Source organism: Procambarus clarkii, chromosome 89, assembly GCF_040958095.1.
Source record: "Procambarus clarkii isolate CNS0578487 chromosome 89, FALCON_Pclarkii_2.0, whole genome shotgun sequence".
Classification (NCBI taxonomy): domain Eukaryota; kingdom Metazoa; phylum Arthropoda; class Malacostraca; order Decapoda; family Cambaridae; genus Procambarus; species Procambarus clarkii.
Genome location: NC_091238.1, coordinates 18,715,646 through 18,787,734, shown reverse-complemented (window position 1 = coordinate 18,787,734; position 72,089 = coordinate 18,715,646). Strand labels below are relative to the sequence as shown.

The 72,089-nt window shown below is 42.4% G+C and overlaps 2 protein-coding genes and 3 long non-coding RNA genes across 8 annotated transcripts in view; 2 read left to right on the top strand and 3 right to left on the bottom strand.

Annotated features, from left to right (window-relative positions):
* Positions 1-2,446, top strand: part of LOC123773344 (ankyrin repeat and BTB/POZ domain-containing protein 2) — a 198,588-nt gene extending 196,142 nt beyond the window's left edge. For all 4 annotated transcript variants that reach the window (XM_069318138.1, XM_069318139.1, XM_045767007.2 and 1 more), the window contains one exon: positions 1-2,446. This exon is cut by the window's left edge and continues 1,710 nt beyond it. The gene's annotated coding sequence lies outside the window, so the exon portion shown is untranslated.
* The window catches only part of LOC123773345 (uncharacterized), a 5,314-nt gene extending 1,598 nt beyond the window's left edge, over positions 1-3,716 (bottom strand). The window contains exon 1 of the long non-coding RNA XR_006774777.2: positions 3,105-3,716. This is a non-coding gene — a long non-coding RNA (uncharacterized lncRNA). The remainder of the gene's footprint in view (positions 1-3,104) is intronic.
* Positions 3,717-3,856: 140 nt separating this feature from the next.
* LOC138359178 (uncharacterized) lies at positions 3,857-15,165 on the top strand. Its single transcript, XR_011225847.1, has 5 exons — positions 3,857-3,871; positions 7,558-7,746; positions 10,604-10,767; positions 12,015-12,113; positions 15,067-15,165. It is a non-coding gene; the product is annotated as an uncharacterized lncRNA (long non-coding RNA).
* On the bottom strand, positions 15,120-18,701 carry LOC138359181 (uncharacterized). Its single transcript, XR_011225850.1, has 5 exons — positions 18,570-18,701; positions 17,295-17,515; positions 16,853-16,906; positions 15,695-15,740; positions 15,120-15,134 (listed from the first exon to the last, which is right to left on the bottom strand). It is a non-coding gene; the product is annotated as an uncharacterized lncRNA (long non-coding RNA).
* An 8,927-nt stretch (positions 18,702-27,628) lies between these two features.
* Positions 27,629-67,490, bottom strand: LOC123773347 (innexin inx2). Its single transcript, XM_045767009.1, has 4 exons — positions 66,736-67,490; positions 41,357-41,542; positions 38,729-38,918; positions 27,629-30,868 (listed from the first exon to the last, which is right to left on the bottom strand). The coding sequence occupies exons 1-4, from the start codon at positions 67,266-67,268 to the stop codon at positions 30,671-30,673; spliced, it is 1,107 nt and encodes a 368-aa protein (XP_045622965.1). The 5' UTR covers positions 67,269-67,490; the 3' UTR covers positions 27,629-30,670.
* Positions 67,491-72,089: the final 4,599 nt, after the last annotated feature.

Genomic DNA, 72,089 nt, shown 5'->3' with positions numbered 1-72,089 from the left:
ATTTATGTGAACTGGTTACCTAGCCATCATTTTGGATTTGTGCCAAATATTGTGCCAACTTTAAAAGTATTTTAAAACAAAGAAACAAGTGTGTGTAATGAGAACTGTCGACCTCATCAGTGTCTTGACGGAAAGTTTGAATGCTCAATAGATCTACAGTGGCAGTGTAGTTTGGTGTGTAGACATTCCAGATTTGTCATATAACCAAAACTGACTTTCTGGTGCTCTTTTATACAAGTATGCCTCTCTGGGAATACTGTACGTTTATTTATCTGACAAAACTGAGAAAAGAATGAAGTAGCAAATCTTAGTAGTGAAGTATTGGTGCCAATGTTGAACTGTAGCATGCATTGCATTGATAATTTTTGCATATATTGCATTGTTTGTTGATATATTATAAATTTTATATACATCTAGGCATACATGTATAAATGATATTTAAATATCTTCAGGACTAAAATACAGTACTTTTAATATATTCCAAATTTCTCATAATTTATCAGAATGTTAAAAGAAAGTTGGATATCTATTTTTAGATGTATAAAACTGCAGTTTTAAAAGTGCCAACACTCGAGAGTAACTTTTAATTTTACATCTTTTCTTTTAAAGCCGAGTAGGTAGTGTTTGTTATAACTATTTTAATATTTTGTGCCAATTTCATTTAACAAAATAATTACTTTTGCAATCCCAAACAGAAAATGTTGTTAACTTTAACCTATGTAAATCCCTTCAGTGTTAATTACTATGCAGAGTTGAAATCACAAGAGCTGACTGGTTGAGTTGGCTTGGATATCGAGTTGTTACTAAAAGTTAAAATTACCCATTACCGTCACATTTGTTCCATAAAAATGTTATTCACTAACGAGTTGTTATACCTCACCAAACTCCAGTAACCCTTTAAATTGTAAATAGATTCTGCCATCACGTGACCCCACCCCCCACTCTTGTACAATACCACTACCTCAGGTCTACGTGTGTCGTCCTGTGTGTCTGTTATTTGTCCGTCTTCTGTACATAGTGTTCACTGCCAGCTAGAATTCTAAAAGTGCCAAGCAGTTCTTTGCTTCACCGATGCACTAAATATAACAAGTGCTCAAGCATTCACATTATTACCTGCTGTAAAAGGCAATCTGTACATACTGTATTTCACTGAGCAATATTACATTTGTTTACCAGAGTTTAGTACTAAATCTTTTCAACTTCATTTAGAAATCTTTACTTTAAATATTCATCTCTTCGTTCTTTTCGGCCATTAGCTCGGCAGCATTGTAGACTAGCAATCATAACGTGTGACCAGGCCACATTTACCCACTACCACCAACAATGAGCCTTACATTGTACATTTAAGTATTTGCATCAAAAATATATATTATAATATGCTGGCATAGGTTTGGTGCTTCAGTATAATTATATATCCTTACAGGATAGCAAGCAAAGTTAGTTATTAACATTTATTATCAACCACTACAGTATTTCATTTTAGCTCATGCACTGACAAATGTGTATTTTGTTGGCTTGCATTCCTGGTTTCCATTAAAGGTGTGTAATTTTGAGGTGTTTCTTGGAAGGGTTTAACTGTAAAAGGTTATATTAAGGTTAAACATTTCAGTAAATAGTTAACTACAGTATAGGTTGTTTTTGTTAAAATTGAAATTTTTAATATATACGCTTTTTAATCCTGCCAAACTTGTATAAGTTCCTACATTAGTTTTCCACAGTCTCAACTCAGGTGGTCTATTATCCTTTAATCTACTTTTTTACATTTGTTTTGAAATGCATTCCAACTATCATTTTTTATATTATATTTATTACAGCATCATCATTTTTTTCTTCAAGGCAAAATATTATGACCAATACATTGTAGATTTGTCCATAGAGGTCAAATGTATTGGTAATATTTGTTGCTTATACAAACTAAGGCCTTTGGTGATAAATGTTAAAGATGGACTCTAGTGGTGCATATTTTTCTGAAAGCAGAAGAAAGTGTACATGTATACAAGGCCCTTTACATAATGTGTCCTACATATGACTAGTTTTACAAGACCAGTTCAAAAAATGAAAATAACTTATTGTAAGACTAATTTTTCTCAAAAGATGCCCAAACCTTGAGATATTGCAGTAGAGTAAAAAATTGTGATCTGCAACAAGGCAAAGATCACTGATCTCCTGTAGATCAGTCTAATGGTTTATTCTCCCTTGTTATAAAGTAACAATTGTACAAAAATATTGTATAAGTGCCTGCCTTTGTACAGCTATTTCATCAGTTTAACAGAAGCAGCAAAACTCTCGGTGACCTCTATTACAAGTGCAATAACGGCACTGTCCTTAACGAAACTGATATTAGGTCTGGAGGTATACAGGCAAGGACACCCAGTATTGTAAAGGCTTACGTGCTCTAAGTTAAGTTCTGTTTATACATACTGTCCAATAAAATAACCAAGAGGCATAGTTTTATTTTCTTCTTACTCCAAATTAACAGATTAGATAGCAGATCACTTGGTCTCTAATGAAAAACAAAATAGGATTTCTACTCTTCTACAATTGGCTCTTTTTCTTCTAATTACCAATGCAGCAGCATCCCCTGATACTATATCAATTTTCACCACATACATTTACAGTCCCTGATATACCACTTGTATATATGTACTGCATGTGTTTGCACGCAGTTTGGAAAGGGTCATGCTGTATATTTTGATGTGTTATTTAATATGAATGAAAGGGGGGTTAGATCAGGGATTCAAGCATGAATTTTCACAATTTTTCTCATGATATTCTTCACTTGAAGTTGAAAAATTAACAAAAGTTAATTTTGCAGGCGATGAGTCACAATAACGTGGCTGAAGTATGTTGACCAGACCACACACTAGAAATTGAATTGAATTGAATGAATTGAATGAAAAATTGAAAGAAATTGAGAATGGTCCAGGACGGACCGAAACGTCGTCGTCCCTTCAATTTCTAGTGTGTGGTCTGGTCAACAAAAGTTAATTTTACTTTTAATCGGCTCAACTTGTTGCTAAAAGATGTATTTTGCTAAAGCCACCTTATCCTCTGTTTCTGCAGATACTAAGTGAATACAAATGGGCAGATAGCCATATACATACCATGCAGTTAGCAAGATGTGAAGTGGTTGCCAAGCTAAGTGGATTTGGCATACCTGAAGAGGGTTTTGGAAGTTGTTCTACTCCCCAAGCCCAGCCTGCAGCCAGGCTCAACTAGATAATCTTTGTGTATTCTAATTGGTTGGTTGAGGCAGTAGGTGTGGTGTAAATTGATGTCTCTTTTATTCTTGTAAATCAACATCCAAGTGCAAGATGACTATTGAAATTTAGACAAGTACACTTAATAGAAAGTGCTTGAGCTATGGCTAATCTCCTACTGTCACTGATTTTGGTGTTGCAGTCGGGCTATCTCTGGTGATGGTTTGAATTTGTGTAGAAATTGTGCGGTCTGCTCTACTTAATATTTCACGGCAGTCTGATTTGTTAAACACTAAAGCACTTGTAAATTTCTTAATTTATGTGGTTCTTTATATAGGCATAAGCCTTATACTACTATATTACGTATACACTGGATAAATGTTACTAGTGGAGTACCACAGGGTTCAGTTCCAGTACAGTATCAGCAATGTTATTTGTCTATATAAACGATTGGCTGCCTGCCAACCATTGCTGTTTGTAAGTTGACCAATCAATGGGCTCACTTTCGAGTTGGATTCAGGCATGACCAAAGGCAGCCACAAATGTTCTGCCATACCAAGGAGACTGAGGGCTGTTGTAGTGTCTGGCAGGATGTTACAGTACTCCCTCTTTCCTATGAAGGACATCTGATCAAGGGACATAGTAGGCAGGTGAATTGTGAAGCCCTCAAGGTAAAGTCATCCTCATCTCTGTTATCTGGCTGAAGGAAAGAGATGGAGTTCAAGCAGGATACCCAATATATGTGGTGGTGACAGAGTAAGCAGAGGCACCAGTGATGGCTGGGCTAGGAACAATGTAGGGAGTTCCAGTGGGATAAACTCACTGTGGATGCCACAGAAGGATTGACATTTGGCAACATATCTGGAATAGCATCATAGTATACCACATTTAAGCAGTGATGAACTTCATTGTGTGGAAGATTGTGTAAAGGACCCCCACATGTAGCTGGAACTGTAGAGGTCATGAGGCACCTATCTTGAAAGGTAGCATAAGGTAGGCTTGCTCCATTGCTATCCAGTCTCTCTCTGCACTAGGGTGGTGTAGTACAATTAATGTTGGCATAAGGAAGGGAAAATGTTCTCGTTACCTTTTCACATTTCAGCTTTCTAACACCAAGCCTTATACCAAAACAATGCAGCCATACTGCAACACCATACTAAAATGCCATTACACAGTAATCACTCACTCCCATAAGGCCTCTGAAGTTGACTGCCCCTATATGCGAGTGAATATCAGGTTATACTGTATTTAAGTAGTTCTCTTATACCTCATTATTCTGGGGCCATTGACATGTTGGTTATGGAAGTTATCATTGCAAGTTTCTATTAATTTAACTCAATAACACATGTACCCTCATGGGGTTACCTTGCGATGATTTCGGGGCTCTACGTCCCTGCGGCCCGGTCCTCACCTCAACCAGGCCTCCTAGTTGCTGGACCAGGTTGCTGACATATAAATCAGCCTGGTTGATCAAGTATCCTGTGGAGGTGTTTGAACCTTAATTAACAAAGATACGCTAATAAAGCCTAAAATATTACATGCCTCCAGAAAGACAGAGCTATAATCGTTATTGTGAGTGCATCAAAGGAAATATATCATGTTGGAGACCAATGACATAGCAATTTTAATTTAAGTTTCGAGTCCCGCCCGGGCGAGAGAGATGGGGCGACTCTCGCCCCATCTATTGGAGATTCTGTCCACTAAAGACCCAAAGCTACTCAAACCTTCCTAGCATTACGTAAGCAATGAAGTAATATGGTATATTTACTCACTGTAATGTGGATGCTGGATGCAGAAAATGAGAAAACATAATTTTACATTGAAAAAATATAATTTCATAACAAAATAAGATGTAAATATGTAATATCAAAGGAAGTCGATGGTCCAAGCAACAATATCGTGAAGCGACTTATCCAAGATATATTGCTCTCTGGAAAGTGTTTGCTGGCATATCAACCTTCTGTACACAGTGATCCAGTCTTCAAACTTCTCTGCTCAAATTATCGCAAATTTAATTTATGATGTTAACAAGTAGAATACGTATTTTTAATCAAATCTAACGATATTAACAAGTAGAATGCGTATTTTTAATCAAATCTAACATAACTAGCCAGAAAACGTTAAAGATTATTTAAAAATACATGGTTGGAAGTTAAATCAACTCCATAGAACAATATTTTTGTTATAGATACTAATCGTTATTTGTTGGTATGCGTTCGCTACTTAAACTATCATGTACTGTATTTATGTAAAATCTCCGTTTCTTCGGACATGGAACACGGAACCTTACAAGCTCTCTGATTTACTGTTTAATAGAGATTCACAAATAAGCTTATGATTGTATACGTTATCAAAAAGGCAGTGACAAAGTCAATTTTGCATTTTAATCACAGAGATTAGATCTTAGTGAGATAGGAAAGATATTCATATTTTAAAGAAGGATTTTTGAACCATCGCTCTCCCTATCGATAGAAACTAACTTTTTTTTTTGTTATTATTAACAAGCTTAGGTATACACAGTAATGTGCTGCTACCCTATTCTATATGAAAGATTACACAGTGTATATCAAAAACTAGCTATAAGTTCATTAAATATTCCCATCTCACAGGATGGTTAGTTATACATGGAATCGGGATAAAATACCAGCCTCAATAAAAAAAAATCAACTGTGACTAACAAGAACACCACTTACGGGCTATTCATGCCCGTGCTACCTTTTGGGTGGCTTAATCCTCATCAATCAATCACAAGAAACAAGGGATACATCTCCCGTCACGCAGGGTCCAGTCGCACCTCCACAGATCTCCAGTATCATCTATTGATACTGTTAATGGTTCAAGAGGATTACCACTTACGGGCCTTCCTCAAGGTAACAATCAGGTGAGAACATAAAATATAAGGCTGATCTATTAGCCTCCGTTAGCAAAATCCGGGTACAGCATAAGAATATCTTCCAATATTCCTAAGTGTGTGAAGTAATTACAGAGTTCAAAGTACCTTATACCATTTGGTCTGAAGTCACTTATAACAGGGCAATCACAGATATAGTGTTGGTGAGTATGTCCCAGCTCTTGTTCACATAGTTTACAATTGGAATATTCACCATTGGGGGCTATTCATTACCTGCAGCCACCTGCGATACATATCGATATCCTAGCCTAATTCTGGCAATTACAATGTCACACTGTCATTGTGACACTAGTGGAAGTTTTATGCTGTCCGTTCATATAATTCTCGATTCTAAACATGTTTACTTAGTTTAGTTCATTAATTATGCACCCCATATATCATCTTGTGGGCGGTAGTGGAAAAGGTTACAGAGGCACATAAACATGTCATAGCTCTTTATACTCTTACTTTCTGGCTTTTGTGTGTCAGTGACTGCTCTTCTGTCTTCCCTAATTTCCTAAAATATTGCGGCTTTGACAGAAGAGATTGGAATGCCCATATCCCACTCAACTTCAGGCTTATCACATTCAGTTTTAGCTGCCTTGTTTGTGTCATCATGCTGGACAACACCTATATGAGAAGGTATCCATACAAATGAGACTTTGAAACTCCTACTGTTTGCAATAATAATGTTGTTTATAATGGAAGTTACAACTACAACCTTTTGAAGATCAATGCTAATTTTATCTAGATAATGTAATAAACGAAAGTTTTCTATGTCAACAGAAAGGCAGAAATATAAGCTACACTTTAAATACTTGTCATAAATATAACTGAAGTGAAAGCGAAGATATATGCATTTGATACTGTACAGTTTCTTGATGGCTTGCTCTAAGAGTGTGAAGCCCTTCACACCAGCCTATAAATTGTGTAATTTATTTCCATATATGCTAATTAACCTTAAAATCTATATGTCAGAAGGAAGGAAGATGTAGACGTTAATGTGACAACATTTCAAGAAATATCTCTCTCTTTAAAGTTAAATAATACAATCCTATCGCCGGTGTCCGGACACATGAAAGCTACTTAGGTATCAGTGGCCAGCCAGGTGGAGATCACAGGCTGTACAATACTGATAAATTATGTAATTCACAGAGATACGTTGATAAATATTAATGTTTTATATTTTATTAAAAATACAGATATATACTTTGTTTCATACGTTAAATGTAACAATATTTCAGTATATATTATATAAGCATAGTATATATAATTCAGTATATACAATATATAATAAGAGTGTCAGACCACGGAGGAAGAATTGAAACAGGAATTTCCTTTAGTACTTTCTTATATTAATACATCTTCAGAGCGAACCATTCCTTCTGAAGATGTATTAATATACGAAAGTACTTAGAGCATTCTATTGTGGTTTTAATATTGAACAATTATACATATACGAAACAGACAAATCTGGTGTCCGAAAAAGTAAAAATATTAGTGTGCGATGTGATCAATGTAAGGGGGATATTGGGTGTGCCTCGTATCCCCTACAACAACAAGAAGTTCGAGAGCGATGAGGCCGCCACCTACTAGCTTCAGGATGTCGTCGAATCTAAATCAACAATATACTACCGCCGCTACTTTCTCGGAAACGTAAGTACCTGCCGCTTTACTTCTCTCACCCTGCCTAGCCTGGCCTGGCCTGACCTGGCCTAGCCAGACCTGACCTGGCCTAGTCTGACCTGACCTGGCCTAGCCTTACCCAACACTAATCACCACACGTGACAGCCCAAACGAATCGCAAATAAGTACACGTAACAAGTCATATGCCCGGACACTCTTTCACCTTGGGGACTGAGTGGTAACTATTGTATAGAAGAGCCGGCTCCCTGAGAGTGGTAAGAGGGCGTGATAAGAGGCTAACGTGTGGTCTTGAAGGAAGTCGATAAAGCAGACAATTTTCAAAAGGAAGGGCAGCATAACGAGCAGACAGGAATGGACAGACAGTCGGTTATCCCATAATGTGTAATACACCCCGCACAGCATGGGTGGAGTGGGGGGGGGGGTTGTAGCAGGGCACAGTATGGTGATGGTGCGGGTGAAGTACACACCCACTGAATTCCTGCCATCAATAATTGTTTTCATAACCATTAGAACAATGGCATCCCTCCAGCCACCATCCTTCCACTGACCCCCTCCTCTGGTCCTCCACCTCAGACAATAACCCCCCACACCCCCTCTCCCTTCCAGACATCAGCATGTCAAAATCAGTACCATAATGTGTTTAAACTATTTAAACTAAGTCATTGTGTATCTCAAGGTATCTTAATTCATTTGAAAGTGTACATGTGCATTCGTTCATATACTCGCCTAATTGTGCTTGCTGGGGTTGAGCTCTGGCTCTTTAGTTCCACCTCTCAACCGTCAATCAACAGGTGTACAGGTTTCTGAGCCTATTGGGCTCTATCACATCTACACTTGAACCTGTGTATGGAGTCAGCCTCCACCACATCACTTACTAATGCATTCCATTAGATATAATCATATATGATTACACATAATCATAATCATTCCATACACATAATCATATATGTGTACGTCAATGTATACATACATGCGTATATATACCTCATATTAAAATACTGATAAACGAATGACCACGAACAAATTAATTTATAATTGTAGCATTATATATAATTTTAATAGACTAATTACGTGTTTATACATTTGAATGGTCCAGACAGGTGGCCAGCCTTGGACATATACACTTCTGGTAGGCACAATGACCTCATGTTAGACCCTTGATAGATTATGTGAGAGAGAGAGAGAGCTGGGGCAGGGAGGTGCGTGCCCCAGGGAGATAATCCATGCCCATGCCCCGCCTCGAGGTCAGTTCTCGAGTCACACCAAGAATAACAATCGAGCAAGTTGTCCTGACCAGGATGTGGCATATTAGGGAGGGTTGAGGAATAGGAAGCCTGTCTGATAGGGCTCTTGGCAAGCAGCTCTCCCTCAGAGTACCTATCTATATGGAAGAAATGTATCTAGGCCCTCCTCCCCCCTGCCTATTCTCTCTCCCCCACCTTTCTTCCTTCATTTCCTCCCTCCTTCCCTCCCCCTGACTGGTGAGAGAGTAGGAGTGTGAGAGTGGTTAGAGAACTCGTAGTTCTCACGCTCGTGAAATTGTCTGCGACCCTGGAGGAGTAGAGCGGAGGGGGAGGTGAAAGTAGGTGACGATGGAGAAGTAGAGGGGAGCATTATATGCAGTGAATGTAGGTGTCTATGGAAGAGTACATCATAGAGGAGGGTGAAAGGAAGGTGACGATGGAGGAGGAGAAGGGAGGGGGTGTGAAGGTAGGTGATGATGGAGGAGTAGAGGGGAGGAGGGGGGCAAAGGTAGGTGTCTATGGAAGAGTACATCATAGAGGGGGGTGAAGGTAGGTGGCGACGGAGTAGAGCAAAAGGGGTGGGGGTTGAAAGTAATCCTGAGTTTAATTTTTTAGTTATACTGTATATAGTGACACCTCGGCTTACGAATGAATATTTATGAACTTTTCGGGTTACGAGCCTAATTTCTTCAAAAAATTTGAATCGGGTTACAAACTTTGCCTCGGGAAAGGAGTTTGTTGATATATGTATGGGCTGACCTAGCGCGTGGTGGCATGGTGATCGCGCCTCAGTTTACCAGTGTCTCCTGCCTAGTAAGTATCGCGCCTGAATTCTTTGTAAAGCATTACATTTGTTTTGGGATTTTTGGCTATTTGAACATAAAATTTGTTATGATATATCTTGCCATGAGTCCCAAGAAAGCCAGTGGTAAGGTTCAAGCCAAGAAAACACATGTGAGAATGACCATAGAGGAAAAACAAGAGAGCATTCATAAACATCAAAATGGTGCACAGGTTGTTGAACTAGCTAGGCAGTACAACAAATCTATGTCAACAATATGCACTGTACTTGCTAAGAAAAAGGACATTATGAACATTAAAGTGGCAAAAGGCATATCAACAATCCCAAAACAAAGAACACAAACACTTGAGGATGTTAAAAAGTTTTTATTAATTTGGATACACAACAAGGAGTTAGCAGGTGATAGCATTTCAGAGGCCATCATTTGTGAGAAACCAAGGCATTTGCATGAAGACCTTTTAAAGAAAACCCCTGGAACGAGGGGGGGGGGGAAAGATGAATCAAGTTTGAAAATGTGAAAAGTTTGTGTGACAATAGAGCCTCGTGGAAAACTTTTGCTGTGGTCATTACCTGGTGGAATGCACCCAGGATGGAGTATTAGGGCTATACATCTTTTAAATCATAAAAGTAATAAACATTTCCCATCAACCTTACAAACAATATTAACCTATTTTCATGTATTTCCCCCGTGTGCATTTTAACAAAGTTGCTAAATTCCCTTTATCATTCTGTAAAATTTCAATTACAGTATACTGTATATAATTTTGTTAGTATAAATGGACTGAATATTCTGAAATTGCTATTAATTTTACAATTTCAGATTCAAAGGTGGTCTGGACACCCAATTTGGTCAGACAGGTGAAGAGAGCATTTAGGATAGTTCGAAGAGATGAAGATGGTCGCAATTGTGTTCGAAGAGGCAAACGCCCCCCCTTTGCTCCTGACATTATGTTCAACCATTGACCTCTGCACACCTAACACAAGGTAGGTTGAAAACTCCTCCTTCATGTCATTGGTACATTAGCCAGAAACTCAGGGCTCATGTAGGAATATCCCTAAAAAAAAAAAAGTGGCACCAACAATGCATCCTCCAAGTCTGGAGGATGAGCAGGAGCATTGTCGAGAAGCAGGACCTTGAGTGTCAAACTTTTCTCTTGCAGATATTTTTTGATGGCAGGGCAAACCACTCCACATCACAGTTTTTCTGTACGTTATATATTTTTTAAAACTCTTGGATTTTCGGAATGATACACGAGCAAGGGTTTAATTTTCAAATCGCCACACAGCACAAGAGTTAGCCTATCCTGACACAAGTTAGCCCAAGTTAGCTTGTGTCCGGGCAATGACGTCTCCTCTTGGGTAATGTATGTCCTCTTCGGCAATTTTTTCCAGGATAGCTATGTCTCCTCACAATTAAACACTTGTTGTGGAATATATCCATCAATACAGTATCTACAAAATCTTTAAAATCACGAACAAATCTTTCAGCCCCTACTTTGTCTGAGCTGGCACCCTCACCATGCCTCACAACACTATGAATACCACGTCTTTTTTCAAAATTTCTCAAACCATCCCCTACTCACCTTAAACTCTTTCGTATCTGCAAAACTCGTTCTAGGGGTTTTCTTTATAAGATCTTGCATGAAGATTTCATTGTTGACCAAACCACACACTAGAAATTGAATAGACGACGACATTTCGATCCGTCCTGGACCATTATAAAGTCGATTGTGATGAGATGAGGGAAGCAAGAGCATTAAGTAGGCAAGAGAGAGAGGTGAGGAGATGGCAAGTATGTACGTATGTACATGAATAAAACATGTAGATGCTTATACATAACGTGTGTAAATAGTGTAATAAACACAATAACAGTATTTTGGGAGGAGGAATGTTGGCGAGTAATGTGTTGGAGGAGGGAGGGAGGACTGGCAGGGTGTGGCAGCTCACTCATGTTTTTTGGGCTCACCATACCAACATAGTGGATCGTTATGGTGAATACATACGTTGATGGGTATATACAATGTGTGTATATAGTGTAATAACAGCAAAAACACTGTTTGATTGTAGAATATGTCGCATATATGAGGCCCATAATTTTGAGCATAGCGATGTTCTATACTTTGAATTATATAAATTCCACAAATTACACACTTTTAAATAATATTACAGCAAAAAAAAAAGAAGAAATGAATGAGAAACTTCAAAATAATTGCGCAACATTTTATTCGCAGCAACTGCCGTCGCACGGGGTGGCGGGGCCGACAGACCCCCATCGCTCCAACGCTCAGCGCCCATAATTTGCTCAACTTCCCAGCTCCATCGCAGCTAAAGTAAGTCACATACAATATTTTTTGTTTAGTTTCCCCGTGATCAGACTCTGCATTTTAACAATATAAGAAAAGAAAAAAATTTTTTGGAAAGAATTTATTTCTTGTGCACCAGGGTGTTATTTGGAGACAGAGCAGTTCAGTGGTTAACTACTAAATTATTTTTTCTCCCACACACGCATCCCCCTAGGAAGCAGCCTGTAACAGCTAACTCCCAGATACCTATTTACTGTTAGGTAACAGGGGTCATCCCCTTTTGTACAAAGAATCTGCTAAAGCTTTTAGGGCTAATCTTTGACACTCGTTTGTCTTTGTCGCCCCATATTTTTTACGTCCGAGTTGAATGCTCTAAGGCCCTTAACTAACTGTAGGTCATGTCCCATACTTCTTGGGGAGCTAATCGACACTGCTCCTCTCTTTACATTCCTCTCTCGTTCTGTCTAAACTCGATTATGGCCCTGTTTACTCGTGTGCTTCTCCTTCTACCCTTCACCATCTGGACACACTGCATCATACTGGGTTACGGCTCAGCTCTGGTACCTTTCCTTCGACACCTACCCTAAGCCTGTATGTTGAAACTGGCGTCCTGTTTCTACAGGATCGCCATGATCGCTACTGTCTTCTCCACCTTGCACGGTCCTTACAGCACCCTCACTCTTGCTTATGTCATGCCTTGACCTTTACCCATCCTGTGGTTCCTGTTCCCCTTCACCACCTATCTCTTTCTGTACGGTTGTCTCTCTTACAAAATGCTCTTTCAGTTTGTGTTACCAATATTTCCCCTCGTGTCATTCCGTCTTTGCCCCTATGGAGGGGTCCCCGTTCCTAAATTCTGTAAGCCTTGACCCACATGACTAAAACTTTTACCCCTCCTACAGTTCTAAATCACCTTTTCCTTGAACACTTTTCTTCACACTTCCACTCTATTTCCGTCTTCACCAATGGGTCTTAAGTCTGCAGACGGTGTAGGCTACTCTGTTGTTTTTCCTGACTGCACCTTTGTGTCTCCTGCCTCCGGAGACTAGCATCTTCATGGCAGAACTTTATGCTATTCTCTATGCTCTTCATCAACTCTTTTCTCGCTGTCAATGCTCCTCTGTGTTTGTAGTTGACACTTGCAGTGCCCTCATGGCTCTAGAATCCTTTAATCCAGTCCATCCTTTGGTAGTTGAAATTCAACATTGGCTGTTTCTTATTTCTAGTAAATTTAAATCAGTAGAGTTTTGCTGGGTTCCCAGCCATATTGGTGTTTCAATGAGCGTGCGGATGCTGCCGCTAAGGAAGCTATCCGTTCTTGTCCCATCTCCCGTAAAGGTATTCCTTATTCCGACTTTTATCCTGTTATTCATTCTTCCCCGTTGGCAGGGTTGTTGGTCCTCTGTGGTTGGTAACAAGCTGCGTACTCTCAAACTTAGTGTGTCCCCGTGGCCTTCCTCCTACCACCGTAACCGGCGGTGGGACACTGCTTTGGCACGGCTGTGGGTTGGTCATACCCGCTTAACCCACGGTCACTTAATGGAGCGCCGCCCTGCTCCTTATTGTCCGAATTGCATTGTCCCTCTTACAGTTGTACATATCCTTGTTGAATGTCCTGACTTCCAGGACGAGCGTGTGTCTTGCTTTCCGACCGTCCCTCGCAGTCACTTGTCCCTCGATAGAATTCTAGGTGAATCGGATACTTTTGATATCGTTCACCTTATGCATTTTTGTTCTCGTATTGGCATTCTTGGTGATATTTAGCGCCCTCTGATTATTTCGCACTTTGGTGCCTTCTTTTGGTAATTACCTTACCTTCATTGTTGTTTCATTTTAATGTGGTAGTTGTGATATGGATTGTTCTGGCTCACGTGCAAGGTCTTGGATTTTTTCTGTTTTATATTAAGAAATTGCCAGTCTTGTTACTATTTGTAGAGTTAGAGATCTGCATTAAGGCCTCAATATTATATTCTTTATTTTTTTTATAAGATGTTATCAGCAATTTTTGTGGTTGGTAATATTTAGATTAATGTCAGTGATGTATATGACAAGGGTTAAGACCCCTTGTGATATGACAGCATTTTTCCCAGTCATTTCTTTAACAAATGAAAGGGTCCTCGTAACCATTCTTTTGGTCTTTCTACCATGTACCTGTTTGTTGCTTCTTTCTTTCATTTGGTACTTTGGCTATTAAAACAATGGCCTTTGGTAATGTTGCAATTACCATTTTAAAAAAAAAAAAAATGAGCAGGTTCATTAGGCAGGGTTTGTTTGCTAAAAAAAGTTTTACAAACAAAAATTCCATGCCTTCAGGATCTTGCAGATGTTAGGTCAAACTAATTGACAGTAATCTGTTTTGCCCCTTTCAAACAATGATGGTTTTAGTCTAGGTAAAATATTTCAGAATATCTGAAGTTTGGCAGACAAATTTAATCAAAGCTCTTATTTAAGTTACCAAAGACTTTGTGAAAACCATGTTGTATAGATGCTTCAGTGTCACTTTTCTAATGTTTTGTAAATTTAACAATGATTAATTTTAATTAGTTAATTTAGTTAACTAAAGAACTAAAGATTTAGTTAATTTAATTATAATTTGTACAAAACTTAGGTGTTGCATAGCTTTAGTCAATATTTTAGTTTTCATATTTGAAAGTAAATTTAAAGTTTCTTCCACTTTAATATTTCAGACTAATTTGTAATATTTTAGTGTATGTAAATTGAATGGGTAGTCCACTTTTACATCTTTTCAGTGCATTTTGCATGCACCTATGTAACAAGTTACAAATAGGTGTAAATTTTACCAAGTATTTATTTTCAAAGTAATAAAATTTCAGATGTTTAAACATTGCATCAATAGTAGTAAACAATTTCCAGCATAATTTCAGGATAAGGTATATAAAGTAGTTTCATTAAAATTGTTTTATTTAATAAGTTTTACATATAGTATTTATAATACATCTAATATTTATTACTGTTTCAGGTTGTGGGACAGATGCTCCTAGATGAACAGAAGATCCAAAAGGCCAAGACAACTCCAGAGACAATCACCTGTAAAAGAAAAATAAACATTAAATAGGGACACTACTTTTATTATCACCAATGCCTAATAATAAGCCCAAAAATCCTAACATCCTATCTTTCAAGATAGTCTCAGCAAGGCCTATACCTTCCTCTGGTTTTAGTGCAGAGCTTGTTCCCTGAATGGGTGCATTACATCCACCACTTTAGTGCCATCAACACATTGTACATATGCTTTACTGAAAGCACTGTACAATGCATGCCAGGCACTAAAGTTTTGGATGCATCCACCCATTCAGCAAACAAGCCCTGTGAGAATTAACAATGTAACCATTGTTAAGGGTCCCTAAACCTATGCAAATCTAGTCCATCTATTAGATGGGTAGTAGAGCAAAGCTCTCAAAAAGCCAAGCCAGGGAAATCTGCAGGACTGCCTGGTCCCCTTTTATGAAATGGGGTAGGATCAGTACAAACTGCATCATCCCCTGTGGGTTGTAACAGTAGGACATGGTTACACACCTATAAATGGACTAGATAAGAGAATTAAGATTAGGTCATTGATATAGCTAAAACATCAAATTCAAACTCACCCCCTTTTGCAGAGTAAAGGTGCCCCAGTCCATGCATCACTTTCACCTGAAAAATATTTCAACAAAATTTCAGATTTAAAGCCAATCTTACTTTACTTTTCAAATTAGCATTCAGTACTTTACAAATTCAGATAGAAAAAATTTCTTTAAGGAATTTACCTTTCCTACATATTCTAGTAGCAGTAGTAAAGATCTAATTTAGCAATATAAATATATATGGCATCAATTTGCCAAGTTTCAGTAAATGTCATTTGAGAAACTATCCACAACTGCACTTCTATGGCAATTTACATTTATCTTTAGCCATTGCTATATTGTTTAAGTTATTACTATTTTTTTACTTTTATGCAAATCTATTCAGATTAACCTTTACTACAACTCGCCTGATTCTGTTTAGGCAACTGACAGAGGGACTTCTGGACTTTCCAAACCACATTCTGGAAAACTATATAAATTTAAAACCAAGCTAAAGTAAATTGAATATTTTTTACTTTCAAGGGAAAAAATACAATCACTTAAAACAAAACTTTTCCTGCCATTAACTTTGACTCATGATTACCCTTAACAGTGTTATACATTTATAGATTAAAGCTTATTTAACAAACATTTAATGTTAACTAAACAAGATTTATTTCATTAAAATTATTAATAAAACACCCTCAACTATGCTGTTTAAGATCTAATACCCCACATTACAATTTTCACAATTTCAATACATTCCTGAAAGGACTAAACTTGCAGATATGGTACCCACTAGCCTAAGCCTAGACTTCCATACCCTAATATTTGTAACGGTTCTATTGTTACGTAAAGTATGGTGACAAACACAGACACTAAGATACTATATATATATTTGGTCGAATATACAGAAGTACACAGGTGATACGTTGGTGTGAGTTGAGCGCACTGAGCGTTGGTACAGTATCTCGCAAGTGTCTGCTCTAGACCACACTTGAAAGACTCTGGTTTAATGTTTGCTATCCTGCTGCTTATATGCCCGGGCAACGCCTCACCTCATTCATCTCCAACGGTTGACAGGAATATTAACACTATATTTGGAGCGAGTATATTATTGGGATAATCTACTCGCTACATATTTAATAGGTTTTTAGCAATTAACTTCTACCCTCTAATTCCAATGTACACAACACTACTTACTGTAGATCTGCAAGTATTTTCCTGCAGCTCTTTGTTGCCAGGACCTTCCACAACCTGTCATGTTAACAGTAAATATTACTAAAAAGTCATTTGCATAGCGACGTTATTTTGTTCATACCTGTACCACCAGTTTAACAGTTCCCGTTTTAAATGGCACACCAAGTATCTTGTTGCCCCATCTTAATTACAAACAAAGCTATAGTCATTTCAAGTCAACATCTTATACAAATAAGCATCTTATAGCTTCGTAATTACAATTGTTACTTAACCTATTATAGGTATAGGTTAGGTAAGGTCGGTGTTTTCTATGAAGCTTTTCAAGGGAAACTTATGTTAATGCATCACCTATGCACGCAACTAATAAGTCAATATAGACTTATTAAATTTGCGAGAACGGGTTGCAAAAGGGAGGGGGGGGGTGTCCGTTTACTGTACCACTTACATTTTAGTGTGGGCTTCATCCACTATTCTGATGTTAGCTGGAACATTTGTGCCAGCTGCCGGTTTGAAAGGGAGGCATACCATGTGCCAATTCAGGAAGCTTTCCACGTTCCTCACTGCATGTCAGCTCAGGACCTCACTACCATGTTGGGAGGCAGTTGAAGACTAACCAATCAACATCCCAGGCTGGAGAGCAGTGCCAGCTCGGGGAGAATTTACCACCTGCAAAAAATTTAATACTCTTAACAATCTACACCATCTATCTCATCTTTACCTAGCCCCCAAACCTCACATTTGTCAGCATTAAACTGCATCTGGTAGTCTTTACCATTTCAAAACTATATAGGGCATCGGTATTTTTTATTTGCCAATTCTGCAACTATTGCAGTCTAAACCATAATCTTGCGAATAACAGAGGTCCAAGGAGAGCTTTTAGGCACTACTTACAACACTTCTCCAAACTTAACCCCATTTATACTAATTTCCTTTGGTATAGCCATGACCTAATCAACTTCAGTCAGCATTCCCAATGATCCGAGCCACTATCAAAATCTCTGCTGAAGTCAAGGTACACAATCACAAACCTTATCACCATTTCCTCAACTATGCAACCTAATCCATGAACATTTAGTAATAAAACTATGCGATTCATGTATCTAGTCATGTTTCTCAAAAAGAGTAGAGAAATGGCACTTGCAATGTTAGATTCTAGTAACTTTCCTCACAATAGACCAAGCTAATTGGTCACCAACTTAAGCGTTAAAGTTAACTCAAACTTTTCCTTTAAAACTTGCTATATTAGGAACTTTCCACGACCGGCCTTTACCCGACATAATTAAATAGGGTAAAAACGGTATATTAAATGCAGTAAAACTGCGGTAAATTCAATATGATAAACTTGCATTCTTTAAGCATGGGCTGCATAGTAAGTGAACTAAACTAAATGTTAAGCACCCTGGCAAACCACTTCGTTCTATTCAATTTCTTTATTTAATCACTTTGTCCGGCTAGGATTTTTAGATTAGATTAAAGGAACACCCTCCCTGGTAACTGCTGAACTAGTTAACCAAATACTCAAATTTAGGTAAAATACTTTCATAAAACCCGTCTACTTCCCCCACCAGTAGACTTGTTCAGCTAAAGGCATAATGTAATGTTCCACTTTAGTAAATAAAGACTTAAAAAAACACTACCCCATCTGTGTAGTTACCGGTTACCTGACATTCTACGCTTAAAATAACCCATCTATTCCCCATAATTGTTCGATATAACTTACCTCTCACCCGCTGGTCGAGTACACTGCAGTATATATCCTCCTCCATCACTCAGCGCGTGGATACTATTTCACTCTGGCCGCAAATTGCCTCAAATCACCTACGTTGTCCATAAACATATATAGAAGAGCAACTGACCGTAACAGCCGTATAGCGATCATCACATAACGTGGGAACATTAGTAGTACTGCTGTCAAAACATAGATGGCGCCAGGACAAACGGTAATTCCTATGGACTCGCCTAGTTATGCGTAGGGAATTGAGCTTCAGCTGTTTGGTCCCGCCCCTCAGCTGTATTCACCTAGTTGTGCTCACCTAATTTGTGCTTGCAGGGGTTGAGCTTTGGTTCTTTGGTCCCGACTCTCAACCGTCAATCAACAGGTGTACAGGTTCCTGAGCCTATTGGGCTCTATCACATCTACATTTGAAATTGTGTATGGAGTCAGCCTCCACCACATCACTGCTTAATACATTCCATTTGTTAACTACTCTGACACTGAAAAAATTCTTTCTAATATCTCTGTGGCTCATTTGGGTACTAAGTTCCCCTTGTTCGTGTTCCACCCGTGTTAAAGAGCTGTCTTTGTAACTATCAAAATGCATATATCTTTGCTTTCACTTCAGTTATATTTATGACAAGGGATTTAAAATTTGCCTATATTTCTGCTTCTCTGATGACATTAAAAACTTTCGTTTATTACAGTATCTACATAAAATTAGCATTTTCTGACCAGGGGGAGAAAGATACTGGCAGTATGGGGCGTTAAAGTTTATTTAAGATTAAATTCTGCAGAACATTAAATATATAAAGTTCAAATATAAAGTAAGTAATTATATAAAGTTTATATTAAACACGGTTTATATTATAGACTTATAACAAAGTTGATATTATATTAAACTTAATACTGAACATGTAAATATATAAAGTTTCAAATATAAATTAAGTAAATATATAACGTTTATATTAAAATATATAAAGTAAATATATAAAGTAAGAATTAACAGTAACAATTCCAAGTCCGAGGACTAGATTTAACTTAAAAGGTACACCCGTAGTAAGTATGAGACCTTAGCCTATAGTGACATGGAAACTAATTCTGCAGAAACCTAAAGGTTAACTGGTACTAGAATTAAGGCCGAGTGCAAATGTGTAGTAATTATATAACACTAGGATATAACAGGCAGGACACAAAGAATAACTAATAAGTGAGAGACCACATAACACGTAATGTACCCGGCCAAGAGGCCGTAAAAGACCTAATGGATAAGGAGAAGGGGGTGTGACTACAAGTAGGGCTTACTAGCACCTAGACTGGGCAAAGTATTAGCTGCGGACAGCGGGACACTTGGGGACCGGCGCTGCATCCCCCTTCCCACATGCAGTGGGGAGACAATCGGGACAACTGTGCAAAGCATGACGGGGGTACAAAAGCAGCCGCTTGCAAAGGGGGGGAGGGTGGGGTTTTGCGAGGGCAGCGGCGAGGGCAGGCGGAGTGAGGCAGAGCCCCGATTGATTGATTGATGAAGATTAAGCCACCCAAAAGGTGGCACGGGCATGAATAGCCCGTAAGTGGTGGCCCTTTTAAGCCATTACCAGTATCAAGAGCTGATACTGGAGATCTGTGGAGGTGCGAATGCACCCTGCATGACGGGAGATGTCTCCCTTATGAATGTGTTAAGATGAAGATGAAGCAACCCAAAAGGTGGCACGGGCATAAATAGCCCGTAAGTGGTAGCCATTTTAAGCCATTACCAGTATCAAGAGCTGATACTGGAGATCTGTGGAGGTGCGAATGCACCCTGCATGACGGGAGATGTCTCCCTTGTGAATGTGTTAAGATGAAGTTGAAGCCACCCAAAAGGTGGCACAGGCATGAATAGCTCGTAAGTGGTGGCCCTTTTGAGCCATCACCAGTATCAATAGATGATACTGGAGATCTGTGGAGCGGCAGAGCCCCATTGTGCGCCCGTATTTATACGGCCCCAAACTGCCCGTGCAACGCCGCGGGACGCGCTGCGCAATTGTTTCTTTCTCCCCCGCCAGAAACATCCCCGCTTGCGAAGCAGTGACCATTTATCTTCATTAGGTTGTAGTTCTCATCAATAGGGAGAGCGTCGGTAAAAAAAAAAAATTGTTTAAATATAAATATCTTTCCTCTCTCAATAATATGCCCGAAACGCTATGCGTACTAGTGGCTTAAGGTATTGTATGTACTAGCTCTATCTATAAATCCAATATTATGTTTGTAAATCGACTATTTATGTACTTTCCTGAATAAAATGAACTTTACTTTACTAATATCTAATCTCTGTGACTAAAACGTAAGAACGACTTTATCTATGCCTTTTTGATAACATATACAATTATAAACTTTATTAGTGAATCTCTATTAATTAAACAATATATCAGAGAGTGTGTAAGGTTCGGTGTTCCATGTGCGAAGAGACATGGGAGATTTTACATCAGTACAGTAAATGTTTTAAGTAGCGAACGCATACTAACGAATAACGATTAGTATAGACCAACACTATTGTTCTATGAAGTTGATTTAACTTCCAGACATGTATTTTTCAATAAGTCTTAAATATTTTCTGGCTAGTTATGTTAGATATTATTAGAAATACGTATTCTACTTGTTAATATAATAAACTAATTTGCGATCATTTAAGGAGAGAAGTGCGACGACTGGATCACTGTGTACAGAAGGTTGATATGCCAACAAACACTTTCCAGACAACAATATATCTTGGATAAGTCGCTCCACAACATTGACACCTGGACCGTTGACTTCCTATGAGGCCACATATTTACTTATTTCATAATGGAAGTATATTATTTTATAGTAAATATATGTTTTCTCGTGTTCTGCATTAAGCACCAACATTATAGTGAATAAATATACCATATTTCTTCATTATTTAAGTAATGCTAGGAGGCTTTGAGTAGCTTTGGGTCATTAGGTGAACAGAATCTCCAATAGATGGGGCGAGAGTCGCGCTATCTCTCGCCCGAGCGAGAGTCGAAACTTATTTTAGAATTGATATATCTTTGTCCTCCAACAAGATATATTTCCTTTGGTGCACTCACAATAACGAGCATATCTCTGTCTTTCTGAAGGCATATAATATTTTAGGCTTTATAAGCGTATCTTTGTTAATTACACACTATATTGGCAAGTGCGTAGGCTTCTGCATTCCATGACCGACAAGCTACTGAACGCCACTATAAAAACGTATGTATCTTCACTTGAGCTTTATATATGTCTATGTTAAAGTATTTAAAATGAAGCTTATATTTCTATCTTTCTTGAGACATATAAAACATATGTGTTTAGTAATGAATTCTCGTGAAATAAGCATTGTTCTGAGAGAGAGTTGCTCTGTCGATCAGTCTGTGCGGGGTCGGAGCTCGACGATTATTAAAACACATGTATCTTCATTAGAACGTTATATATATCTATGGTAAAGTATTTAAAATGAAGCTTATATTTCTATCTTTCTCAACACATATAAAAACATTTGCGTTTATTAACGAATTTACGTGAAATAAGCATTGTTCTGAGAGAGAGTTACTCCGTTGCTCGATCTGTGCGGGATCGGAGCTCGCCGATTAGAAAAATACACGTATCTTCGCTTTAAATACAAATATGCCCATGGTAAGGCATTTAAAATGAAGATTATGTTTCTATCTTTCTTGAGACGTATAAAAATCTTACGTTTATTAACGATTCTGCGTGAAATAAGCATTGTTCTGAGATGAATATTGCGGATTTCCGGCTCTACGACCGATGAAAAATGCAACTTTTATACAACTACAAATATCTTTAGTTTTACTTTAAATTTTGTCCTGAAAGAGTTTTCATATATAGATCCAGTTTCTGCCGTTCTTCTGACATAAAAAGACCTTTGGTTTAATAAGTTATTAAGATGTTTTCAACAATATTACTAGGGCGTTCACCGATTCTAACATGGGCGACCCTTTTGGAAACGCAACACATGGGTTGACCTGATTGATATATGGGTCAGATTCCATTAAGGTTCGGAACATTGACAACATACACCTACAGCAACTAGAGTGGGTATAGACATTCACTCTCCGTGTTTGGGCGCCATCTTGGAACACCAACTTACCGTCTTCCGATTACACTTATTATTAACATCTTTATTGACAAAATTAATTACAATTTTGCCTAATTTGAGGAACCTGGACTTAGCTAAGGGCACAATCTTTCTAGTGACCTCGATGGGGGACAGGAACCCGGCGGCTTGTCAAGGGTCCCTGCATTGTTTGATAATTTTTTTCCAATTGGATTTTTAACTAGGAGGACCTTTTGGCAAGCTCCTGGCTTCCTGTAATTGTCGAGGCTACTGTATAGAGATATGGTGGCCCCTCATGTCGTTGTTGAAGATTAAGCCACCACAAGACGTGGCACGGGCATGAATAGCCCGTAGGGTGGCCCTCGGGTAAAAATAGTGTCCTCACATTTATTATGCACCCCATATCTATCCTTTGGGCGTTAGTGGAAAAGGTTACAGAGGCATTTGGGCTCAGGGACTGAACCCTAAAATTCAAGTGGCTAAGCAAGATTTGATATAATGTCTTCCCTTGGGGGCTGATTGTCCTTCCCTGGGGCCTGATTATTCCCAGTCAGATCTTACTTTCGATATCATCGAATTCTGTATTGCTGTAATCGTTAATCACAATAATTGGGCAGATTCAAGTTTATGGTACAAGAGCTACCAAGAAGAGCATGTACGTGTTGCACGACCTACATATACACTGATTACGCTTCTCTTATTCCTATCACCTGTCATCCACTCTTACCGTTCATACATTTTCCTGCATCAGTTGGTTACGATACACGTCTGTGATGAACCTACCAGAGTTACCATCCACGAGAACACTGAGGAATGGAATCCTGCCTCCAACATTTTTCTCAATAGTGAACCAAGAAGTCTCAAGAGGCCTGAGACTTTGCTTGCCAGAAAGCCTGGCAAGCAAAAAGAGGCCTCAAGCTTGCCAGGATGCCTCCATTGTGTTATCGTTGTCAAATCTGGTTTTTTAATCTGAAATTGTAGCTTAGTACATATATGATACATACACTGTATCGCGCAGGACTCGTAATTCTGTGGCGCGGGTTCGATTCCCGCACGAGGCAGAAACAAATGGGCAAAGTTTCTTTCACCCTGAATGCCCCTGTTACCTAGCAGTAAATAGGTACCTGGGAGTTAGTCAGCTGTCACGGGCTGCTTCCTGGGGGGGGAGGCCTGGTCTAGGACCGGGCCGCGGGGACACTAAAAAAAAAAAAAGCCCCGAAATCAACTCAAGATAACTGTGGATGGAGTTATTATAGGAAGCCCAGGTACAGTACAGATCACAGGGCTACAGAGTGCTGCCCAAGAGGTAGCCAGGTTTACCTAATATGCCAACTTATCCTCCAAAAATTATAGTGCCTCTAGCTACTATGAATACAATGCACAATGCCTTTGGTTGAGAGGCAGGACCAAAGAGTCAAAGCTCAACCTCCTGCAAGCACAAGGGTATCCACAGTTACAGTATAGATTAATGTCCTGAAGTTTACATTAAGTGGTAGCTAGACCCAACTTACCAAAGTATATACTGCACATATAGTAGTATCATGAATGTTGATTGGACCAGTTCCAGAACCGAGATGGAGGAGTACTATTGAGTAGAAATCTAAACATCGCATGGTTTTTGTGGTATTGGTGCGCGACTCATATTTACCTCATAAAACTAAAGCCGTCATCTTAAATTCAAGGTAATGTAACTGGAAATTTATTCCTACTGAGATTTGTGTTCACTGTACACCTGTATATTGCCTGAGTGTTCACTGTACATCTGTGCATCATCATGTGTGTTCACTGTACACCTGTGTATCATTGTGTGTATTCACTGTACACCTGTGTATCATTATATTCAACAGTCAGCATATACAGCGAAGATTTGTATGGTATATTAAAAGATATTTCTTAATTTCCTTTTCCCTATGAATATTTTGTCCAAGTTGGACAGTATTATTATTATTGGCAATTCTACAGAAATTGCTAATTCTACAATTCTCCATTTTCATTTTATATTTCTGCTAATACAGGAAAATTAAATTATCAATATTATGTAAAATTTATTAAGAAACAAAGATGTACATTTTCACATCCATTCAAAGCTTAAATTTAGAGAAAGAAATGCAAACAAAAGCAAATTTATTTAATAATAGAATCCTCAATATTTTCCTGAAGTTATTCAAATAATAGTATTTACACGCACACATAAATACCATTTAAACACCTTTAAATTAACTGATGCCTTAAGCATCGACAGCTGTACATAACTGTCAGGTTATATCATTACTGTACCTCATTATATTGAGGGACATATACCCAAAGAGGTCATGTTTGTTCAAGAAAAAAAGCAGCATTTCTGTGCAAAACTTTTGGTAGGGAAAATTTAAAGTACAGATACTTCAATACTTAACAATGAGAAAATGGAGGGGGAAAGGTATTTCATGCATTACAACAACAAAGACTGAAGAATTCTTTCATAGATGGTTTAAGTTCCACCAATTAAATCTTCACAACAGATACTCAAGGAATGCACATTCCCATAAATGGACACAAATATACTGTGTAAAGAAGGTAAGAGTGTTGAATGTGAACACATTCACATTGTAGCACACTATATTCTTAGTTGGGCACAGATATATGACAAATTTAGCAACTTCTCTTACTTGGTCAGGGTACATCATCCAAGGGAATAAGTTGTGCAATACTGAATATGGCTATGAAAACTCTGCATATTCTACAGGCTTTATCAGTACCTTTTATGTTTACACCCTGCAATAATTATGTGGATGTCTGTAGTTAATACTTTAAAATATAATTTGTTTCTAAATGCTGTACTGTAAAATTCTTGCTTAAAACAAGTGTTAGAAATATTCATTAGTTAATACAGTACATAGTGTCCAAGGATTAACATAGCTTAACTGAAAGCCAAGCAAAATTAAACAATCAAAAGGTATAATCCAAGATCAGAAAACCATGTTCTAATTTTCAGCAAACATTACTGATTAATGGGATAATTTAAGATGACATCTTAAACAATAGATGTATACCTTGACCTAACCTGACAGTTTAGTATCCCTTACAACATAAATGAACTAAACCAGTTCTGTTTTGTCATTAAATGAATTGTGTTAATTTATAATTTATACTTTGGGGGGGGGGGTTAAATACAAATTTTTAAACAAAATAATGTCACAGTAGAAACCTGCACCTGCTGATGGTTTCGGATACCACCACCCGTTCACAAGTCACTCACTAGGTCTCTAGTCGATGGCCTAATCAGCCAGGCTGATGGTACTTCAAGCTCACAGATAATACAAAAATGTAATTTGCATAATAAAATGTGGAAGTCTGAATATCCAACAGTATCCTGGGAATCCAACTGCACATCTTAGAGAAATGGGTACAACCTCTCACACAATTAGCACCATCTATCAACATCTTAACTCTTGCTAATTTAAAATATTTCCATAATACTGATCACAAATGACTATACAAATCTAAAACTTTTGAATAACTTACACGTGTAAAAGGGACTGGTTCTAGTCAAGTATTAATACAAACAAAATTTTAGCAAACCAATGGTATTATTTAGAGAATATCACATTTCAGTCTTAAAAACCAGGTTTAAAGAAAGTCACATTTTAAAATATTGCATTAATTTACGCAGTTTTTGAATGGAGTAACATCACCTAGATACAGTACACATTTTCATATTTTGTGGCAAACCACTATTGCCTAGCACTAGCACCGATACACAGTGCCAACACCATGACTATGCTAGTGATGCCTATCAAGGAAAACGTGTCAAAACCACACCTATCGAACCTTAATTAATTCACTCTTGAACACTAAGGGGTGGGCCAATTCTGCCCCTTATGTGTAATGGAAGTACAGGTATGTTGAATAGTCTCAGGCCTCTGATGTTGATAGTCCTCATTCTCATTTTCTCTCTCTCTCAGTGCCTATTGCACCACTGCTTTTCAACGGGGGTATTCTGCACATCCTGTCATGCCTTTCTGGTCTCATGTGGTGTTATTTCTGTGTGCACGTTTGGGCCCAGCCCCTCTTAATATTTTCCATGTGTAAATGTATTATGTATCAGGGTTCTCTATTCCCAAAATCAATCTTACCTACTACTACATATAGTGTGGTAGGTTATTGAGCACTCGTCCACATTTGATTAAAGTACTTTTACAATGGCAAATAACAATTCAATTCTACACATATAACAAAATGTTTGCATGCTGGTTAGCATTGTAAATATATGGTAACGTCCATGGTTGAAAAAATCTTACCTTGGCTCATGATTAAGACTCGAGATTCATTTCTGTTTGTGACTGTGGCAGATATTTCCAGGACGGCAATACTGCTGTTGTGTTCGTCATTTTCCTGCCTAGATTTTGAATGAGGTGCTTTAGTACAAGAGAGCCGTACTTACTCGTATGTTGTTCCACCGTTTCCAGGAGATGATGTTCCTTCCCCGAGTCCACACACACCTCCCTACTGGGCTGCGCCCACTCAACTGACTCCCCTGATCTGCTGCTCCTCAGCTGAACATGAGGGTTTTGCATTTGTTGTTTAGGGATTAATCCCTGAAGATTACCATGACGGCATCAATTCTGACCTCTTTGCGATTCGATGACCGTTGACCTGACTCTATGGCTAACTTGTACAGAGGTGTAACTTTTACATTGTCTGCCGCCGCCTGTCTGGCGCCTGTGGGTTGTTCATCCTCCACGTGGCCTGTTCATGCTGTTATGATGTTCATGTACTATGTACTGCTCTCTTGTTACACCTTCACAATCTGGATATGACAGCTCCCTAAATTTTGGAAGCAGCTGGAGAAGGAAAAATGGAGCAGATGTAAAGCAAAATCAGAAATAGCCATGCCAAAAATATTGTAAGTCATGAAGGATCAGAATAACAGGTGTGAACTATTAACTAAATCCACTCCTAAAATGCTACGGAAACTACAAAGTGTTATCAAACTTTATTTTCTTCAATACATTACATTATCATGAGTGGGTAATAGCAAAATTACATATCAATCATTTACATTTTACTTGTGTAGATACCATTCCTTTACAATTTATTTGGCACCCATTCCGTGAAAAGGAATGTTTAAACCTCAAAATATCTACAAATGATCACGTGTCTATGTAAGATTCCAACCAGATTACCAGCTTATAGAGCTTAAGCATTTCACCGACCTTCAACTGTAGCAAATCAGGTTGATGACAAATACTGTAATTGCCTTTCTTAATTAATACCATTGTAAAATACCTCTGAAGCTGCACAAGTTAACCCAGTGAACTAAATAATTATTCCCACATTGTGAAACTATTAAGGCTGTACACGTAGGATCTTGTGATTATACATTCTCACATTCTTTCATGCTACTCTCAATTCTAATATTTATGTTTATAAGAGAAAGATGGATTTGTTCAGTTACATATAATATGGTATACAAAAAAGATATCACAAATTAATGAACAAGCATTTTAAAAGCTTAAACTTTGTAATGAAGGAGGTAAACAAATTTAATTACATGTCAATAATTAGTTTCACATTGGAAACCCCAGTAAGATACACACCATGCAAGGCAGCCAAACAGTAGATCTAACTTTCAAACACTGAAATAAACACTTCACATGCACCAAGTTGTGTAAATTTAAACAGTGATAGAAACAGCAAATTACAAGCATAAATTTGAGTAAATAACTGCACTTCAAGATGGAGTGCAGTAATATACTTCCATTCTTTGTAACATATTAAAATCTAATGATTAGCTACCAGAAATTATAAGACATGATTACAATTGCCAAAGTCACTTATATAACAACTTTGATAAAATTCAAATTAAGAAAAGATACCCCAATTTAAAATTCTTATCTCACTTCATGAAAATACTTACCCAAATTTTTTATAGACTGTAATTAAAGGTATTGGTTACATTAAGTAATGCATAATACAAAATGTCATATTTTGTATATAATTGCTAATGCAATTATGATCATTAAGTGATCCCCATTTATCCCATTACACTAAGGTATACAAACAACATTTAGAAATGCAAGACTTTTACAATATTAGTAACAAAAATTCAGATAAAAAATTAAATTAAGATTTCACATGGTTGAGAAACATTTAGGTTATCAGGACAGTCCGCAATGCTATCGACTTAACATACTGTATATAAATGCTTAAAGATCACAGTTTCCAGCAGTCTCGTGTATAACAATAAGGCACTAGTATTGGTCCAGCCTACAAGAGTGGGTGGCACTAGTATTGGTCCAGCCTACAAGAGTGGGTGGCACTAGTATTGGTCCAGCCTACAAGAGTGGGTGGCACTAGTATTGGTCCAGCCTACAAGAGTGGGTGGCACTAGTATTGGTCCAGCCTACAAGAGTAGGTGGCACTAGTATTGGTCCAGCCTACAAGAGTGGGTGGCACTAGTATTGGTCCAGCCTACAAGAGTGGGTGGCACTAGTATTGGTCCAGCCTACACGAGTGGGTGGCACTAGTATTGGTCCAGCCTACAAGAGTGGGTGGCACTAGTATTGGTCCAGCCTACAAGAGTGGGTGGCACTATTACACAGTACCACTAATTCTTCATAATCGTCAGGAAGAAAGTGACAATCTGGAACCTTGGTATTTGTGTATCTAAAATCTAATTATTGGCCTTGTACAAAAGGTATTGAAAGACTTAGGATTATACCACTATAATAAAATGTTTGAGCAAGGTAAATAGTATTTCTCAATAATTGTACAAACCAACATGCTCAACTTACACCTGCTAGATAGGAGGAAAGGGTTAATACGTTTTATCTTGACTGTAAATGTGTCAGTCAAGTAAGAGTCAATGACAAAATTCATAACTGGTCTATCAGAGAAATCTTTGTCTTTCAAAATGCTTAAAGAATATAACTTAACCATAACTTAAATATACTTGGCTTTTACAACAAACAATTTTAAGTGGATCAGCTACAAGATGCATACCAGTGCGTGCAGTTCAGTACACAAATAATAAAGAGTTCAGGTCATTCTAATTCATAACTGTAATTAGTCATGGCACAATCCTACGCTCTACTACAAATAGCAAAATAGAGAGCAACATTTATTTATATATACTGTACAGTATATATAAATAACTGCACAGTATACAGTGTACTACTGTAATATATTATATATATATATGGAGGAGTGTGTGGCACTTTTTTGAAACTAAGATTACTACCTATCCTACACACACACACACACACACACGGTCCTTGTCAAGATATTTGCCATTACAGAGTCAAAAAAACACTAATTAGCAGAACTGAGTGTTTTGAGTAAAATTCTATAAATAACCAAGTTTCCTTAATGAAAAATATCCACCATGAGATGCAATAATGTGTCTCGATACAAAATTATTGTACCTAAAACAATCTTGTATTATAAGCCCAATAAGCCTCACCTTTGATAACTCTCACTGATCATTTACCTCTCAACACTCATTACAACTCACTCCTTCACACCAACACTAGGTGAATTACCCCCTTCCTTACCCCGTCAGAAAATATTATTTATATAATAAAGAAATAAATACTGATACACGATAATTCCCGAGGGCTGCGGGTAGTCTTGAAAGAAAAAACAGTTCTTCCCCAGTCAAGATTAACACAGTTTAGCTGTCCTGAACTACTCACTTTTGCAGGTAGTTTCCAAGATAACTTGACCTTCGTGAAGGCGGCATCCCAGGACGCAAGCTATAGCCGTGTACATTTACTCTAAAATTCAATTCTTACATTACAAATCAAACTTACGAGGATTTAAATCAATTGTCACAAAAACAGTCTGCATACACCAGTTTTCCATCTATGAAAGCTTTGCATCACTATCTTCCGTGATGTAAGAACAGTTATCAAATCCCAACATAGCAACGAGACCAAATATTATGATGCTGCTTTGAACTGCTATCCAACTATGATGAAAAACATTACAATCCACATACATACATACAGCCAGTTTTTCGTCATTAACTTCCAACTAACATCGGTTTTCGTTCCAATGTAGAAACAGAGTTTTCCAATTCCTTGGCAAACTCCTTCAGAAATTCTCCATAAACCATAGGCTCCATATTTCGGCCAAGATGATAAATAAGGAACCAGTCACCCAGGTTACACTTCTTGGCAATGAGGTCAAGATTTGGTCTCCCAGCCCACCGTCCGCGAACCTGTGAATAAAAATATTACATTAATGGCATTATTATGGGAGAAAAACAATTTAGTAGAAACACACACACCGCAGGTGGGAACAATCGCACGCGTGGGCGCGCACACTCATCACCCAACCTTTTCCCTACATTATGGTAACCAACGTTAGAAATACAACCTACTATGAAAATTAACGGCTCACAATTATCTACGTTTTCTATGCTATTGGCCTTGATAGGTTTGGTGGGTTGCTTAGGTTCGTACATTTCTAGTTAGGGTAGAAGGTTGGAGTGTTATGGCGCAGTTGACCAAGAGCACCGGGAGGCAGGAGGGAGGTCAACTGTCAGGAGGCACTTGACTGATTGATTGATGAAGATTAAGCCACCCAAAAGGTGGCACGGGCATGAATAGCCCGTAAGTGGTGGCCCTTTTGAGCCATTACCAGTATCAAGAGCTGATACTGGAGATCTGTGGAGAAGGAGGCACTACCAACCATTACTTCTTGTAGCTCAGTCGATTAAGGCAGCGTCTGGGATACTCTCGGACGCAGGTTCGAATCCTCATCACGGCTCTTGTAGATTTGTTCAGCAACCATTACCAACCATTGGTATTTACACACACACACGCTGGCCCCCTACCACAGTATTACATACTATATCCTTCCAAATAAATTTTGAGAAATATTAACAACAAATTAAAAATATCGAAGTGATTGATAAAACGTGACGGGCAATCAAGGAGGATGGTGAGGGAGTATAGGGAAGATGGGGGGGTGGAGGGCAATAGGAGGGGAGAAGGGCGTAGGGAGGGGAGGGAGAAGGGCGTAGGGAGGGGAGGGAGAAGGGCGTAGGGAGGGGAGGGAGAAGGGCGTAGGGAGGGGAGGGAGAAGGGCGTAGGGAGGGGAGGGAGAGTGTGTGTCCCCTCCCGCCCCCCAACACCACACTGGGGGCGGAAGTAGGTGAAGGCGGTGCCTGACTGCCTTACGCTTCAGCAGTGTGGCACCCAGTGTTCCTCCCTGGAATGCCATGCCAGGCAGGCCACACTCGCTCAAACAACACGCCGCCAGACAACCGACAAGCTGTCAGCTTAATGCCGCTATCAGTTAAATGATGTGCTGTCCGTTAACCCTCAAATGGCAGCTCACGTCAACTGACGCCTTTCCACAACATAAATCAGAAAAACTGGATGCTGCCTATAAATCCCTTTACTTGCCAAGATCTGAACTATTTTGCTATTATTATCTACAAGACAAACCTTATTATATGTAGTTATTATGTAGAATAATTTTGAAGCCTGTAGCATCATTTCGCCCAAAAGTGTTACAAGAAGATTGGTGCTAGAGCTAAGAGGGATTAAGCTATGAGGACAGACTAACTGAACAATCTCTCAACCCTAGAGGATACAAGAAACAGACAAGACATGATCACAACATATAAGATACTAAGGGGGAATAAATAAGATTAACAAAGACAACTTTAAATTGGGAGACAGTATGACAAGACGGCGTCAGTGGGAGCTGGAAGCACAATTGAGTCAAAAGGAAAGTAATGGAAATATTTATGATCAACAAGTGGAATGCACTGATATAGGTTCATACAACTTCGTAAGGCCAGATTCAACCCAGTTCAAACGTCAGAATAGTTGAACGACATGGCAACAAGTACAATAAGGCCTCACTCCCCAGCAGACATTAACAAGTATTGAAAGGAAAGCACCTGTCTTTATGGGTGTCTTCACCAACGCACCAGGGACACCAAATACGTGAAACCAGGGGGAGGGGGAACAAGGGAGAGTAGGGAAAAAGGGAGGGAGAAGTAGGGAGGGAAGGAGAGTACACTACCCGGGTCGACCACTTTAGGCTGCTAGCCCAACGCCATCAGAAATCAAGTCAGTTGTCCCTGCGGGGACAAAAAATATGAATGTGGTGTGTTCGTACCACTCCACCAAGCTCTCTCTCTCTCTCCAGCACCACTCCTCAACTTCCACTCCTACACCCAACCCCAAACACCTTACAGGAGATGAGACACACAGGTTATCCTGATCATAACATATGAAATACCGAGAGAAGAGAAAACGCGGAAAATGACGGCCTCTTGAAATTGAGAGGAAAGTTGCGCAAGTGGAAGCTGGACGAGTGGCTGTAAGAAAATACTCATACCCTGTAATGGTCAACAAGTGGAATGTACCAATACTAGTGCTTGTGGAAACAACCACCTTCCACAACTGTATGACCACATTTGACACAGAATACCAACTTCAGGAAAGTTGATATATACCAATAGTGGGTTCTGGAAGTACCAGTGGAGGTAGTTGCCCGAAACGCTCTGCGTACTAGTGGCTTTAGGTACTGTATGTACTACCTCTATCTTTAAATCAAACAATGTTTGTACTGTAACTCTGCAACTATGTACCTTTCCTAAATAAATTATTATTATTATTATTATAGTGCTGCTTCCCAAGCCTGACCTGGGTGTGGGGGAGCCAGGTATTAGGGTAGTAGGCGGGCCAGTGTGCGCTAGACCTTATTTCCCCGCACTCACATAGGTAAGTAACCCCCTCGAAAACCACTCCTAGCCTAATCCTTCCCCACCCTCCCCTCCCTCGCTAGCCCGTTCGCTTCTCTAACAACCTTTTCCTTTCTAGACTTATCTCCCCCTTCTACACCAGCCGCCAATATCCTCCCCTCCGACAAGCCTCCCTTGTTCTACACCTCCCCTACCCCCCCCCCTCCCCATTGGCCCTTATTGTAGTGATTTAACTTCGGGTGTCGTTGGGCAGCGTCACATCCCGTGCGTGACCACACCGCCAGACCATCATGCACAACACCCCCCAATAGGAAGAAAACCCGCGGGTCTTCCCCTCTCTTACTAACTAGGGGGAGGAGGCATGAGACCAGGGGTGTTGCACATGCTGTTCTGGTGGTATGGTCACTCTCCGAATAGGTAACGCTGTCCGATATACTCGCCCTTCGGAACAAAATAAATATATACATATATATATATATATCTCATCTCTACTGTCATCAGACCGGTGGGGCGCCTGACCAATTATTTTTCATCAACTTTGCCAATTATTTCAATTAATGCCGCGACTGTTGCTTGTTCTAATCTATAACGGAAGCTGGTATGTTCACCTAGTAGTAAATATGTACACATGTAAGCTGTTGGGGAGGGGGGGGAATTATGGTCACACGGTACTCCCCCCCCCCCGGGGGAAACACGTGTTCAATAGGCCTATTGAAGCACGACAGACAAAACATGCTAGAGTAAACGGTTGACCAATGTTGGAGCAACTTTTAATCAACAGATAAACGATTAATCAAAGTTGGATCAACTACTAATCAAAGTTGGCTCAACTATTAATTAAAACCTAATCAACGTTGCCTCAACGACTAATCAACCTTGCATTAACGTTTAATCAACATAGAATTAACAAATAAAGAACGTTTGTACACTGGTAAAATTAATTAACCGTCAATTTCCCAGATTTGCCCGAGAGGCTATTGAAGGGGTGGAGAGGTTACAGGGGGGGTAGTGGGTCACACTAGCACTCTTTCCCAGGGCGATCACCACATACGCTGAGAAAGCAGCAATATGGTGAATACTACCCAAGTTAAGGTCACAAATGTAGAAAAAGTCTTATCATTGGTTACCACAATACCCACCACTCTAAAGTCATGTTTCCAAGAAGTACCCGAGCACTAACTCTGGCAAAACCTTGTATCAATAAACTTGTATGTGTGAAGACAAGCCAGCAAGACTCAACACCCAGTAAACGCTGTGAGGATTATTTATGTACACGCTAAGTCACACACTGGTCAAATATTGCGCCAGGCAGGATTCAGGCGGCTTTATTTACTTTAATCAAGAACTGTATGTATATGAGAACGTCGTCGTCTCTTCATCTCCTGGTGTGGGTGGGTGGGTGGGGGGGGGGGGGGGGTGTGTGTGTGTGTGTGTGTGTGTGTGTGTGTGTGTGTGTGTGTGTGTGTGTGTGTGTGTGTGTGTGTGTGTGTGTGTGTGTGTGTGTGTGTGTGTGTGTGTGTGTGTGTGTGTGTGTGTGTGTGTGTGTGTGTGTGTGTGTGTGTGTGTGTGTGTGTGTGTGTGTGTGTGTGTGTGTGTGTGTGTGTGTGTGTGTGTGTGTGTGTGTGTGTGTGTGTGTGTGTGTGTGTGTGTGTGTGTGTGTGTGTGTGTGTGTGTGTGTGTGTGTGTGTGTGTGTGTGTGTGTGTGTGTGTGTGTGTGTGTGTGTGTGTGTGTGTGTGTGTGTGTGTGTGTGTGTGTGTGTGTGTGTGTGTGTGTGTGTGTGTGTGTGTGTGTGTGTGTGTGTGTGTGTGTGTGTGTGTGTGTGTGTGTGTGTGTGTGTGTGTGTGTGTGGGGCTTGGTCATCATGTCTTCAGCCATGTTATTGCGACTCTTCGTCTGCACGTACTATCACAGCCACACGCGTGCGTGTGTGCGCGTGTGGCTGTGGGGTGCACACGCAACCATCCTCAAGAGTGGCACTATCGTAAACTTGTGTTGAAGTGCGCGAAGGAGCGCCTCTCTGGAGGGAAGAGGTACTATGAGAGTAGAGATAACAGAGCAGAAAGGTAACGAGTGGCGTTCCACAAGGGTCGGTACTAGGCCCCATACCGTTTCTTGTAGTGTGCGCACAACCTAATACAGAATTAGCCCCCCTCCCCCGCGCAAATGGACCCCCTTTTCATATCCGATTTTGAAGACTCGGAACAGAAGAACTGTCAATACCTTGCCATTTTAAATGCAAATACGGCAAGACCCTAGACCCTGAACTATCAAACATTAGAAGGAAAAAAAGGTCCGAGAGCTAGCGCCCGACCCTGCAAGTACACAGTGTATATAATCCGGTATAATCCGTGAGATAACACTCGAGCATCGGCTCGAGTGAGACGTAGTAGAGTTTTCAAGTACAACCACAAGGCAGCTTCACATTCTTCTTCCGCGGTGACGTCACATGCAGCACTGACCAATCACGGGCCGACATCAACCTCCCTCTCCCCCCCCCCCTCTCCCGCGCCCCCTTTCCCTTGTATGTTTTAGTGTTTGTATAAGGTGAGGGGTGAATATAATAGACCAACTTCAAGGTGAACACAATAGACCAAGCTCACGAATATAATAGACCAAAGCTCAATACAATAGATCACATACTCAACCTAGCTTGTGTTGGTTCCGGAGGCCACTGTCCACGCGGCGGAGCTCAATGGGAATATAATAGACCGCGTTCAAAGTGAATATAAAATTAATAGTCCAAGGGGTGGGAGAGAAGGGAGAGAGGTCCGCTAGCCGCGGGGTGAGAGGCCCCGAACTCTTATGAAACACAATAAGCTCAATCGTTCCACCAATCCCCCTCCTGAGTGGGATGCTCCCCCCCCCTCTCTCAACCCCTCCCTGCCCCCCCCCCCCACACACACACACACACACTTACTTCTCCCTCTAACATTTTGTCCATTCCTACCCCCCTATCTTGAGGTTATCTTGAGATAATTTCGGGGCTTTAGTGTCTCCGCGGCCCGGTCCTCGACCAGGCCTCCACCCCAAGGAAGCAGCCCGTGACAGCTGACTAACACCCAGGTACCTATTTTACAGGGGCATAGGGTGAAAGAAACTCTGCCCATTGTTTCTCACCGGCGCCCGGGATCGAACCCGGGACCACAGGATCACAAGTCCAGCGCGCTGTCCGCTCGGCACACCCTGTACCAGTATATCTTTGGCTTCACCTTCAATAATGTTCTCGGGCGGATAGGAGTATACCTGGAGTATACCTATCTCCTAGTGCATGCAGCCTAGCGTGCTTTTGGTCAACTAACCGAATATATATTCTGTATTTACACAAAACCATACAGGACTACAAAACCCCTTGAAAATTAACAAATCATCTGAAAATCCATTGAAAAAAATTCAATCCATTTGAAAAAGAACCACTTGGAAATCATTTCGAATAAATTATGAAATATTTTAGACAATTCCCCCCCCCCCCACCAAAATAACCTTGCAAAATATACATGGGCAAATATGACACTTGGTATTATAGTAAGCCCGCACATCGTGTCACGAATATAGTGGCAATGACCATTTGATGGACTGGTGTAAAGGCAGCCATGATGGTGTTGACACGCCTCCCTTGACGTGTTTGTCGGTGGCTGGGAGGCGACCACTGTCACGCTGCCATTACCGTGGGAGCGTCCATTACCCTGGGAACGTCCCTGAACCCTGGGAGCGTCCCTGGGAGTGTCCCTGGACCCTGGAAGCGTCCCTGGACCCTGGGAGCATCCCTGGACCCTGAGAAGCGTCCCTGGACCCTGGGAGCGTCCCTGGGAGTGTCCCTGGACCCTGGAAGCGTCCCTGGACCCTGGGAGCATCCCTGGACCCTGGGAAGCGTCCCTGGACCCTGGGAGCGTTCCTGGACCCTGCGAGCGTCCATTACCCTGGGGTCGCCGACATCTACCCATGGTGGTAGATGTCTCCAACGCGACGACATCTACCATTATTCAACCTGTATGCTTTAGGTTATTCACAATTTGTCTAAAAAAATGTGAAACGACTAACACTATATAGAGTCATCTCAACGGTATTCAATTTATCTAAAATGTGATTGATTTACACTGTTGCACACCTGTTCAATCCAGTCATAATTGGAAAGATCTGTTCGGTTTTTAATAATAATTGGAAACCCACACCCACCACAAACTCTATTCATAATTTAAAATGGAGCTTTGAGCCCATCAGCCTCTGGAACCTATACATCAGTCGATTAATGGGTGAGGCGGGACCCACGAGTCATAGCTCAACAAAATGGCGGTGGTTCAATAAATCTACAAACTTCGCGAGTTATAACTCATAACTCTACAGAAAATGTAACTTGTACAATACTACACAACAACTTTGAGGTGCGTTGACTAATGAATTTAGATTCAAAATTTCAAATTCAAAAAGTTGTTACAGCCATTTAAATCATTTATGCATTAGCAGCAACAAGATTAGACCAGCAAAGTGAGCCGTAAGCGTGCTAACAAATCATCTGAAAATCCATTGAAAAAAATGAAATCCATTTGAAAAAGAACCACTTGAAAATCATTTTGAATTATGAAATATTTTAAAAAATTCCCCCCCCCCACCCCCACAAAATAACCGTCTACTCCTGTACCCACCTGTATGGGGTACAGAGTTGGGTACACCTGTATGGGGTACAGAGTTGGGTACAAACCTAACTCCAACACTGTACAGACACCTAAACAATTAACACCCACTGTAGCCCAGTGATCCGTGTCCTCGGCTTGCCTCCGAGGCTCAGGCGTTCGATCCCCAGGCAGGACAGGGGTAGGTTGGGCAAGTTTTACTATTAAATCCATGATACCTCTGTTCACCCGGGAGTTAGACAACTGTTGTGGGTTGCATCCTGGGAAAGGCCAGCAGCTGGCCTAAGGGTGACCTCGATAAGACTTAAAAGGCTTCCTGTCCCCGAACATGGAAGACTATTCCATCCATCCACACCTCAATCTCCAGTACTCCCCCCCCACTCCATCTTACTTAGAGTTTACCTTGAGATGATTTCGGGGCTTAGCGACCCCGCGGCCCAGTCGTCGACCAGGCCTTCTCGTTGCTAGACTGGTCAACCAGGCTATTGGACGCGGCTGCTCGTAGCCTGACCTATGAGTCACAGCCTGGTTGATCAGGTATCCTTTGGAGGTGACCCAGGTGTGGATCCACACCTAAATCTCCATCCCCCTCCCCCCCCACACCTGGTTCTCCAGTCCTAACCCAGATCTGAGCCGGAGAACCCCTTGGCTAGTACTGAAACCTATTTAGAATACCCAATCCAATGCTAGCCTCTCTTCTCATCCAAGAGGAGACTCAAGACCCACCTGGAGGAGTTTGAAGCGGACGTCAGAGGAGGCGATGACGAGGAGGCGGTAGAGGAGCCAGAGGGCGGTGATGGCGGTGAGGCAGACGAGCCAGAACCAAATGAAGATGTAGATCTTCTCGTTGATGATGTTCACTGCTAAGACGCACATGGTGTCGTGGGTCTCAATCGTCCCAGACGACCCGAACTTCCTGAAAAATCACACAAGGTTGGAGTGAGACGCCAGCTTGGAAGATCATCCTTCCCCCCCCCCCTCCCTTTTCCCTATAGTCCGGCGTCGGCCACCCCCCAGCGCCAGACACCGGCCGGCCACCCCCCCCCCCAGGGCCAGACACCGGCCGGCCACACCCCCCCCCCCAGGGCCAGACACCGGCCGGCCACCCCCCAGCGCAGTGACCTAATGAGTATTTCAAAGGTCATCCTGGGAAGCACCCGCTGGCCGGCAAGTAGATCCCTTCAGTGATACAACATTAAATGCCAGGCAGAATGAGTGACCTCGCCTGGTGGTTGTTGCGGGGGATGGGCCACGGCTCTTGGGCCCCGGCTCTCACGCGATCAACTGGCATGGACCAGGAGAATCGGACTGTCTAAAATAAAGCATTGCTCTGGTCAAAGTTACAATCCAACACCAAGCGTGTAATGGAGACTCGCTCAGGCACAATATAAGTTATGGTGACAACTGTTTTATAAATGGGTGGTGGGAGGGGGAGTGAGGAGAGGGGGTGGGAGATGGAAGGGGGGGAAGGGAATGGGGGGGGGTGAGGAAGGACAAGGGCCCACGCGCCGCCTGTTCCACAACCTGTTCCTGAGGAGAGACCATTCTCACACACACACACACACACACACACACACACACACACACACACACACATTTGAGTGCCCAAATGAGCCACAGAGATATTAGAAAGAACTTTTTTAGTGTCAGAGTGGTTGACAAATGGAATGCATTAGGAGGTGATGTGGTGGAGGCTGACTCCATACACAGTTTCAAGTGTAGATATGATAGAGCCCAATAGGCTCAGGAATCTGTACACCTGTTGATTGACGGTTGAGAGGCGGGACCAAAGAGCCAGAGCTCAACCCCCGCAAACACAACTAGGTGAGTACACACACACGCGAGCCCCAACACCTCTCAAGCTGTTATATCATCCACCGTCTCTCATCACCCCATAATCCAGCTGTTTATGCATCACTTTCCCTCTCCCCCTCCCTCCTTACTGCTCTCCTTCCCTCTCCCCCTCCCTCCTTACTGTTCTCCTTCCCTCTCCCTCCACCCTCACACACACTCACTCTCTCCCACCCCCATCTTACCCTCCAGCTGCTGGCCCTCTCTCTCTCTCCCAGTCTTGCACCACCACCACCATTACACATGACACCAGTTAAGGCACTTCCCGTTCGCGCCTCACCCGGGGCTCTGGCACTCATGCCCCAGGCCTCTGGCACACATGACATGCCCTGCCCTTGGTCTGACACACATGCCTGCAGCTCCTGGCCCTCACATCTGCACCTACACGAGTAACACATTCTCAGCGCCACCAGCAACTTGTCAACACCAGCAGCTGGAGCCTGGCACTCTTGACACCTACGCCCTAGAAGCTTCCCAACACTGCCACGATGCTGGGTGTTTGGCTGGCGTAATTAGGTGCGCGATTAGGTTCAGAAAGAGGTGTTATACATTAGGTAGTCTATCAAGGGCCAATCACGGAAGGGAGGGTCTCTCCTGGTGGCACCGCGATTGCCCTCCCAGCAGCATCACATCCTGTGGCACAGTGCCACGCTCTCTGCCCAGGCCATAACCTTGTGATGTTTGACACAAGGGGGGCATAACTAGCCAACCTCCCACACGGTGCCTAATGCCTACCTGATCACTCGAGCTGTAATTCATTCATCAGACTGTGGGCGGCGGCGGCGTCTAACAGCCTGGTTTAGCAGACAACCAGGCAGGAGGCCCAAGTCAGAGACCGGGTCGCGGGGGGCATTGATCCCGGAACCACCTCAAAGTATGGATGGATATTAATAAATGGGGTTTAATCCACCACCCTGTCTCTAGTTCTGTCTGTTGCTGAACGCTGCACCTATAGTCGACCTGTAGAGTATTACCTCTAGCCGGTTTTCAGAGTCCAGCTGTGATTCCTAAATTTGCTGTGGGAGGAGGATGAAGTGCCGTGGGATAACTTGACCAGTCAGGCTGTTGCTTGGAGCGGCCAGCAGACCAACCCATCCATCACCATCCCCCACACCCCCACCCTGCTTGACCTAACACGGCGTAAAAATGACCCAATTGCCTCTTTAACACGTAAGAGGTTCCGGCAATATTGCATTAGTGTTCTGTAGTTAAGCTTGTTAAGCCTTATTGTGCGGGGTCTACACTACACTTACGCTGCTCTCTTATTTTACCCTGTACCTAAATCAACTCAATACATATTGAAAAATAATAAGCTTAAGTTGGGAAATGGGGTAGACAGAATGGGGGAGGAATGGGTGAGCCTAGTAGGGTGGGAGGGTGGTGAGAGAGGCGAGGGGTGGCAGTGGGGGGGGGGGGGGGGGAGAGGAGAGGCATGGGCTAGGGGTTGGGGGGGTGAAGATGACGCAGGAGACAGACAAACAGACAGACAGATGGAGGACTCACCTAAAGGTGCACTTGGTGACACGAGGGAAGATGCGGGTCATGGGGTCGACTCGGTTCTCCGGGTCCATGTCGGGGAAGTTGATGACCTCGGTGCCGTACTTCATGAAGGTGCCGTCCAAGAAGAGGTCGGTGAAGTAGATGTTCCCCACCACCACCACCAGGCACAGCGCCTCGCACAGGAAGAACCTGCACAAACACACACATTAAACCTCTTCACGAATCCACGAAAAAAAAATATATATATACACATATATGCATGCATGCATACATACCTCCGGGAGACATGATCACCACATACAAAATGCTCACGGGAAATTGACAGGGTAGATAAGGACATTAGTTAACACTGGTGGTATTAGAACAAGGGGGTGGAGGGGGAGGAGGACAGGTGGAAGATGTGTACCCAAATGAGCCACAGACACGTAAGAAAGCACTTTTTCAGTGTCAGTAGTTAATAAATGGAGTGCATTAGGAGTGGTGTTGTGGAGGCTGACTCCATACACAGTTTCAAATGTATATATGATAGAGAGCCCAATAAGCTCTTAAACCTGTGCACCAGTAGATAACCGTCGAGGTGGGACCAAAGAGCCGAAGTTCAACCCTCGAAAGCACAACTAGGTGAGCACACACACACGAGAGATAACCTAGGCTTCAAACATTGAGGAAACTAATGGTGAAAGCTACTACAGGTAAGGCAGCCTACCGTATCATTTCCCGTGACACTGCACACACACAGACGCCCCGCTGCCACCAACACACTAACCCATCATCAAGTAATCACCAGACAAGCCTGACCTCTTCCATCTAGGTTTGAAGAGAACTCTCGAAACCAATTAGAGGTATATACAGGGTGTGTGTGTGTGTGTAATACAGCGCGCTGAACCTTTGGCAAACAGCCTAATGCTCTCATATAGACCTATTCCCACACGCCTATATATTGTGTAATCATAATTGTATTTTATAGCCTAATGTGTATTTATTTGTATTAGGCTATTGTTTTCCCCTTTATAAATAGTGTAAAGATGAACTGAAGCAGTGACGGGATTCGAATTAGGCTTGCGTACCGCAAGCTACGATTGTTAAGAGCAAAATTTAACAAATGGTAAAGGAGCAGTGGTGACCTAGTTGTTTAACTGGGCTGAGGCTACTGGTGGTGGAGGAGCCCATCTGCCGGCATTACCTCACAGGCCCACGCCGCCGCCGTCGCCGCCGCCTCCCAGGTATATTAAGCCACAGGTATGTTCCACGTGATTGAAACACACAATAAACTTTCTTGGCCGTAGTTTTGAAGGCTGCACCACCACAAACGTCCCGGGAGGCGGGGAGATGAACACGTCTCTCTTGACAATTTTCCACTGGTTGTCCTGGCAATATTTCATATATTTGTTGGAGCAGCTGAAGGTAACGTGATATTGTCGAGGGTGAACCAATATGGGATTAATAACTGCGTAAACAAATTGAATCTCTACACTCAACAATTTGTGTTGTCCTGCTCGGAGTTTACCTTACCTAGGTTAGTTTACCGCCTCACCACGGTAAACTAACGGCCCAATTCCAAACTCCCGAAAACTTCCACAGTAGAAGGGGTAGATGGGACTTATAATCACAGTAGAAGGGTGGGTGGGTGACAGAAGCACAGTAGAAGGGGGGTAGGAGCAACGAACCTAGAAGATGGGGGAGGGGGTGGAAATAACGTGCATAATTTATAAAACGAGTCGGTCCCCTAACTGGTATCTTGGGAGGAATTTATCCCGGCTCCCTCATGAACACAACCATGGGTGCGCTGGTTGTGCACTGAAAATCACAATACATTACATTGCTGGTTGTAAATCTTACGTTCAGTGCTGCAAACCCTTGCGCACGTTGTTTAAAGAATTTGTTGTGCATTTCAATGGGACTATTTTGCTATGTTGGGGCAATAAGGAATATGGGCCCCGCCTCGGGCCGGGCTTTGGGAGTAGAAGAACTCCCAGAACCACATCAACCAGGTAAAGCGGGGGAGTTGTAGTGATTGGAAGATACCTGGTTGATGGGGTTCTGGGAGTTCTTCTACTCCCAAAGCCCGGCCCGGTGCCAGGCTTGACTTGTGAGAGTTTGGTCCACTAGGCGTGAGGGGGCAGGGAACAATCGAGATAAACATCAATTTTATCTCGTTCTTTCAAGTAAACAAGTTTTTCTGACATTTCTGACAGTCACCAAGGAAACAATAGACCAAAATATTGTAATCAAGTAGGTTGTTAGGCTACAAAGCCTCATCACAAGCGAGACTGTTCTAAAAAAAAAAATACTGTTTAAAATGCGCTCCAAGGAACGCGTAGATACTTAAGAATATAGGAAACTCTAGAAGGCCTCTTGGCCCACACGTGGCAGCTCCTATTTATATCAACCAAAACTCAGTCATATACATGTCTAGCCTACGCTTGAAACAATACGGCGGTCCCGCGTCTGTAATATTACCCAGAAATTTGTTCCATACACTAACACTCCTAACTCCAAGCCAATACTTACCAAGATCTTGGATGAATCTAAACTTACTTAATTTATGCCAATCATTTCATTTTTTGTGCGTATATATATTTAACACTATTACGGCACACCTTAAATTTATAGGCTAATTAGCCAGACGGGACTAATGCATAGGCCTAGCCTAAAGTACTTGAAGTATATACATATGTTTTAGTAAGATAAAACTACACTTTCCTACACAGGACCACCACCACATACATAGTTACAGCAGTAATACCAGCGGAGGTATTAACAATTTCAATTATACAATGTATTCAAGACAACAAAAAAATAGCACAATATATCTGGGTTCTCCAGTTTACTATGTTCCACAGGAAGACAAAGGTGTCTTCATTTACTTGGTTAGCGAGGCAAGTTCTTGAGAACTACAGCAATATGGAGAGAATGTCAAGGGTGGTGAAGTATCCGACCTGTCCTCGGGGAGGTTCAAATTCAAGTATGTTTATTGAGATAAGCAAGAAATACATCTCAAAGGGATAGAGTAGCTTAGGCTATTTCTACCCCCCCCCCCCCCGCTACTCGAGGAGGTGGTCCGCCCAAGGCAATGGATTTGGGACCATGTTGTTGTTGTTGTTTTAGATTTAGCTACTCCGAACGAAATGTCCATGTAGCACAGGCTATAGTGAGCCCGTAATTGAGTTCGGTTATTCGCGGTAACCTTGTTCTGTTATATTTGAGTCACAGTTTCAAGCGGAGGTGACGTTTCCACCTTTTCTCCCGTTTTCTTTTCCACTTGTGTTTTAACGCACTGGATTTAGTCTTTTGTGTTATTAACATTATCTTGGTGGCGAATATATATATGCACAGTGTTCACTAGTGTGTCCCATCCTTCACTTGCTGAACAAGAACAAGTGCATGGACGGATAATCTAGTCAAGATTTTAAAGAAAGTGGACGTGAAACGGACCAAAAGAAGATAGACCACATCAACACTTTCGGCAGCCTCCTCCATGGGATGAATCGAGTCTAAAGATATTCATTGGAGGATTACCAGTTTAAAAATCAGCATGTGACTCGCAGAGGCTCAAAGCAGTCATTGAACAAGTGGAAACCATCTCAAGACCTACAACCACTCACATCTTCACAGACGGATCAGTTGATCAAGAAAGAGGTTCTGCTGGGGCAGCAGTTTACACTAACAACCATGAATCTTACTGGAGCATGAATAGTGGGTGCTCAACATTGCAAACACAATTATATGCCCTGAAGGAGGCTATAAATTATGCAGTTGAGAATAATTTACATGATGTCATTCATACCGACTCTAAATCTTCGCTCTAGGCATTGTTATCCAGCCACCACAGAGATAATATAAAACTCATCACAGAAATCCTACACACTGTATTGGAAAAGAAGCACACAATCTAGGGCTGTCGCTATCTATCTATCCCTATCTACTCTAGGCCTATCCCTAAATTGGATACCAAGTCACTATGGCATAGATGGTAATGAAAAGGCACTCACTTTCAAAAACTGCCACTGCTCTACCTGTTGTACAGGTAAAAATACCCCAAAGTTTTTCACAGATTAAGGAGCAAATAAAGAAAATACTCCCAATTATCAAAAGTCGCCACAGAGCCACAGAGCCAAAGTAGCGGAAGGAAGATCCACTGCGATACGAACAAGTCGCTGGGTATTCCTCTTTCAAGCCTGACAAAAAGATATCCAGAGACATTGCAGTAGCCATACACAGACTTAGTTACAAGTGCTGCTGGGAGGTAATAAAACCAATAGTTAAAGAATGTTATATCTGTGGAACAGATACAGAGGCGCCACTATTACATTACTTAGTGGAATGTGAAGCAACTGAGGCCCTGCGCACCAAACTCAACATTCATCCAACAGGAGCAGCTGCACTAAATGCAAACCCCACAGCGACTACAATGGTTGTGCACTGAAAATCACAATACATTACATTGCTGGTTGTAAATCTTACGTTCAGTGCTGCAAACCCTTGCGCACGTTGTTTAAAGAATTTGTTGTGCATTTCAATGGGACTATTTTGCTATGTTGGGGCAATAAGAAGGGAGCATAATTTGTGCCAATTATCTATTCTTTATCCAGGGTTATACAAGGGAGCATAATTTGTGCCAATTATCTATTCTTTATCCAGGGTTATACAAGGGAGCATAATTTGTGCCAATTATCTATTCTTTATCCAGGGTTATACAAGGGAGCATAATTTGTGCCAATTATCTATTCTTTATCCAGGGTTATACACCATAACAAAATTACAGAGAACTGCTTTAGTACGGTATAATTAAAGGAAGGCTTGGTGGGCGACGAGGGTCGAGAAGAGTGTCACCTGGGCTACCCAGTGTAGTGAAGCACGTAGGGAACTGTGTTGTGGTGATTGTGTTGTGGTGCTTTATCACGTATTGTAGTGTTCACCTTGCTCAACACTCTCCCCCAGCAACACTTGCACCTCGCCTCTCGCTCCAACACTTCCCCTCACCTCTCACGACCCTTACATGTACCTCGAACACACACCTAGGTAGGGCACGGGAGACATCTCCCGTCACGCAGGGTGCAGTCGCACCTCCACAGATCTCCAGTATCAGCTATTGATACTGGTAATGGCTCAAAAGGGCCACCACTTACGGGCTATTTATGCCCGTGCCACCTTTTGGGTGGTTTAATCTTCACCATCACCTAGGTGGGACAGCACTGCTCCTGTGCCAGGTAAGTTACGGGCTCACCATAGCCCGTGCTACTTGGAACTTGTTCAGAGTAGCTGAATCTATAACAACAACAACACACCTAGGTTACTTACAGCTGAAGGCAAGAACTACACAAATGGTAAATGCTGTAATACACAATGTGTGTTATTATATGTGTTATGTTACATATGCAGTCCCTGTGGTGACACATAAATCAGACTCTCGTCTGGCGTTTCGCGAGCACTTTGTCCTGGGTTCGTATCCTGGCTGGGGGGAGGATTTACTAGGTGTCAATTCTTAACTGTAGCCTCTGTTTACCAGTAAAATGGGTACCTGGTTGTTAACCGATTTAGCGGGTCGTATTCCAGGGAACATAGGATTAAGGACCTGCCCGAAACGCTATGCGTGCTTGAGGCTGTACAAGGTGGCTCTTGTCTTTATGTATATAATACAAACTGTACTATCTTCAAGACTACTACTAGAGCCAAATATGTTTTACTTCCAACTAACCATTCTCTGCCCTACTTGTATAACATACATATAAGCATGTTACAGTGATTGCAACTGTAACATGTTCATTTGTACATGATTATGTATTATACAACAGCAGTTGTATATTATATAGTCGCTGCGTTTCGGGCCTATTAAATACAAAATGCACGGGGTGCCAGAGTGCACAGGGGGGGGGGAGGGGTTGTGTGACACCCTGGTTTGGCTACTCCAGGTTGCAATCGTTTTGACCATGTCGTAGCCTAGTCGCTTAAGGTTGTAGGTCTAACTTGAAGATGAGGTGGTCCAGAGTAGCGTGGAAGGCGGCGGGTCTCCAGGGAGTCTTACAACAGTGGAAGGAGGCGCCGGTGGGTCGGGGCTGGGAGGGTGTCTGGTGACCAGGGCGGGATTGTCTGGTGGTGGCGGCGGGTCGCTGAGGGAGATGCCCCCGTACCTGGTGGGCCCCGCGCCTCTACACCCCAGCCTCCCCCCAGCACAGTCTACCCCAGACACCATGGTCTAACGCTAAATTAAACTATCCCTTTGATTGACTCAACTATTCGCGGTAACACTTCCTATTGTTGACCAGATCACACACTAGAAGGTGAAGGGACGACGACGTTTCGGTTCGTCCTGGACCATTTTCAAGTCGATTGAGAATGGAGATTGAACACTTAGTATTGGCAGCACACTGATGTTTACGCCCTGAACCAATGGAACCTTTCCAAGAAAATGCTTAATACATGTACAGAGAAACTTAATATATACTGCTGCCACCATCCTGTCATCCTGAATATTAAATCAAATACAGTAATGAGACAGGAACCATTACTGAATTGAGAGAGTACTGTGCAAGACGATCCAGAGGTCAACCTGGGATGACCTCTGGAGGCTTTCTTGGGTGTGAACTCTAGGGGGGGGGGGAAAGGTCATGGAGGTCACCCCCCCCCCCCTGACAGCCCACCTTCCTGGACCTTGCCTACCCAGAGACTTCAACGCCTCATAGCAAGTCTGTTCAGTTAGGAAATGTAGATGTTTATCTCTCAGAATGTTTGGTAATATGTTTATTGTTTGTGATGTGTTTATATGTATGTATTAACACGTTGTACTGAACGGGGTGAGAATAGCTTGAGCTACCTCATCCCTTTGTGTGTATTTTACCTCAATAAACTTATTTCAATTTCAGTCTGTTCAGTTTGACTAATTACTAGGGCGATAGTTTCGCACCATAATCCAAATGCCCGATTACTGATTGTTGCCCGGCCGGAGGCGATTAGTTTATTGTCCTGATAGAGGTATTGTCCTCATCCTGTGAGCGGTAGCGCAAGAAGAATTACAGAGGGCACAAAAGGTCTTTATCAGACCTCACCGGGAATTATTACATTAATAATTACATCTATCCTGCACACATTATAGTCAGCATGCTACATAGCTCTTGAATCAATCTATATATTACCTCGAATCTATATATATATATATATATATATATATATATATATATATATATATATATATATATATATATATATATATATATATATCTATACCTCGAAACAATCTATATATTTACAGTTAATCATTAGACATCAATGGTAGGTCTTTTCGCTAATACACAACTGTTTTAACTATGGAGGTATTACAGGGTTATACAGGAACGCTGTTGTACATTATTATTAGTCTTCACACTACACTGCTTGTTCATTAATCCCTTGTCAATTATTTACTGGAAGTGAAACATGGACACAGTGCAAGGATTTCATGTATTTTATCCTTAGTAATAAGACGGTTTGTCAATTCACGCAGCGTGTTTAGATTTATCTCTAAATGGATTAATTCTATCACAGTCTAAGATGTAATTCTCAAGTGTGTGTTTCTGTCTTTGTCCATACACACTATAGTTTGGCAGCGTTCCTTCATTCCGTCCTCATATCCCAGCATCTATCCTCACATTCCGTCCTCATATCCCAGCATCTATCCTCACATTCCGTCCTCATATCCCAGCATCTATCCTCTCATTCCGTCCTCATATCCCGGCATCTATCCTCTCATTCCGTCCTCATATCCCGGCATCTATCCTCTCATTCCGTCCTCATATCCCGGCATCTATCCTCACATTCAAGTGCACCAATCACGTCTGTGGCTTAGTGACTTTCTCTTGATAATTACCCAACCTGCTTCACTAAGGAGGGAACCCCCTGACGAGCTCGTCCAACTGTTCGTAATTGTATTTGAATTATGACACCATCATTAACTTTGCTTGTCTTGCATTATGGGGAGAAGACTAGCCCTGAGGGGACACGAGAGGGGAGTAGGAGAGACGTTACCACTGTCTCAAGTGACTTTCAACCAGGCAGACCGCAAGGGAAATTTGTTCCCCAAGCGGCTCTCCTTAAAGCGTGACGTGACCGCCTTTGTGCGCTCTCCAGGTCAGCAATTTCTCCAGCTTTGAATGTGGCTGTTGTCGTGCAACCACCATATTGTTATATTGTTATACCCTAAAGAGCACTGGTGTCTTAAAAAAGTATCATTGGTATTTCAACTCTTGGTGGAAAGGTTCTTGTTGTCGAACCTGGCATTTTTCTTGTAGCTGTAACAGCTACTTTATTTCAATAACGTGGTTTGACAGCCTTGTGTGGGTGTGGTTCCGGCTTGGCATTTTCGTTTTTTTCCATAGTGCAGGAGCTTAAGTATATAAACACGACATTGAATCCGGCTCCAAGCCGGATTCAATGTCGTGGCTCCTCCTCGCCCGCCCTTAAGTTTAAATACGTTTATTGAGATTAAAATACATCTGAAAAGGACAGAGGAACTTATAGGCTGTTTCTACCCTCCAGCTCGCCCCTATCCAACGGGGAACTAAGCCTGGAGAGGCGCCAGACAGAAGCTGGGAAACAACCCAAAGTTTGACCACCAGACTGACCCCGGAACAAAGGCAGAGGCTACACGGGTACACAACCGGACCCCAGCGACGGGGCGCGACGGCTGCTACCAAAACGAATCAAAGTCACATGACGAAAAAAGACCTACAAGTGGATCACAATAACGTGGCTTAAGTATGTTGCCCAGACCACACACTAGAAGGTGAAGGGACGACGACGTTTCGGTCCGTCCTGGACCATTCACAAGTCGATTGTGAGACGTCGCGAAACAACGTCGTCGTCGTCCCTTCACCTTCTAGTGTGTGGTCTGCTCAACCTACAAGTGGATTAAACTAGGATGAGAAGCAGTGAAGGCAAAATCCATACAAGGCTTCAAGAGCATGTACCTTATAACCTACACCAGTCGATTAAGGGTCTACACAATTATGTAAGAAAAGCACGCACATACGCGCGCGCACACGTGTAAGTACGTTCATTGTGTATAATTCAAGTAACCAGATGAACAAAGATACCTGCTTGATGGGCTTCTGGGAGTTGTTCTACTCCCCAAGATGAAGATGAATAGCCTAGTGTAGTAAGGGGGGTTCTCTAAAGACGTTCACATCCTACCCCCTCCTATCCCATCCCCCAGCTCCCCTTTAAGGATATGCAAACAACAAAAAGCTTATGACCCATGAGGCTACTCCTCCCAGTGAGGAAGGCGCGCGCATATGGCAACACCCTCTTCCAAACATGGTGTAGTTATCCGCACAAACCTTCACTCCACTTTTGTTTCCTATCTGTGATTTATACTGTTTTATCTGGAGTACACATATTATCAGTGGGTACGAGATGATCCCTTGATAAGCCAGACTGTTGGTGGGTGTACCTCGCACCTCACATATGAGCCAAAGCCGGGACAATTAGAAATATTTTGAAGTTGTCACGTTGCTACTGGAGATAAGAGATCTCTGGCTTATTACTATTATATATGAAAAATAATTAAAAAGCAGTTTTATTTACAAACGTAAACAGCCGCTTTAGTAACATCTTTATTGACAAAATTAATTACAATTTTGCCTAATCTGAGGATTTAAATTAAGTCTTAGTAAAGTGAGGATAATGCTGGTATTGACTGTCACGCAAAACAGAGGGTCATATACAAGACAATAGGTCTAAACTGTAGGCGGAAGCACATATATATATCATGGTTACAATTAATGTTTTAAAATGTGTGACTATGTGAAAACAACTTTCCATTGTTCACTGCCACACAAGAGCAGGGATGGGTTCATAAGTGATGCAGCTTAGAGGTAATATAAATATAAATATTCTTCATTCTTTAAAATGGACAAGCAAATTTTGGAAGGAGGGAGACTTAAGAGTGTGGGGGAACTAGTACGGTGAAGACACAAGCAGGACCTCCACTCCGCCAGGCCTCCGAACACTTCCAGGGACTTGTGTAAAGGAGGAAATGTATATGTTTATCTCTCAGAATGTTCGGTAATATGTTTATTGCTTGTGATGTGTGTCTATGTATGTATTAACACGATGTACTGAACGGGGTGAGAATAGCTTGAGCTACCTCATCCCTTTGTGTGTATTTTACCTCAATAAACTTGTTTCAATTTTAATTTCCAGGGACCTAGGCTGCTCAAACATTGGAACCCCCTTATGCTACAAGTCACTTTTGCACACCTACACTCTTCAAATGGAAGTAACATTTTTAATAACACATTTTGTATGCAAGTTTATTTTGAAATCTATATTATAGGGCAGCTTATTCATCTGGTTTAATACCAACACAGGAAGAGCTAAGGCCTAGAGGCATCGTACTTTGGCTAGCAGCCAAGAGCTGGAGGACCACCAAACCAAGAGTTGGAGGACCACCCAACCAAGAGCAGCCAAGAGTTGGAGGACCAAGCAAGGGCAGCCTAGCGCCCGCCACCAAGCAGTACACGTCAACAAACTCCGGTACCCACCCACCCGCCCATCTCCCCGACAACGCCTAATTCAATTAACCCTTAACAAGTACTCTCCCTCTCCTAATAAACAGTCTTCACTCGAGCACCCTAAGAATGCACACTGTACCGTGCGCGCGCACCACCAACGGTTACAGAAGAACCCACCCGGACTCAGCACCACAACACAGCCTGTAGACAACAGCAAGAGAAACAAACACGAGAGTAGTCCTTGCTCGACAGTGATGGGGTCTCCCCCCCCACCACCACCACCTCCCACAAACCCCCCATCCCTCCCAGACCCCAGAGACCCACTGACACCCTCCTCTGCTGGTCAGAGGGAGGGGAGAGGAGTGGTTGGGGATAGTTTGGGATAGCTTCCTGACGCAAATGTCAGGAAAAATAACGTGAAAGTCAGTTCAAATATCAGACGAGATGATGTAGGATAACAGGCCTTAGCTTAGGAACATCAACACCTCTCACTGAACCCCTTGTCTTCCTATAAAAAGGGGGGGGGGGGACCTAGGAAATTTAGAGATTATGAATAGGGATCAGGAGGAGAGGGTATGAGGAAGCGTTGGGAGCTGGCCTCGCCTGCAGGTGGTCTAAGGACCAATGTCTCCTTGACCAAGTCTTGTATCCTCCTCCAAGTTGAGGCTCTGGTCTTCCTGGCTATTGGACGTCACTGCAAGCAGTCTGACACGTAGGAATCACAACCCGGTTGATCATATACCTATTAGATGTTTATCAAGTTGCCGCATTCTGAGGGCAGCGCGGGGGGGGGGGAGGATTCACGGCATGGGTCGGTGGGGGGGGGGGGGGATTGAACCCTCCCTTGGGTGGGGGAGGGTTCAAGGCTTGGGTCAGCGCGGTATAGTTCAAGACGTACAGGTTTCGTAAGAGAAGACTAGGTGCTTGGCCCTGAAGATTTACAGGCAATAAAGATTACAGAACAAGTATTACAAATACAGATGTGAATATTCCATCCTAAAATGAACCAATTTAGCGTAACAGCCAAAACTCCTCCCTGGTCAACTTTATCCCCTAGCGTCTCCCATATTCTTAGCTCCTTATGAACAAATCCACAAGGCCCGTGACGAGGATTCGAACCGGCGTCCGAGAGCATCCCAGACGCTGCCTTAATCGACTGAGCTACGACATGGTCAAAGGAGTTGAAACCGAAGTTCTACTGAACTTACTGGATCCTGCAGCCCTTGTGGATTTGTTCATTTGATGCATCACGCAATTGTGATTTGTGTGTGTAATCTTAGCTCCTTCTCCCTCCTTGCGATCTTGGGTGGCGGCCCAGGCAGGTTGAGTCAGATACCTTGCACAGTGACAAATTGTTGCATGGGGCCAGGGGCCAGATTCACAAAGCAGTTACGCAAGCACTTACGAACCTGTACATCTTTTCTCCATCTTTGGCTGCTTTGGATATTTTGTTGTGTGCCAAGATTCATGGTTTACATACACAAGTAAACCACGTTAACGTGATGTATCAATGAGAAAATCAGTAGGAGCTGTAAGGAGGATTCGAACCCACGCACTTGATACTTCAAAGTATCATACTCTCTTAGACAGCCCGTCCTCCAAAAGACCCAAATTCCATTCCATGCACCCGCCAACCCCCCCCCCCCCCCCCTCTCCCAGGTGTTTATGAATGAAAAACGGTTTACAGGCGACTCTCAACTGCTGACGTTCGAACACTTCCGGAACAAGTGCTTCACTGACGACTTTTGTTCGAACCACAACGCTGTAAATGCTTCACCCACGTACTGCAAATACAAATAATCGCCAACAGAACCTAAACACCTAACCTAACCAATGCCTAAATATGCTAATATATAGCAATATTAATTTATATTGGAGAAAATTCCTGTTTTGAATGAAGAGCATGTTAACATTTATGAATGTGTCTTTGGGGTCGACCGCTGGATGGAATGGACTTGGCCTGAGGACGGGTTGCTGTACATTTAGTACCCGAGTGTACTACAAATAATTGTTAACATAACCTAATTTAGGCGTAACTAAACGCCAAATTCTAGTGTGTAATAATATCAATTTATAGCAGAAAATATAGAGTTTCAATACATGATTCGTTAAAATTGCTGGAGTTTCTGGTCGGCCGCAGCTTGGACGAGCTCAGCACACTTTTGGGGACAGATTCACGAAGCAGTTACGCAAGTACTTACGAACGTGTACATCTTTCCCCGATCTTTGACGGCTTTGTTTACACTTATTAAACAGGTTAAGAGCCTCAAATCTTCACAACCCAAGGATATTACCGTTATAAATAACCTCGTAGCGCTTCAGAGCTCAAACTGTTTAATAAATGTAAAACCGCCATATTTCAGTAAAGATGTACCGGTTTCGTAAGTATTTGCGTAAATGTTTGATGACCCGTGACCCAGGAGGTGCTGGCATGACTGTAGGGTATCTACCTCCCGGCTCAGAGACCCATTTGGATATTAATACCCACTTATCTTTATCAATCAGTCAAAGATAATCAGAAAGACTAATCACTATCATCAAACGCAAAGGATTCCGAGTTCGATCCCCGTGGCAGAACGGAAGCAATTTGAGTAAAGATTCGGATCACCTGATGCCTCGGTTCACCTAGCCGTAAATAGGTACCTGAGGGTTAGAAAGCTGCTGTGGGTTGCATCCTGGGGATGGTCAATACTTAGCCTAATACACGCACATCACTGCCGCACACTCGCCCCCCCCCCCTCAATCCAGGGAGGATTGACTGGGCAATAACCCTTAACTTTCACCCAGCAGTAATTGGCGACCTGGTTGTAAATGGATTGGCATGTTGTGTTCCAAGGAAAATTTATAGGACAAGGTTCAACATGAGCTATTTATCTGCTATGTGTCTTCTATGTATCTATCAAGAACCACCAGACTAAACCTCGGAGACTATCTGGGTCAACAGGGATAGATAGCCTGGCTATCTGGCTCAACAGGTATAGATAGCCTGGCTATCTGGCTCAACAGGGATAGCCTGGCTATCTGGCTCAACAGGGATAGATAGCCTGCCTATCTCGCTCAACAGGGATAGCCTGGCTATCTAGCTCAACAGTAAGGGTGAAGGAAGAACATGGTTAAGGGTCGTCCGCCACAGACTGCCCGCCGCACCTGACTAGGCTGCCCTTTGCAACACCAGTTTTTGTCCCGCATGCACCAGTCCACCACACACCTAACTTGCCCGTGACAAGCCTCCCGCTGCCGACACTGTCACGGAGGGAGGGTGACCCCCAAGATCATCCTCCTCCTGTCCTCTGGCCTAAACGTCACATTCTTGATGCAGCTCACAGATCCCGCCAAGAGCGACGTATTGGTTCAAAATTAAAATCACGGGAATGTTGACGTGTTCTATGCGTCGGCCGGGATAGGCTACGACTGGCTTAGATGCGCGCGTCTCTGGTTTAGCAGTTGTGTTTTGTGCGGAGTTTTATCCCGGGATGCGTACTTCACCTTATCCAGAGATCGCACCGAGGGGATCATGTCCCCGCGATCTGATCAACCAGGCTGTTTTTAAGACGCCGCCGCTGCTCGCTCTGACTATCAATTACAAACCTGCTCATCCAGGTGCTGGAACATGAGCTGGTACAACAAGCTTACGACGTCAGTGAAGTCACACATTATGCACACCGTGACTTAAACATTACATCTTTTACTTGGGTCGGGTCAGGTCTTTCCTTCCTGTTGCCACTCGTTGGTTCTGAAGATCAATGTCCCTGCCATTCGGTCTCTGACCAAGGGCCAGATTCACGAAAGCACTTACGCAAGCACTTACGAACCCGTACATCTTTTCATAATCTTTGGCGGCTTTGTTTCCAATTATTAAACAGTTAATGAGCTCCGAAGCACCAGGAGGCTGTTTATACCAATAACAACAGTTGATTGGCAAGTTTTCATGCTTGTAAACTGTTTAATAAATGTAACCAAAGCCGTCAAAGATTGAGGAAAGATGTACACGTTCGTAAGTGCTTGCGTAACTGCTTCGTGAATCTGGCCCCGGGTTCTGGGGGCCAGCACCACTCTTAGCAGATCCCTTACACGGATACACTTGGCCTTCAACTCCCCAGTTGAGAGCCCAAGCCAGTGTAATTGATACAGTATAGACTTCTGTGTGGGGGAAAAATGTGATAACAGTTGATAATACAGTTTGCAGGCGATGAGTCACAATAACGTGGCTGAAGTATGTTGACCAGACCACACACTAGAAGGTGAAGGGACGACGACGTTTCGGTCCGTCCTGGACCATTCTCAAGTCGATTGTCTTGATCGTTCTCACAATCGACTTGAGAATGGTCCAGGACGGACCGAAACGTCGTCGTCCCTTCACCTTCTAGTGTGTGGTCTGGTCAACTTACCTTTAAATAACACAACAAAGCAGCCGTCAGAACGGCAAGAACAATGACAGGTTGGATAACAGGAACCTTTCAAACAAGACATGTCATACCAATTATGATACTCTTCAAAAGACTAGTGTCTTTGAGGTAAAATATTGTTACACACTAACAGACCCATTCAAAGCTGAAAAAACTGGCAGTTTTTTCCTTTATTGCTAGAATTTCCTGGATTCCTTTATTGCTAGAATTTCCTGGATTTCTTTATTGCTAGAATTTCCTGGATTTCTTTATTGCTAGAATTTCCTGGATTTCTTTATTGCTAGAATTTCCTGGATCCCTTTATTGTTAGAATTTCCTGGATTTCTTTATTGCTAGAATTTCCTGGATTTCTTTATTGCTAGAATTTCCTGGATTCCTTTATTGCTAGAATTTCCTGGATTCCTTTATTGCTAGAATTTCCTGGATGCCTTTATTGCTAGAATTTCCTGGATTTCTTTATTGCTAGAATTTCCTGGATTCCTTTATTGCTAGAATTTCCTGGATTCCTTTATTGCTAGAATTTCCTGGATTCCTTTATTACTAGAATCCACTCAATAAAATATATTGGTATCGATTAAATTTGTAAAACTGTATTCTCTAGAGCGCAGGCAAGAGACAATAATTTACACGGGAAAATATTAAGGGAAAATGCTTCTGCAAACGGAAATATCGTCACATGAGACCAGGAGGTATGGCAGGATGTGCAAAATAGCCCCATTGAAAATCAGAGGGGCAACATCAAAGGCTCAAGACTTCAATACACATCAACATCAAACGCTAAAGGCTTTTCAACGCGCTGCAGCTACACATTAGGCTCATAACTAGCCGGCCTCTCGGCGTTCACGAGAGAACTCGATAACACCTCCAATGGATACCTAATCAACCAGGCTGTGATTCATAGCTGATCAATCAATCTGTGATTCATAAGCCAGGCTGCAAACAGCCGCATCCAATAATCTGGTTGAACAGACCACCAACCCGGAGGCCTGGTCAGAGACCGGGCCGGAGAGATGCTGATCCGCCGAATCACCGCAAGGTAAGGTAATCGTTAAGTTAGACACTAGAGTACTAGATGGACGGTGCTGGCCGGCCATTGGTCTAGAACCATGACATGTCGTCACCAGCTGTCACAGGCTCAGGAACCTGTACATCAGTTGATTGACGGTTGAGAGACAGGACCAAAGAGCCAGAGCTCAACCCCCGCAAGCACAACTAGGGGGAGTACATTCCCTCCTGGTTGATACCTGGTTGATGGGGTTCTGGGAGTTCTTCTACTCCCCAAGCTCGGCCCGAGGCCGGACTTGACTTGTGAGAGTTTGATCCACCAGGCTGTTGCTTGGAGCGGCCCTCATTCCCCCGCCCTCCAATCCCCCGGCCCCTGAGGCATCTTACAGATGAAGTATACAACTTGTTCTTATTTTTGATAGAATTGGGATGTCAAAAATGCCTTTGCATCATGATAACCTTGCATCAAATGACACAACTTCGTGCAGTATTGCACTGGTTGCATCACGTTCCTACTGCAAATTACAAGTGCCAAAGCTGACCTCTTCAAAAATCAAAGCATTCTGTTTATTCTCTTAATTTAGATTACCCACTAAAACATGGCAAATTACCGAATGATTTCCCCAAATGATGATGTGTTTTTGCTGCCCTCACTCTGTCTCACTCGTGAGAGGTCCTGAACATTATGATAATTTAGGTGGTTAAAGAGCAACAGAATTTATGTACATAAACAGCATGGGGGTAATTTACTCCATAATTGGCGTGTATACATGTAAATATAAACATTACTCTCTAAGCCAGAGTGCGGAGTACCTCACGACAGAGAGGATCCCAACCACACACTACGAGATTGAGTACCTCCCCCCCCCACACACACGCACGCACGCAAACACAGAACCAAGAGGTATTTGCTCTCCTGGGGTCAGATGCAAGCCCACTCCACAGTAATATAATCCACGCCTGGATTTATTAACTACAACATAATTAATGGTGAAGATGACACCATTAATTAATGGAAGGCGCTGACACCACACGGCTGCATTATAATACTTCTTGGTATCCACAATAAATTACAAGCCTCGTAACGCCTTGTGAGAAGGTTTGCGAATTTAATGATTTGTTTGATGGTACAAGAAATATTGCCGGAACAACCGTGGACATCTTCAAGAGAAAACTAGATTGTTTTCTAAAAGACGTTCCGGACCAACCGGGCTGTGGTGGGTATGTGGACCTGCGGGTCGCTCAAGCAACAGCCTGGTGGACCTGCGGGTCGCTCAAGCAACAGCCTGGTGGACCAAGCTCTTAAGTCGAGCCTGGCCTCGGGCCGGGCTTGTGGAGTAGAACAACTCCCAGAACCCCATCAAGCAGGTGCGAGACAGTGGCAGGCAGGTTGTATGAAAGGTTCAAGGAGTCCTGTTTACTACGCTGGCTTGCAGATAACTCCAAGCATCACGGTGCTTCATCATCAGTAATTGCTGCCTGTTAGTGGAACTACCTTGTTGGCGCTGAGGTCAGACACAGCTGACGGGGGCCCGGCCGCTCTTCCTGCCAAGCTGCTTATGTGCAACTTTTAAGTTTTCCTAAAGTCTTGGACGAGTCTTAGTGAGCTCGTCGAGGTCTCCAAACCCCGGTGGGCACAAGATCCAAGATTAACGTTATGGAGCGTTGAATTAACGTTCAATAACGTTGAATGTCTTGGATATTATACCGACTGAGACCTAGGCCAACTACTGACGTTTTCCAGGATACAACCCACAATAGTTGTCTAGCTCCCAGGTATCCATTTTATGCAGGGATTTTATGCCATCAACATCAGAGGCCCGAGACTGTTCAACACGCTTCCACTACACATAAGGGACATAACTGGCCGACCCCTCACAGTGTTCAAGAGAGAACTGGATAAACGCCTCCAAAGGATACTTCATCAATTAGCCAACACCTAATATATGCACTGGAGACAATAACGAAGTGTTTGTGCCGTGTTACGGAATTAGGAAGCGGATCTGATGTTGAGTTACGTCGAATCGCGGCGCATAATGAAACTGCAGGCATAAAAATTAAATTTTGTGGTGTGTAATATCTCCTCACGCCGCTGTCGAATCATCCAAGGGAATGTTTACAGAGGTGTGTCCCAATTTGCCGGGATCGTGGACATACAAAATCCTCACAATGCAGCAACACTTAGTTAATAGGAAAATAATAATTGCCTCCCAAATTGCAAGAAAGCAGTCAGAGCTGCCCTGGAAACACAAACCGAAACTGTCTATTTTCCGCTTGTTGCAACTTGTAATAAAGTTGTTACATCTTGGCTTAACGTGTTTATGACGTATTAGAACGTGGTTACAACTTGCTATATTCGTTGTTATAACTTGTTAGGTGTTGTTAAAATATGTTCGAACGTTGTAGTAACGTCGTAGTTTCGTTCTGTGTTCGGCGGGTGGTCAGTCTTGCGCCCAGGTCTCTCCAGACGCTTCGTGACCACCAGCGTCTGACTTACGAAATTGAACTTTGACCTCTAGATGAGGGTGAAGGCCAGGAGGCTGGTGTGTAAAGGTGGCATTAGGGAGGGGGGAGTGAGCTGGGAAAGGGGGGGAGTGAGCTGGGAAAGGGGGGGAGTGAGCTGGGAAAGGGGGGGAGTGAGCTGCGAAGGGGGGGGAGTGAGCTGGGAAGGGGGGGGAGTGAGCTGGGAAGGGGGGGGAGTGAGCTGGGAAGGGGGGGGAGTGAGCTGGGAAGGGGGGGGAGTGAGCTGGGAAGGGGGGGGAGTGAGCTGGGAAGGGGGGGGAGTGAGCTGGGAAGGGGGGGGAGTGAGCTGGGAAGGGGGGGGGAGTGAGCTGGGAAAGGGGGGGGGGAGTGAGCTGGGAAGGGGGGGAGTGAGCTGGGAAGGGGGGGAGTGAGCTGGGAAGGGGGGGAGTGAGCTGGGAAGGGGGGGAGTGAGCTGGGAAGGGGGGAGTGAGCTGGGAAGGGGGGGAGTGAGCTGGGAAGGGGGGGAGTGAGCTGGGAAGGGGGAGAGTGAGCTGGGAAGGGGGGGAGTGAGCTGGGAAGGGGAGGGAGGATGTCAGGGTGTTAGGTGGGGTTCAATTCCTTTGCCATCGGATCAAATCTAATTACAATGACTGTCACCATTAAGTTGTTTTCCCACAAGCATCACTTATGAACCCATCCCTGTCCTTGTGTGGCAGTGCACTATAGAAAGTGGATTTCACATATTCATACATTAAAACATTGACTGTAACCATGATATATATGTGCTTCAGCCTACAGTTTAGACCTATTGTCTTGTGTATGTCCCTCTGTCCTGTGTGATCGTCAATACCAGCACTATCCTCACTTTAATAACTCAACTGAAATCCTCAGATTAGACAAAATTGTAATTAAATTGTCAATAAAGATGTTAATAATAATAAGTTTTCCCAGAAACGGCCGCACCGTTTCGACAGCGACTCTCCCCACCACAAAAAGGAGCCGCGCAGGTATGTTACAACAGTCTTCCACCACCCCAGCCAGCCCTCTCCAGCCTGGCCTCGGGCCCGGCTTGGGGAGAACCACTCCCAGAACCCCATCAAGCAGGCATCAACAGCTCCCCCAGCTGCCATCTCACACACACACACCTTTGGCGGGACCAAAGAGCCAAAGCTCAACCCCCGCAAGCACAAATAGGTGAGTATGGTTGAGTACACACACACACGGTAGATAAAGACAGGCTATTTAACACAAGGGGCACACGCACAAGGGGACACAGGTGGAAACTGAGTGCCCAAATGAGCCACAGAGATATTAGAAAACTTTTTTACTGGCAGAGTAGTTGACAAATGGAATGCATTAGGAAGTGATGTGGTGGAGGCTGACTCCATACACAGTTTCGAGTGTAGATATGATAAGAGCCCAATAGGCTCAGGAATCTGTACACCTGTTGATTGACGGTTGAGAGGCGGGACCAAAGAGCCAGAGCTCAACCCCCGCAAACACAACTAGGTGAGTACACGCACGCCAAAGGACAATTTTTATAAACCCGGTCGACATTATTCCAAAACTTTTGTACCTCATTTCTAAGAAGTTCAATAAATTCCAATTCCTTAACTGGGTGTCCTGTCACCTACGGTTATGTAGCTTAAAATATTAGACTTACTATCTAAAAGGTAATGAAACTAAAATATTCAACAAAGACATAAAAAATTACTAAACAGGAGTATCAAAATTAGTTACGCTATTGGTGCAACGATTTAGTAGGAGCGCGTAGAATCCTAATACGAACTAGAGCCTGAATAATGGCATAGCCACTCTCTGAATACCAATTATAGCCCCGAAACACAAGCTACAAATCAGGATCTGTAAACAAATCCAGATCTATAAACAAATTCAGATCTGTAAACAAATCCAGATCTGTAAACAAATCGAGATCCGTAAACAAATCGAGATCCGTAAACAAATCCAGATCCGTAAACAAATCCAGATCCGTAAACAAATCCAGATCCGTAAACAAATCCAGATCCGTAAACAAATCCAGATCTGTAAACAAATCCAGATCCGTAAACAAATCCAGATCCGTAAACAAATCCAGATCCGTAAACAAATCCAGATCCGTAAACAAATCCAGATCTGTAAACAAATCCAGATCCGTAAACAAATCCAGATCCGTAAACAAATCCAGATCCGTAAACAAATCCAGATCCGTAAACAAATCCAGATCCGTAAACAAATCCAGATCCGTAAACAAATCCAGATCCGTAAACAAATCCAGATCTGCAAACAAATCCAGATCGGTAAACAAATCCAGATCCGTAAACAAATCCAGATCTGCAAACAAATCCAGATCGGTAAACAAATCCAGATCTGTAAACTCAGAACTATTCAACTCGACCGCCTTGCCACAGACAGCCGTCTCATCGAAACACGAAACTTCTAATATTTTTCTCAGTCATTTTGTTTTTTGTATTAATTTGCGACACAATAGATTAAATTGCTATAGGATAGAAAGAAGGAAATTATGAGGAGAGACCGCTAAGCCAGTATGGCAGTAGCATACGAAAGGGACGAGGATAGGATGGGAGTAAAAGATAGGGGTAAAAGATAGGTAAGGGGGCGAAGCCTACCCAAGTTGATATAGCCTAACATGATATATATGCGATTTCGATAATCTGACCACAAGCTTTGTTGAGTTGAGCTTGTTCTTTACAATTTAATCATAGCCCCCGAACGAACGATGCCCAACCACTTTGACTATCGAGGATTGAACCCTAACCTACAAGAAGTGAGGCCGTCGCTGTGCCAACTAGTCCAAGTGGATAGTTACTGGAGAGAGAGAACGAGTTGCAGGAGCTCGTGTGATCAGAATTTCGCATCATATTCCTACGTTACAAGACAATATTATTCATCTGCCTTCAAATTGGAGATTAGGCGCGCGTGCATACAAAGCCCCATGGGGGCTTGGTGGCTGGGTGAACAGCGCTCGGGATTCGTAATCCTAGGGGGTCTGGGGATCGATCACCTGCGATGGCGGAGACAAATGGAGTTTCTTTCACCCTGATACCCCTGTTCACCTAGCAGTAAATATATGCCTGGGAGTTAGCTGTTACGGGCTGCTTCCTGTGGGGGAGGGGTAAAGTTGATTGATCTTCGGTATCTTGAGGTATCTTGAGATGATTTCGGGGCTTTAGTGTCCCCGCGGCCCGGTCTTCGACCAGGCCTCCACCCCCAGGAAGCAGCCCGTGACAGCTGACTAACACCCAGGTACCTATTTACTGCTAGGTAACAGGGGCATAGGGTGAAAGAAACTCTGCCCAATGTTTCTCGCCGGCACCTGGGATCGAACCCAGGACCACAGGATCACAAGTCCCGCGTGCTGTCCGCTCGGCCGACCGGCTCCGGCTGATTGACAGTTGAGAGGCGGGCCGCTCCCGCAAGCACAACTAGGTGAATACATAAGAGGATAGGGGGGTAGAAATAGCCTAAGCTACTCTATCCATTTGAGATATATTTCTTTCTTGTCTCAATAAACATGTACACAAGAGGACACATCCACCGAGAGGACACAAGCCACGCCGCACCCACCACGGTCGCCAATGGAATTTAAATCCCTCTTAACCTTACCCAACACTGCCTACCCCCTAACCATCTACAGTACAGGTATATGGTTTTTACAATTGGAAAACTTGATTTATCGACGTGTTTAATTTGACAATAACCCAAGTGTGTGTGTTGTCTCTCCTGCAACCTCTCCTTAGCTTAGTCTATTTTCCCCACTACCCTTGACCAGCCTATCATGTGTTTACCTTGTGTTGGTCCCAGGGATCATCCACCCCCGCGGCCCGCTCTCTGGCCAGGGCCGGGATTCAACAAACAACCATGGCAGCTTTTGTTAATATTTATTAAAGTTTTACTATTTTAAAAGCTTCACAACCAAAGGATAATATTGTTATAAACATTCCTGTAGTGCTTCTGAGCTCAAACTGATTAATAAATGTAAACAAAGCCACCATGATTAAGGACAAATTTAGTTTTCCCCAAGTGGTTGCCCAAATGCTAAATGGATACTCAACCTGTCCTCCTACAAAGAACGTCGTACTTCCATCTTAAGCGTTACGTAAGGCCAAAAATTGTCGTACTAGAAAATGGAAGCGGACTGCGAAATTGACGTACTGTCCCGTTTTTTGTTTTGGGTCCTCTGGTAGGTTAGGAGAGGACATTTTAAATTGACCGTTTTCTTGAAATTGTAACTTGGTAAATCTTAGGAGGACGGGCTGGAATACTCGCCCAGGCCTCCTAGTTGGTGGTCTGGTTAAACAGGGTGTTAGAAGGTGCTGCTCGCAGTCTCACGTGAATCACAGTCCGGTTGACCAGGCATCCTTTGGAGGAGTTTATTCCTCTCAATGTCACGCTTGTTTTTACGTTATCGTAACCAACGTTATAAATGCAGCCTATTAAGGAGAAATAACTTTCCCAAATATCTAAGTTTTCTATGCATCGGACTCAGACAGGTTAGGTGGGTTGCTGGGGTCTGTGCGTTTCTGGTTATGGTGGCAGGAAGTAGCTTCCTTACATCCCAGCTCCTTGTTCCGATATCCCTTCCAAGTGCTATACAGTATAGGTATTCCGGCTTAGTGACCCTTATAATTAGCACCTTACCTTACCTCCCTACTAACCTGGGTCTCCAGGAGTCAACCAATCATTCCGTATGATATGTATGTGTGTGTATAGTTCGATGGGGGGCTACGTAGCCTACTCAGTAATGCATTCTTCGGAGGGAAAAATATATACGGGATGAACCGCCGTGCTTGCGTGAGTTGTATTTGTACGCTTGATAAATTATTAAGTTTTCACCTGTCGTAACATGAGGCCAGATTCACGAAAGCACTTACGCATGCACACTTACGAACGTTTACATATTTTCTCAATTTTTGGCGGCTTTGTTTCCAATTATTAAACAATTAATGAGCTCCGACGCACCAGGAGGCTGTTTATAACAATAACAACAGTTGAATGGGAAGTTTTCACGCTTGTAAACTGTTTAATAATGTAACCAAAGCCGTCAAAGATTGAGGAAAGATGTACAAGTTCGTAAGTGTTTGCGTAAGTGCTTTCGTGAATCTGGCCCCTGGTCATTGGATTTGTATACGCACAAGAATTAAAAAAAAACACAAATCAGTCTTAAACGTGGTTATAACAAAAAATGAGGGGGGAGGGGCAGTGCTCATCTCTTACGAGAATGTTACAAATATTAGTCTGTCAACCATCGTTTGGTCAGAATACGCATATTACAAACCACCCTAAACTGCCCTTCAGGCTATCGGAGCGCGCAAATGCATGCTTAGAGACCTACACATTATCGCGAGGGGGTTCAGAGATTCTCACCGCATATGGGTGGCGGTCTAGGCAACCAGGTTGTTAAGTTAAGACGCCGTTGTTCGCAGTTTAATCCTCCTAGTCCGGATGACCAGATATTTATTTAGCTGCCAGCAGGAAACTACATAAGGGCCATCAATCATTCGACTGAGCAGCGGTTGATATTCAGTATTTCCAATGTAAGATACACTTTGCAAACGAAGTTGCAAGACCTAAAATATCCGATGGTGAACGTTAAGAAGCATTCTCAAGACTAATGAGGGTAAAGCCAGTACGACTATTATTTAGTGAGCCGGTGGCTGAGCGGACAGAACACTGTACGCGTGATCCTGTGGTCCCGGGCGCCGCCGAGAAACAATGGGCAGAGTTTCTTTCACCCTGATGCCCCTGTTACCTAGCAGTAAATAGGTACCTGGGAGTTAGACAGCTGCTACGGGCTGCTTCCTGGGGATGTGTAACAAAAAGGAGGCCTGGTCGAGGACCGGGCCGCGGGGACGCTAAGCCCGGGTCCGTCTAATTACCACAAGCTACCACAAACTACACAAACTTCAGAAAGCTTCCTGGCAATACGTTAGTAATGAATAAATATGATATATTAAGTTAGGCTGACCTAACCTAACTTAACCAAACCTAACCTATCCTAACCTAACCTAACTTAACCAAACCTAACCTAACCGAAGCTTGGATCGTCGACTTGATTTGGCGTCACCAGCTTTTTATTTTCGTCTAATTTCTTTATAAAAAGATACTTTTTCAGATTAAAATTATGTTTTTTCGTGTTGTACATTCAGCACCAACATTATAATGAGTAAATATATCATATTTATTCATTACTAACGTATTGCCAGGAAGCTTTCTGAAGTTTGTGTAGTTTGTGGTAGCTTGTGGTAATTGGACCGCTAAGCCCCGAAATCATCTCAAGATAACCTAAAGATAATCTAGCAATGAATAAGCTCGTTACAGACAGTCGAGGAGTGAATAAGATTTCTGAGCAGAGCAGTGAATAGGATTATTTTGGGCAGTTAAGTAATGTATAAGATTAATTTGGTCAATAAAGCAATGAATAAGCTTATTTCGGACAGTAAAGCAATAAGCTTATTTCGGACAGTAAAGCAATAAGCTTATTTCGGACAGGAAAGCAAGGAATAAACTTATTTCGGACAGTAAAGCAAGGAATAAACTTATTTCGGACAATAAAGCAAGAAATAAACTTATTTCGGACAGTAAAGCAAGGAATAAACTTATTTCGGACAGTAAAGCAAGAAATAAACTTATTTCGGACAGTAAAGTAAGAAATAAACTTATTTCGGACAGTAAAGCAAGGAATAAACTTATTTCGGACAGTAAAGCAAGGAATAAGCTTATTTCGGACAGTAAAGCAAGGAATAAGCTTATTTCGGACAGTAAAGCAATGAACAAGCTTATTTCGGACAGTAAAGCAATGAACAAGCTTATTTCGGACAGTAAAGCAATGCACAAGCTTATTTCGGACAGTAAAGCAATGCACAAGTTTATTTCGGACAGTAAAGCGTCGGAATAAGCTTATTTCGGACAGTAAAGCAATGAACAAGCTTATTTCGGACAATAAAGCGTCGGAAATAAAGCGTCAGGCTCACGTTACAGAGGGCAGAGTGAAAAAGCTTACCTAATTGCCCAGTTCAGGTGCATGTGGAGGTGCCTGATCATGTACTGTGCCAAGATCTTGTGCTTCTTGTGCCTGGCGTTCTCGTCAAGGGTCATCTTGTCGAGGCCGGCCAGGATGGTGTTGAAGAGGCCGCCCTCCATATTCTTCCAGAGGTAGCGAGGGATGTAGAACATGATGGCCTGCAGGACGAGGACGAACGGCACCCACTGGTAGTAGGCGTGGTAGACGATCTCGTCGTTCTCCTCGTCGTGGGTGCCCACGCCGGGGTAGGCCACGCCGTCGCCCAGGGGCTGGTCCCAGTGCCTGGGCACGCTGAAGGTGGACATGATGAAGCAGAAGGTGTTGAGGACGTTGGCCGGCACGCTCTTGGAGATGCATTGGATGGGCGCGCCGATGAACTCCCTGGCGGTGACCAGGGCGCCCGCCACCAGGAACACCACGAAGGTCACGCGGTAATGCAAGTGGAACACTGCGTTGTCCACCTGGGCATTGTGTTTCTTTAAGATTTTGGCGGCTGCCAAATATTTCATCATTTTGGCGGTTTATTGTGCCCGACGATCTAAGGTTAAAATGCCACAATGAATCTTAAATCACCAAAACGCTTTAAAAATTAAATAAAACGTGATACCGCAGATCTCCTTGGATGGTTTACAACACAATAGGAACAAGGAATGAGAGATGGTAGAGGCAGGAGCGAGGCCTACACACGACCAGCCCGCTCGACAGTCGACCAACCACTACCACTGCCACTCTCGCTCGACCCCCGCTACACCCAACAGTTTACAACTAGTCAATATACTTTATCCCTTCCTTCTTCTGTCCTCAGCCTCAATTTATGAATATTTAATATACATTCTACGAGGATTCGATCTGCATTGTCCCCCTGTTCGATTTGGTTTCAAGGATATAGGCATAAGTTATTGACAGGAACTTCATGCAAACGGCAAGGGTTTTAGGCAGATGACGCAACCCGAGATTTGCAATTTAAAGACATATCAGCGCAAATTTAGCTAATTAATGTTTGTATTCCATTAAGCAATTAGGATCATTGAGAGAAATGTCCAACACCTCATTACCATCGCCAGACAAGCCTATCAACTCTCACGTCACGTAAAGAGGCGTCCAAGATGGCAAGGGGTCAATGGTGACTTTTGCAAGTTTTAACTCTATCTCAACTCACGGGACCCCCATTGCTAAGTGTACTGATTGGTGACTCACTCTCACTTCACTGTTGCATCAACAGGTCTTGCACACATTGCCTCACACGCTGCAGCCTTCACAGTGGAAAAAAATAATAAAATAGTGGTGGTGGTAACTGGGTACCCTGAGGGACGCCTGCCCTCCTCCCTAGGCCTATTTCCAATGCCCCATTTTTCTACCATTAAAACCGCGGATTCCGACGCCTAGGGTAGCGGACTGAAACGAATTGTAACTAAATGTTTGTTTTTCATGCACACATAACACACACACACAGTGAGTGAAGAGAATCAAACGGTTGTTTAGAGAATCTTAAGAAAAAAATTGATGCCATCAAGACAGCAATAGGGAGGGACCGTGAGGTGGTACGCTAAGCAGAAATTGTTGTAGGGATGAGAGAAGTAGTGAGGGAGGGGGGGAGGAGAGTGATTGTAGGGTGAGGAGATGGAGTAGGGATAAAAAAGAGGGCGGAATGAGGGAGGGTTAAAGTTAGGAGAGAATGGTTGGATGGAGACAAGCAGGGTGAAACCGACCCATGTTGTTGTTTTAGTTTAATAAGCTACGGAGAACAAAAAGTTGCAAGTAGCACGGGTTATGGTGAGCCCGTAGTGGACTTACCTGGCACAGGAGCGGGGCTGTAACTATGTAACTGTATCATGGAGCGACCCATGAAGCCTGTGACGCTTATACATATATCTTACCGTAGGTACACGATGGGTCGGGCCAGGGATGAGAGAGGCGACCACAAGGACAGGCTCGCCCTTGGGTAGTGAAGACCTCGGTAAACCTGACAATGCCTTGTGACCCTGGCAACAAGGGGAAGAGAGGAGACTTAACAGTTGAATATATTCATATGATGAATGTACAGCAATGATTACTCGCAACACTGATAATAGTTATAACCTTAGATAAAAGATTACAACATATCTGCCCCTATTACATGGCGTGTAGGACACACACTAGGCTGTAGGTGCAGGGTTGCCAGATCCATATTGCGGAAAGTAGCGAGCTTACGGTCTAAAAGTAGCGAATTTGCAATAAAAGTAGCCCATTTTTTTTGTTATTTAAAGTATTGGTTTGTTATTTAAAATCTTCTTTGATCCCAATATTTGTGAAATTGTGCTCCATGTTTTCTTAATGTTGTCTTGTAACTTGTAACACTTATATGCTGTGCTTCCTATTTTAACCTGCTATGTTAAATGGGATTCTTGTATTGTGATTTGTGTATTTGTACTCACTGAATTTGTGCGCCCCTTGAGGGACTTGAAGTAAAGGGGGGGGGGGGTTAGAAATAGCCTAAGCTACTCTATCCCTTTGAGCTGTATTTTTTTATTGTCTCAATAAAAATACTTGAACTTGAAGTGGACTTTAATGTTTTTTTCGGCAGCTTTATTTCCTTAGTTTCCGAGCTGTTTTCTTTACCGTGTATGTTGTAATAAACTATTCCTATATTTACAGTTGTTTCTCCCTGTGAAGATTATTAAACAATGGTGATTATAAGGGCGCTGAAGTTCAGCCTGGCCAGGGCCGCCAGCAGCCCTTTGGCCCGCCCCGGCAGCACCTAGTCTTTAATTTGGCACCTTTGTGGGACCTTGGTATAAGCCTAACATGTATATATACACTGGCTGCCTGTCCCTCTACACAATGATTTATTATTATCTATTATTTTATCATTTAATTTAAATATTAAATAACATAATTTATTTAATTATTATAGTAAGTACTTAATAATTTAATAATAAGTAGAAAGTACATAAAAATAATTAAAAAGTACAGTTTAGTCATAGGAGATTCCTAGATTGGAATTCACTACCAAATTTCAATATATCCAAGTATTTTTAGTGTGAAATGCAGTTATTATATGCATAAATTGTTGTTTTATTAATATTACGCTTAACCACTTGGGCTGGACGGTAGAGCGACGGTCTCGTTTCCTACAGGTCCGCGTTCAATCCCCGACCGCCCAAGAGGTTGGGCACCATTCCTTTCCCCCGTTCCATCTCAAATCTGTATATTGACCCCTTCCGAGTGCTATATAGTTGTAATGGCTTGGCGCTTTCACTTGATAGTTCCCCCACCCCCCTGAATAATATTACGAGAGCAGTATTTACGGCTATTCATGCCCGTGCCACCTCTTGGGTGGCTTAATCTTCATCAATCGAGAGCAGTACGTCCTAACCAGACGTTATATGATGATATCCTGAACAGTTGATAAATAAAAGTAATTGTGGAACTCCAGTTATCTAATACTTATCATAAATGGTATAAAACCGTATCATAAGTCAAGGGATTTGTAGATCAGTGTTTAAAAGGAATTCGGAAGTAATAATGATACAGCTGATGCCATCTGTCGGCAGAAGAGAACACTATCAACTGGCTGGTCAACAGTGGCCATAAGGTACAGCTTACGCCATCTGTTGACATCAAATTACACCTATAACAAATTACCCTACAAAATACAACTAGCGCCATCTCTTTTTTTTCCAACGCACTATAAATAGCCAAACAGCAACCCATAAGGCGGGTTGTTGTGCTCGGGTAGGAGGTTCCAAGCTCCGCCTAGATATTCTTTGTTGACATTCACACAACAGCCAATCACAGGAAGGGATCAGCTAAAGGCTCCATCCACTTAATAAATTATCTTTATTCAACACAGCATCCTTGCTTATGACATTCTGCTTCAACTTTAATCTACCTAAAAAGTGAAATGTTAAGTATTTAAAAGTATTAATATAGTGATAATTAAATACTGCAGGATGTAACGACTGTTACAGAAACATGGACTGGCTACCTAACTTGTGACGTCATCAGTGGGAGTTGCCTCACACAAATAATGATACGCTGCTCTGCCCTCTTATTCGAGTAAATTATTCAGTTAGATGGAGATTTCTGTCAGGTGCAAAACAGAAACTGTTGTTCTTTTTCACAAACACCTTGTTGTTGTGCACAAGGACCTATTTCTTAGTTAAAATTGTATTCATAAAAGAGTGTTGGTATTCCCCGCAACAGCCAATCACAGGAAGGTATTTCTGGAAGCTCGGCCTCCTTATGGACTCAATACATCGCTCTAGCTCATGGCTCGTTGTTTCATCTCTTGTATATACAAACTGACTTTTTTCGATTACTGTTATAATTAATAATATGAGATATAAAAGTTTTTACACAAAATGGCTAAATTCTGCTATTAAATGGACTTTGGTATACATACAAACATACACCAATTTATTACAATTCATCCATTATTAATTTCAAATGTAATGTATACTGTCTAGTTTTTTCCTTTCGCCATTACTTGGTGCAATATTTGAAAGTTGTCTATTTATTTATCGATCTATCTATTATCTTGTATTTATATTTACAAGTTTCTGTGCTTGGAAGAAAACTCTGCATTGAATTGGGACTAATTTATTAAATAATATTATTTAGTATTAATTAATATTTACAATTGTTAATTACAATTATTTACAGCTTAGTTACTTTCATGTAACTCGCAATCGTACATTCTTAACTTTAATAGCCCAAATTAGCACATCTTGCTTTTAAATTAGCCCAAAAAGTAGCAAGTAGCGAAATTAAAAATTTGGGAGCGCGGGGCTCTCAAAAGTAGCCCAATTCGCTATTTGTAGCCCAATCTGGCAACACTGCTGTAGGTTCCCATAGACGAACGCAAGCTCCGCCTTCCCCCCCCCCCCCCCCCTACCCCATCTGTACCCACCATAGACAGACTCTCAGAAACCCTCCCCACCCCCATTCCCCCATTCCCCCCCGACAGTACCCAGTTACCCCTACGGGCCAGTGTTGCCCACATGGGATCATCATTTACGTTTAACTAATATTCTAAATCTCACTCTTTATTATATTTCATAATTAAATAACTGCTATTGAACTATTCACAGTTTACTATGTTAACATATTTAAACTACAAAAACGTGGAAGATTTCAAGTGCAAATGGAAGAAATTGTTAGCAAGAGCTTATAGCCTAGTGCCCTAGTGGGGACGCCAGGGTCAGGGTACCCTGTTGCCTTCTTCATTATTTGTTTATAATTTTTGCCCTCAAGGGCGAATTTACTTAGCAGTTACTCATCTTGTGAGTCAACCTGCCGCTATAGGAGCTCGTGCAACTCCCCCCAACAAGAAGAAACCCCCGCTGAGGTGT

What these genes read in the sequence shown, in the direction of transcription:
- LOC123773347 (XM_045767009.1), bottom strand. Translation starts at nt 67,268, where the DNA reads ATGATGAAATATTTGGCAGCCGCCAAAATCTTAAAGAAACACAATGCC. An exon ending in CACCTGAACTGGGCAATTAG is followed by an intron (nt 41,543 to 66,735) that starts GTAAGCTTTTTC and finishes GTGTTTGTGCAG; the next exon opens with GTTCTTCCTGTGCGAGGCGC. An exon ending in GTCACCAAGTGCACCTTTAG is followed by an intron (nt 38,919 to 41,356) that starts GTGAGTCCTCCA and finishes GTGATTTTTCAG; the next exon opens with GAAGTTCGGGTCGTCTGGGA.